Source organism: Eschrichtius robustus, chromosome 13 (genome assembly GCF_028021215.1).
Source record: "Eschrichtius robustus isolate mEscRob2 chromosome 13, mEscRob2.pri, whole genome shotgun sequence".
Classification (NCBI taxonomy): Eukaryota; Metazoa; Chordata; class Mammalia; order Artiodactyla; family Eschrichtiidae; genus Eschrichtius; species Eschrichtius robustus.
In genome coordinates, this window is record NC_090836.1 from 64,577,005 (window position 1) to 64,649,093 (window position 72,089).

At 41.1% G+C, this 72,089-nt stretch overlaps 1 protein-coding gene across 2 annotated transcripts; it reads right to left on the reverse strand.

Annotated features, from left to right (window-relative positions):
- Window positions 1-5,334: 5,334 nt before the first annotated feature.
- Window positions 5,335-38,242, reverse strand: E2F7 (E2F transcription factor 7). 2 transcript variants are annotated; one of them, XM_068561712.1, is made up of 13 exons: window positions 38,007-38,242; window positions 37,248-37,331; window positions 29,287-29,562; window positions 28,014-28,182; window positions 23,238-23,528; window positions 21,834-21,992; window positions 20,225-20,359; window positions 17,330-17,515; window positions 16,759-16,831; window positions 14,104-14,605; window positions 12,402-12,657; window positions 10,373-10,794; window positions 5,335-8,232 (listed from the first exon to the last, which is right to left on the reverse strand). In XM_068561712.1, the coding sequence occupies exons 2-13, from the start codon at window positions 37,329-37,331 to the stop codon at window positions 8,062-8,064; spliced, it is 2,724 nt and encodes a 907-aa protein (XP_068417813.1). In that variant the 5' UTR covers window positions 38,007-38,242; the 3' UTR covers window positions 5,335-8,061. The 2 variants fall into 2 exon arrangements, with proteins under 2 accessions (XP_068417813.1, XP_068417814.1); XM_068561713.1 differs by lacking the exon at window positions 23,238-23,528.
- Window positions 38,243-72,089: the final 33,847 nt, after the last annotated feature.

Below are 72,089 nucleotides of genomic sequence, written 5' to 3' on the forward strand. Positions count from 1 at the left end.
AGGCTCAGTAGTTGTGGCACACAGACTTCGTTGCTCCGTGGCATGTGGGATCCTCCCGGACCAGGGCTCCAATCCCTATCCCCTGCATTGGCAGGCGGATTCTTAACCACTGTGCCACCAGGGAAGTCCCCAAACTATTCTTGATAAGTTTTTTTTATGAAGAAATAAAACACTTTAATTCTCAATGTTTCTAATGTTTTAAATTACATACTAAATCAATATTAGTTTTACTACTTTTTCATTTCCCTAAATATTTATAGTCAACAGTAAGTTTTTTTTTTAAATTAAATTATTTATTTATTTATTTATTTATTTTTGGCTGTGTTGGGTCTTCGTTTCTGTGCGAGGGCTTCCTCTAGTTGTGGCAAGCGGGGGCCACTCTTCATCGCGGTGCACGGGCCTCTCACTATCGCGGCCTCTCTTGTTGCGGAGCACGGGCTCCAGACGCGCAGGCTCAGTAGTTGTGGCTTATGGGCCTAGTTGCTCTGCAGCATGTGGGATCTTCCCAGACCAGGGCTCGAACCCGTGTCCCCTGCATTGGCAGGCAGATTCTCAACCACTGCACAACCAGGGAAGCCCCAGTAAGAAAGTTTTTAATGTTTTGATTAAAATGTTTAAAGATCACAGAACAATTGTAATTATGCATCCATGCCTTTGCACCAGCCATTCCTTCTGCCCCTCCCCCCACCTCTATGTCTCTACCTGGCAATCTCATATGCATTTCTCAAAACCCAGATCAGGTGTTAAGATTGCTTTGCACAGTTTCAGCTTGCTGCGTAAAGAGAGGACTGCCTGGGAAATAAAGTCACAACTTTCTGCACACCCAAGTTTGTGAGTCTATAAAATTCATACATCCTGAAAATTGGATAGATTTGTATGGATGTCTCCTTCAACATCTTGTTAGAAGATTTTGCCTTCACTTGATAACTGGCATGGCATAGGACAAGGGTGCTGGACTGGGTTATGGGGAGGCTTGTGTTCCGGTCCAGCTTTGTGGTTAAGTAGCAGTGTAATCCAGGCCAGGTCACTTAAGCCCCTTCCATTTCCCCTCTGTAAAATACAGTGAATATGAATTTTCAAGGTACTTTTGAACTCTACATTTCTATAATTCTCTACCATTATCAAAGAGAGATAACAGAAGGGAGAGAAAAATGCACCCCCCCCCAAAGGCTGTTGCCATTTTCATAGTAACAATAAATGTTTATGGAGTGAATAAATGATTAGCATGATTTTGGTGGGGTAGGTAGAGCTATGCGAATATTGATGCTGGTGAGAAGCTGCTGTTTACTCACTATTTTCATGTGAACCTTGCATATGAAGCTATAGCTACCTTGAAAACTTAGGGTACCCTATTATGTATTCTTCAGCTTGGTTGACCATTTATTCACATACTTATTGGGCACAGTGCTAGGCACTAGATGAGGAAAACTCAAGTCGGGCTTTGGAGGATCTCCCACCATGGTGGGGAAAACAATTCATTCTTCCCAAGGTAGGGGCATTTAAACTGGATTTTGGAAAATGCATATGAGATAGCCCAATAGAGAAAGAGAAATGGGGTTGGGAGGAGGGCATTTTAGGAAGAGAGGATGGCTGGTGCAAAGGCATGGATGCAGAAAAGAATATGAAGGGCACTGAGAGTGGAGTGATCCACAGAGGATGGGTGGTGGGAGGATTTAGAAAACACTCTGGGTATTTCTAGTAGGAAGGTTTTCATGGAGAGAATTAGGTGCTTACAAAATTGCTGGGAGGGAGGGGGTTGTTGTGCAGTGTTTACATCATGTCACCACGGCTGCTACCCAGAGGTTGGGGGAATGCTGTTTCCTCACAATGGTTGGGAACAGTGTGAAACCACTGCCAATATCACAGCTGGTACATAGTCTTTGACTGGACAGTAGAATAAAATATGGCTGGTACAAAACTCAGCCTGATGCCATCTGTTACTATAGTGTAAGAGGAAGAACAACTTCAGCTTCCTTTCTCTCTACCAAATCCTGCATGAGTGTATTTAACTGACAGGATCACATCTAGAACCTGGTAGCAAGGGGATCTGGGAAATGTAGTTCCCAGCCTCCCAGACCCTGTGATAAAGAACTCAGAAAGGGAGTGGGAATGAATGCTGAGGGTCAATAGACAATATCTAGCATAGCTGGGAAGCCAAGTTGGGACCAGACTGTGAGGGGACTGGAAAGGCATGCTAAAAGTATCAGAAAATGCTGCATGGGATGCCACTGAAAGTTAAAAGCAGGATTTTCACAGTTCAATCGGTTTTATAAGTATTGCTGGCATACCATTCTTCTAAACGAAGAAAACCCCAAGCTCTATACCACAATGATTTATTAAATAAATAATATATGTCTAACCATGCAATGAAAAAGTCCTCTAAAGGTTTTTTTAAAATTATGTACAGTCGACCCTTAACAAGGTTTGAACTGTGCGGATCCACTTTTACACTTTTTTTTTTTTTCAAAAATAAATACTAGAGTACTACTACACGACCTGGGGTTGGTTGAATCTGTGGATGCAGAACCAGGATGTGGAAGAACATCAAATATGGAGGGTAAGGGGCAGACTGTAAGTTATACATGGGTTTTCAACTGCATGGAGTGTCAGCATGCCTAATGCCCACGTCATTCAAGCGTTAACTGTATTTGTGCTAACTCATCACCCATTTTTTTATTAGGCGCACATTTTATGGCAGGCGTTGTGAATACAGATATAAAGCACCCATGGTCTCTGACATTAAGAAGCTAATGTCCTTTTTCTTTTCGGTAAAGACTAAGAAAGTTTTAGAGGGTTATTTGGTAGATTAATTCATTGATTCTCAAAGTAACTTCTGCTGAACCTTGTAAGATGAACATCTTGTAAGATGCTAAGAAAAAATATGGTCCCGCTATCAAACCAGGTTTAAAGAATTTGTATTTTATTTCCTCTTGCAAATTTCAACCTCTAATAAATCCTGTAGTAAAAAATTAACTATTTAATTTTGTTTTACCAAAATTACCCACTTTTGACTCCTAATATCTATCAGCAGTTGAGTTCTTCAGGGCACAGTTGGGGAAAGACCGGCTGCTTGTATAGAAGAGCCAATCAAACTGAAGGCTACCATTGTGCTATTTACAAAAAAGGGTTTAGATATGAGAGAATGAAAAGAAGAAAAGTATTGTAGCTTCAGGTATGATTTCTTCATTTCAGAAGCATTTGCAGGACAGAAAGGACATTGAACTAATCAAACGAATCTTAATACTAAAAACATTAATAGCTATCAAAAATTAATTTCTTAAGGATGAGATATTAAGTGCCATAACAATCATCTAGGAAGATGCAAATCTTGGACCGTGGAAGGTTATAACTATTTTAACAGGATGTTAAATGGTGAGCTTGGCCGCAGCAGCAAATTATAGTTGCATTCCAAAAAATTGATCAAGGAGGTTTTGCAAACCAGTTACACACTATGGAACCCCTTTACCCACAAGGCCTTGAAAGGGTTGAGCAAATGGAAATAGAAATGGATTTTGTGGAGAGTTATGCTGTGGTTCTTCACCTGTGGCTCTAGGGAGGCCTCCCTAGAGCCACTAAGGGGAGCTGTGGGGTGTTGCTCGCCTCACCTCTTGCCCGCAGTTGAGACGCGTTCTCTTGTATGACTCTGGCCTGGGGGATCTGGGTGGGATGGCAGCTTTGGCAGGGAGGGGGGAGGCTGCGTGAGTTTGGCTGGGCCTTCTCTCCAAGAATCAGGGCAAAGAGCACTGGATGTGAGCTAAGACGGCAGATAGAGCCAGCCCGGGGCTGTTCTAAATCCTGCCCAGTAGGCTATCTGGAGTGGATGCAGGAAAACCAGAGACTGAGGGAGAATAGCAGCTGGAGGAAAATGAACTGCCTGCAGCACAGAAAGTTCAGGCAAGTGTTCCCAAGCTGAGGCTTCTGAGGAACTGTCCACACAAAAGAGCTCCAGCCTCTGCCAGCCCCACCGTATGAGAAGCCTGCTTACGACAGTGCCTGTTCAACCGTTGATATGCTGCGGCCTTTACCTCTCCCACTGCCCCTGCTTTGACCTCGCTGGGCACAGAAATATAGGCCAGCTCACTGGGAGAGGAGAGACGCCCCGCAGAGAAAAGACAACAGACCATCATCGGTGACCAGGCTACAGCGAGCCCCAGTGGCAGAAGTTTTAAATGCTCATTCTGCATCGTGAACCAAGACTGTCTTAACTTAAAATGACTATAGAACTTCTATTATTTACAGTAACAAGGAGGTCACAGCACCTGACCTCATGTTCCTACAAGGGTTAGTGCATTACCCCCACTGACCAGGCTTAAAGGGACACTGGGAGACAAAACCAACTGGCTTCCACGATTACCCCGTGAGTACCGCTTGTTCAATGTACCCTTTACACTGTTAAAGACAACCAAGACGGGCATGTGTGAGAAGATATTGGTAGGTGCCTGCAATACAGCAGGGCCTTGTTATAACGTAACATGCCACTAAATATAGGCTGGTAAAATCCTAATCCCGGCATGTGTGTAGAAGCAAATCTATCCTGGGTTATCTTAGACACGTCTGTCAGATGAAGGCAGAAAACTGGGACAAGAAGTAATGTGTTGAATCTAACTGAAGGCTGGCAGAGGGGCGAGCCCTGTTGCGGCAGGTCCTACGGTCCCTCCATTCACCATTTTGGGGGCTTCCAGAGTCCCAAGTGCCAGGCTTGGCGCTGGGGTTTCAAAGCTGTTTCCCCAGCACCTGACAATTTAGCAGGGGAGACTGACAACAGTGCAACCTCTAATGGACTCCGGAGATCATACGAGCTAAGGAAAGTCAGAGTAGGTCAGCGTGGAGGTTCATTTACAAGTGAGGGTTAACAGTAGAATCTGGCTTTGAACTACAGGTGGGCATTTGCTAGACTGAGAAGCATTTAACCTTGCAGGTAACATGAGAAATCAGGAGGTAGTCTCACCTGTGATTCTTACATTGGTGAAGCTTCAGAGTCCTCTGGAAGCTCCAAACCCCCAGTGATTCTATCTCTGGTAGAAATCAAAAGCTCAACAGTATAGTCCCTCAACCCTCCCAAGCTCCCACGTGATTCTGATACAGTAAGTTTTGGGGTTTGGGAACCACTGGAAGGGCTCAGCAAAAGGATATGACTTGGGTTTATGAAGGTCTAGTTGGCTGTTCTGCAACGGTGAATGGTCTTACTGAAATCGGTACCCACAGAAAGCCCAATAAACCCAACCAACAACTCTTGTTAAAATGAATTAACTTTTATTGCTATTTTATAAAGCTTAATACTTTGCTAAAGGAAAAAATTATATAGATAATATAGCCATTAGAAGAAAGAGCAGGGCTAAGTGATACAAAAAAAGCAGTAAGCAGCAATAAAATTAATACCTACACAAAACTAGCAGTGCAATAAGATAAAGCAGAAAGCAGCTTTACACTGGGAAAAAACAAGTTATTTAAATACAGAAATAGCACCTTACAAAAAGGAACTGAGAAATGTAAACTTGGTAGGTAGATTCAAGTATAAAAGTTATACCCCCAACTCTTGTACCAGAATGAAAGGGTTTCACAAACCCCAGACAGTGTAGGGCACACACACACCTCCCTCAGTGCTGACTCGAAGCTGCATTTCCTTAGCAGGATCACTGACAATCTTTTTTTTTTTTTTCTTTTACGAAATTCTACAACGATAGACTCAAGATTGCCACGGCTTCTTCACCACCCCTGATATCCAAGTCTAGCTCAGCTGCTCCACTACCATCAGTTGCTCTGTAACAAACAGATTCATATTCCCGACAGAAACAACCACTGCATTATTATTTCTACACATCACAAAGACACGTGAAGAAGTGGGGACTGAGTACAAAAGGAACCTGCTCTTGGTGTTCTATTGCTAAGTATGGTCACAGAATCATAATCTCATTTATGGGTTTGTTTCTTAACACCCCTCAAGAACTGTGAATCCTCTGAGGTTTATGTGGTCATATCATGAACAGAATTAAAAAAAAAAAAAAAAAAAAAGGATAGCAGAGAAGTTAAAGTGGCGGGCATCCAAGAACAGTAAGGGGAAAATCGGTCTGTGTTTTCATCTAAATATAGACCTCTCAAGTGAAAATATTTTGTGGAAGGTCTGAAGCATGATATATTTAAAATGCATGTATCCTGTGCAGATTTATATGCCATGTGTCTTATAATCTACTTGAAAAAGGCATATTTTTGTTTCGATAGGGAACCCATCATATTAGTTCAGGGTAATCGTCACCATGCAATTAGATTAGCTGATGATGAGAATCACATTTTTTATCAGTTTAACTCTAGAGAAGACTGTGAACAAGGGGGAAAAAATACCATCTTGTAAACTTTAAAAGTTTAGTGTTGATAAAAATTTTATATAATAGCAAATTTATTTAATCTGGCTACCTACCTCAAGTTTTCAAAAATCTTGTGGGGGTGATAAGGCTAATATTATCCTGTAGTTAATATAAAGCTACTTTATTCAGACTCCCAGAGTCTCTTAAATTAATATTTTTATTCTTTCATATAACATTTTCTTGGGTCCAAAAAATAAAAATAAAATCCTACACCAAGATTCCACAGCTAAGAAGTATAAAAAAAGGAGAGAGGAATAAAGAAAGGAAGGAATGAAGGAAAGGAGGGAAAAATGAAGGGAGGGAGGGAGGGAAGGAGGAAGCCATTTATTCTGAAGAGACGAGGTAAATAATACATCTAGGCATACAAAGATCTAGTTTGGCTACTTAATGAAACCCTAAAGTAATATGGTTTAACAAAGGGATACTGGTAAGTTTCCAGAATTATATTTATGCTAGAACAACGATCCCCTGCACTCTCTGTTCTTATTTTGCAGTTCTATGAAAAATAACTCTGATTTGAATATTCTTGGATTCTGAACATCAACGTGTCCGTTTTCCCTCTTACTCTTCCCAACATGAAGAAAAAAAAGTAAAAGAAAAAAAATAAAGTATCACCTATTGTCCTACATCAATTTCTACACTGTCACTCTTCAGAATTCTACTAAAAGGTCCCAACTAGGTTCCAATTTTCCATATAATTCCTTTCTACCATCCTGATTTATTCAATAAACAGCAATTGCTAGAAGACATCCCATACCTGACGTTCTACAGTTAACATTTAAATTAAAAAAACCACAAGGGCATGTAGTGAAGGAAACTGAACATAGCAGGATTTTTTTTTTTTTTTTTTTTTTACAAACGAACAGTAAAACCTCACCGTTCGCACAGTTATTGAGAAGCAGCTATCTGGCTGCTAGAGTTCATCTTAGTTCTCAGGCCCAGCTCAGGCTAGCACAGTTCATTATAGCAAGGTGTGTCTTCACAGTTATTTTGGTCTTGACATTCCGTCATGTATATACGCTTATCCACATTATTACTAGGTTGTAAAGTAAGTGCAGGGCAAATTATAGGAAAAAAGTACAAACATTCAAGTCGTCATACCCTGAAAAACATGTGTTTTGCTGTCGTTGTAAACTTCTTGCACTAAATCCCACTTCAGGAAAAAAATAAATAATACCATAGGATTCATACTGAAGTTGGCTTCCTGATGAAGCCGAAGGAAGCAGTAGCTTTTTCAAACTGCAGAAAGGAAGTTTCTCTCACCACAGATCTACTCGGGGTGAGTGGGAATACACGTCAAGAACGCTCAACCCAGTTAAGTGCTAGACGGGCCCCCCCAACCACTTTAGAAAAACCACAAGGCTCCAGGAGGCTGTTCAGATCTCCTTCCAGCAATAAGATGATTCTTGAGTGAAAACCACAACAGTCAGTTGGTGGTACCACTGTGACACCACGCACAGAGTCTAGACTCTAACTGGTAAGAAATGCACAATTAGGAACAATTACTTTCAGGAAAATAGATGCTTCCTGAAGATGGATAGTTAACATTAGAACCAGGGGATGCAGGAGAGAGGAAGGATGCATGCTGAAGACCGGATGGTTTGCATTCTAGTTTCCATTCACCATTAGGACATGCATGACCTGTAACACAGGGAAATTCAGGCACCTCCATCCCACCCCTGCTGGGCAAAGCTTCAGGTTAGTCGGCCCCGCCGCTGGGGATTTCGAGCCTCCTCTGTGCTGAGCTGGTGTTTCGTGACTGATTCCTTTCTCTTCTCCTAAGGACAGGGTCCCCGAGGCTGCCAGGCGTCTTGAAAAACGTCTCTCGATGTGTGCGTCGGATGCTCTTGGGGGTCACTGGAACTGGTGACTAAAATAGAGAAGAAAAAAAAAAGAGTACATAAAAACAGAAGTGAAGTCAAATTGTACCCAATCTCTGAACTGGAAGCCCCCTCTTTTTTTTTTTCTTTTCTTAATTGAAGTATAGTGGATTTACAATATTGTGCCTATCTCTGCTGTACAGCAAAGTGACTCAGTTATACACATACAGACGTTTGTTTTTTATATTCTTTTCCATTATGGTTGATCACAGGATATTGAATATAATTCCCTGTGCTATACAGTAGGACCTTGTTGTTTATTCATCCTAAATGTAATAGTTTACATCTGCTGATCCCAAACTCCCAGTCCTGCCCTCCCCCTTGGCAACCACCAGTCTGTTCTCTATGTCTGTGAGTCTGTTTCTATTTTGTAGATAGGTTCATTTGTGCCATATTTTAGATTCCACATATAAGTGATATCATATGCTATTTGTCTTTCTCCTTCTGACTTACTTCACTTAGTATGATCATCTCTAGTTGCATCCATGTTGCTGTAAATGGCATTATTTCATTCTTTTTTATGGCTGAGTAGTATTCCACTGTATATATGTACCACATCTTCTTACCCACTCATCTGTCAGTGGACATTTAGGTTGTTGCCAGGTCTTGGCTATTGTGAACAGTGCTGCTATGAACATAGGGGTGCATGTATCTTTCTGAATTCTAGTTTTGTCTGGATATATGCCCAGGAGTGGGATTGCAGGATCATAGGGTAATTCTGTTTTTAGTTTTCTGAGGAATCTCCACACTGTCTTCCATAGTGGCTGCACCAACTTACATTCCCACCAATAGTGTAGGAGCCCCCTCTTGACCTGTGTCGCTGTGATCCCCATGCAGGTGTTCCATCCTCTTTGCTTTTCTGTCACACTCCTCCAGTGTATCTCCTTCACAACGCTTACCACAGCTGGAAATTAGCTGATTTATTCTGTGTGCAGAAAGGCAGCCTAGCGAAGAGGTCACAAGTGTGGCACTGACACCTGCAGCCAGGGTTTGGGCTCTGCCATAACTAGCTGTGTGACCTCGGGCAAATGACTTAACCTAACCAGTTTATCCCTCAGTTTCTTCATCCATAGATGGGGACGATAAAAGTACCAACTTAGCAGGGTTGTAACAATTAAAGGAGATGATATTAATGAAGCACTTTGGATCATGCCAGGCAAGTAGTATGTGCATGTGTCTTTGCTCTTTTTGTTTACTTGCTAATATTTATCCTCTCACGTTAAATATTTATCCCTTTAATGTGCCCTAAAAGGGCAGGAACCATTATCCTGTTTACTGTTATATCTTTACTGCTTAGGTCAGTGCCTGGCATATAACTGGTGATCAGGAAGCATATGCTATATTATAATCGCCTTGTTTAAAAACTAACATGTATATTTCAATGTCTAACAAACTTTTGAGCCCCTGAATTACTTATCTAAAATACTTTTGGCCACAACGTAACTCTTTCTCTGGGAGAGAAATAATTGCTCTGAACAATGCCTAATGCATAACAGGAATTCAACAAATGCTCACTGACTGAACTACAGATGGAGTTGGGGGAGGCAAATAAAGTGCTGATTAATTTATATCGATTACAGACATTTATCTATGTGCATCTGTATCGATTTTGAGTATGTATATATATACACATCAAGGAAACAATGGATATATTAATATATAGCCATTGCCTCCTAAACAATGCATTTTATGAAATGATAGACGCTAAAAATCTTTGAGCTAGTATCAAGACTTTTGTTTCCCTTGATTGTTTCTATAGCTGCACAATTAAAATTCAGGATGGTCTCCGTTATGGACCTAATGAAATGAGAGCTTGGAGAAATCATCTGAATATTCAGCGTGCACCAAAAATCCCCAGGAACTATGCTTTAAATAAATTCCTTCTGATTCTAAGAAACAGATTGACACCTAAAACGAGTTTTGCCTTTAAAGCACAGGATCTCCCACCTTCTGTCTCCACGCTTTATGGACTAAGCAGATACCTCTGGGTCTACGGTGGAAGCCAGGTAGAATCTGATGTAGAACCCCTGTCCTACGGTTGTCTGACTAAAATCTGATTAAACGCAGGCGAATGCTATCACGGAGTGACGCTCCTTCTTGTGCGGGGCTGAAATGAACCTCAGGACTCACCTGTTGTAATTTCACCACAGAGGCTGGATGTCCTCCGTAAACGGGGGACTCGGGCTGGATGATGCTGTGTGATCTTGACATCACCGGACTCAGGTTAAGTGAGTGCGGACCCTGAAGCTGAGCGTCTGCGGAGGGGAGCGTCGATGATTTTGGATTAACCAGGGCAGCAGGGCCGATGAGAAGATGAGCTCTTGATCCGAGGCCAGACAAGCCAAGATTCACAGGTCCCGTGCTTGGGAGAGCATTGGGAGCAGAGGACACCGGCCCGGGCATCGTGGGTGAATAGAGAACAGGAAAAGGGCCCAGCGTCGGCGATGGCAAGACCATGCATGGAACACTGAGCGGCGGCAGCGGACCTGAAGACGGTCCCACAGCACGGGGGGTCTGATTGCCGGATAAGAGCACACTGAAACCATTTAATCCTGGAAGAGAAGCAGAACAAGGTGAAAGTCAGGGCGATGTGAAGACACCGTCCAAGCTCCCACCCCTCAGGGCCCTTTCAAACGGGAGCCCACTGTCGATCAACCCTCACGCCGCAGCCTGGCCACCCCCTCTGTGCTCTCCCAGCCCCGCACCGCCTCCTTGCCACAGTGGCCACCGCTGAATTCCCACAGTTACCTACGTGACAGTTTGGTGGATGCTTGAGTCTCCTGAGAGACTTTATTAATGTGAGCTCCACTGTATCCAAATTGAGGAGGAAAGTGAACTTGGTTGGGAACAATGATAGCTTCCTTTTTTACAAACTTCTAACAGAAATTTATATCTCCCTCAATTAAGACCACGGGCAACAAATCACAACAGAATGAACGGTACCTTGACTTTATCACTAGTAAAAAGCACAGGATGTATTCATGTAATGTTACCACGATGGCAGATGTCTTAAGAGTCTAACAGTCCCCACAACTTTGAAGTTATGAGAGGCCTGCACTTGCTGTCAGATCTTTTTATTACTATAATTTAAAATAATTCCTTTTCTAACTGGATTTCAATATAATTGGCTTCCTCTGTGATCCTATGTATTTAATTCTCTGCATTTGTAAACATCCTGAGGAGGAATCCACAGCCTTCACCATAGTGTCCAAGGGTCCATGGCCCAGAAAAAGCTACTGATGCCTATGCTGGGCTGTCATTTTCATTCTGAAGAAGCCGGGTCTGTTTTTTTATTTATTAAGGTATCAGCAACACTGAGTAGCGTGCTTAGACGAAGCCCTCACAAAATATTTGCTAAAGGAATAAAGAATGTTTTCTAGATAAATGAGTAATAACAAACACCTACCTAACCTGTGCTGGGAACAAGGAATTGAAGAAAATCACTTTAAGTCTCTTTGCAAGAGAGCAGCTTCATGTGCACAACGCATATTTAAAAAATTAGGTATCTGTTATATTTCAGCTTTATTTCAAGAGTAAGAGCATTTATTGAGTCTTACTAAGCGTCAGGCACTATTATTCTAAGTGCTTTAGATGTTTTATCTTATTAAATTTAATCCAATTTTCACAGCACCCCCATGAAGCAGGTGCTCTTATTATTGCTGTTTTACCAATGAGGAGGGCTGAATACTTAAGTTCACGCAGATAATAAGTGGTTTTAATGTCCAGCCCTCTCACTCCAGCCCTGCACTTGACCACAAGGGCATGTCAGCACTTCTGGATATTTAAGAGATCAGCATGTGAGCTGCACATGGTGGCCAGGACGTTCATATTGTTAAACTGAACCACTGCCAGATTCAGCTGAATTATGAAAACAGAATCATCTTTTGAATTCGTTGTGCTTTTTTACCAAGTAAAGTTGGATGCATTAAAAATAAATTACCTGCCCTAACTGTTTTCTCCTTACCCGTGAGGATGGTGAAAGTGAAAGCAGCCTCTGCCTTCATTTCGTCGATGGAGAAAGCAAGGGGCTAGGAGTGAAATGACTCAGAGGAGGCAGCTCATCAATGCACCAGCTTGGTCGAGTGACATGAACAAAAATTTAAACATCAAATTTATGGCCCGAGTACCCCAAGGGACTCGAAGACATGACACCCCTTACCTGCTGGCGACTGCACATAAAGATACTGCAGCAAAGAGGGCTCTTTGGTGCTTTCATTTTCTTTCGAAGGCTTTTCTATCTCTATATTTCTAGAAGGATTTCCCCACTCAGAAGAAATGAAGCAGTCTGCTGTAGCCTTTCCCGAAACCTCCTTTGCCGCAGAAAGTTGTCCATTCATGTGAATGTCTTCATGGGGTGCAGGTCCCCTTTTATCCACGGTCTTGGAAGAGGCAATGTCTGTGGAATCTGAGGGTTTCTAAGCACAACCCAACCAGGAACCAGAAAAGCAAGTCAAAATCCCAGCAGTAAATTATAATAACAGCTTTCTCCAAATAGCTAACACATAAACAAAAAGGTCAGACACAGCTGTGTGCCACCCTGATTTGTGTATGTCAGTTGTTTCTGTCATATTTATAGGAATGGCCTGAAGATCACTGTCACGTCACGGGCTTCTGTAGGCTTATGATTTCTTAAGCACAGAAACGATGGAGATTTTAATAATGGGAAACTGGGTATGGTGTTTAGACTGTGAAATAAATTTCTGAGCTGGAACACATAAAGGGTGTTGATGCTGCAGGCTTTTAGGGCTTGATAAGAATTGCAGGACTGACCCAAAGCTGTCTTGGTTATCTAAGACACGTATATATAGATATACCAGTCAGTCTTTTCCTTCTGTTTTGCAACCCCAGGCTATATACAAAATTAGAAAAATTCATTCTGGCAGGAGGAAGGCATAGGGGAGGAAGGGTCTTAATTAATGGACTGATTTCCATGAGGTGTGCCTCACTGATCCTCTACAAACGGCTGCAGGGAGAGTGCTTCTGCTTTCTGAGAGTTTTACCAGTCATATCTCATTAACCTCCGAAAGGCTACTGTGGACAGCTCAGATTTTTGTTCTTTTCATTTTGTGGCTAGGGGAACGGGCTCTCTGAGCAGTGACACGAGCACTGACATAGACACTGAGAGCCAAACGGCACCTACATTCCTGACTGTGGACCTCAGGTGCACCCTGGATTAAGCTGATTATTTCATCAACGTGTTAAAAAAAAAAGTATAGCAAAAAAGACTGGGAAAGAATACACAAACATGTTGACAGTGATTGCCTTTATGTGGTGGGATTATGGGTAGGTTTTTTTCCCTTTATACTTTTTATTTATTTATTTATTTATTTATTTATTTATTTATTTATTTATTTATTTATGGCTGTGTTGGGTCTTCGTTTCTGTGCGAGGGCTTCCTCTAGTTGCGGCAAGTGGGGGTTACTCTTCATCGCGGTGCACGGGCCTCTCACTATCGATCGCGGCCTCTCTTGTTGCGGAGCACAGGCTCCAGACGCGCAGGCTCAGTAGTTGTGGCTCACGGGCCTAGTTGCTCTGCGGCACGTGGGATCCTCCCAGACCAGGGCTCGAACCCGTGTCCCCTGCATTGGCAGGCAGACTCTCAACCACTGTGCCACCAGGGAAGCCCCAACCCTTTATACTTTTTAGCGTTTTATGCAAACTGTGATTTTTGTAAAAATCACTTTTATTACAGTACTGCTTCATGGCAAGATTATTTGGGACAGCCAGTCCTGGGCTTAATTACACAGGTGACACGTGCACTACTTCCTATTCCAGACTCAGTAGCTTATCTGTGTGTCTCTATTGGGAAGGAACTACGGGTCGACGGGCCGTCAGCTAGCACGTCCACCTGAACCCCTTACCTTGGGCATGACGAGGGAGAGGGGGCCGTCTTCGCAGTCCCTGCTTTGTCTCTTCGTGGCCGGCTCCTCCTCCTCCTGCGGCTTCCTCTCCTCCCCTAGGCGCTTCTGAACTGAGGGCGTGGCTGACCGCTCTGCTGTGCCTTCCGAGCCCCTGCTGTCCCTCTCGGACCCTGACCCCGACCCCGGGGACGGCGGCTCTTGCAGGCTCCCACACAGCATGAACAGCGAGGTGGAGGGCACGTACACCAGGGGCTGGCCGGCCAGCAGAGCTGGCTTCAGGCTCTCCGCGTCCAGGGCCGCAGAGGCGAGGGAGACACCTCCTTGTCCGGTCAGACCATTCTGGGCAGAGAAGGCCTGCAAGTCCGTTGGAGCCACGGAAAGTACTGGGTGGGCCAAGGCATTAACACAGTATTCTGAGTCAACAGAGAGGCCGGGGAAAGGAGCAGCGGCCTCCAGGCTGCTTGATGGAGGTATCGCTCTCTGATTAGCAAAAGCTTCTGCCCTGGAATAAAAGAAACAGAGTGGGGCCCATCCAATTACCACATTCTACCAACTCCTGACTCTGCTTTCCTAAAGAGAGATGTACCAAAGCAGGAGTGAGAGAATACTGCTCAGGATGCTATTAAAGCGCACTCTCTGAGCACGTGAGCCGACTCCAGAGGCAGATGACTATATCACCTGGATGGATGGTTAGGGGTGGGGTAGGGGGATCTCAGGTGAGGGCTAATAGCGGGTCCTCCCCTGCCTCTCCCACAGCCAGTAGTCATCAGCTACCCAGCACGTACCCATTCCCAGGCACACAGATGCTACAATGACTAGCATAATAGGGTAATCATTTCACATAATTATTATAACACTAGCTACTCTCATCCATCCCCCCTGCCCCCGTCTACTAGGGAGGAGGACTGAAGCTCAGAGGCTAATCCACCCACTGAAGGTCACCCAGTGGGGCCTCACAGTCAGTCACTGTGAGAGATCCTGGGTAGATAACAGAGTCTAGGCCAGACATTGATTTAAAGGACACACCTAGTTTGTCTCAAATCCACTGTGAGATAAATGAAGTGGGCAGTGAGTGAGGAAATAAATTTATCTACAAAATTATTTTCTGTTATTCTTGTCCCATTCTGCTCCATATTACTACAGAATTTTTAGGCAGCACACATTCAAAATTAAGTCCCCTCAATCTAGGAGATTATAAACAATGTCTGGGCCTTTTATAGAGAAAAATTTCCAAATACTAGAAAGCATGTTTATATTTTTAGTATTATTTTGGAAGTAAATGAGGAAGACTCTTTTGACACTCCTTTAAGAACTAGTAAGTAGAGAACAGGGATTTCCCTAAACCTCTGTGATGGAATCACTGAGAGCAATTTTGCCCACATTCTTGCCCCCTGTGGTGCTGGGAATAAGCGGAGTGCACGGGGCTGCAGAGATGAGTGAAGCTCTCCAACCACAGCCTCCCGGAACGAGTGATGGCTATCACTCAGCTCCATGAAACAACGTGCCCACGCTGATGGTCGCGCCCGCTGCCCTACCTCTGGCCATTCACCTTCAACCTCCCCATCTCCACCAGTAAGACCACCGTCGCCTGAGACCCAGGTGTTCTTTGTGATGCCTCTTTTCTACTTCAGTGACTCTTGCTGACTCACTGTCTCATACTGATTTCCACTTCTTTCCATCCGCAGCTGACACGGCTGAGACCAGCACCACAGCAGACCAGAATGACTCGGAATGCTCTATTCTATGATCTCCTAATCTGAAGCCCTTCTCTATTCCAACCCCACCTGCTTAAAGCAGCCAGAATGGTCCTCTCCAGTGAACCTACAATAACTCTTTACCATCCATCTAATAAATCCAAACTCTTCAACTTGGCTTTCAAAGCTTTCTGCCAACTTGACCTACTTACCTCCAATATCCCAAGCTCTTCTTATAAATACTTCCTTTCACGATCCTATTTGGACAAATCATTAAGGCCAGACTAACCAGTTTATTTCCCCTCCACTCCCTGATCCTGGTTCAACAATCTGTTTCTTCCCATGTCTGGCATTATAAACCCCTCCTGTCTTCGCTTTAGCATTTCCTCTGCTAATATATGATTTCCTTGAAAATCAGACCCCAAATCTGACTCAGCTCTGTCGCTTAATAGCATTGTGACCTTGGGCAAGTTACTTAACCTCTCTGGGTTTCAGTTTCCTCTCTGTAAAATGAGGATAATAGTACCAACCTCAAAAGGTTGTTTTTATGATATTAGATGAGATAATACACATAAAACTTCAGGAATAGTACGTGGTAGTTCATAAACAACGTTAGCTACAATGATGACAAAGTGGTTCATGGGACTATGATGTGTCATTTCTCAGTGTCACGTTAGTAGTGACTTGTCTTTTCTCATTGTATTTGCCTTTTTATTTATTTTTTTCCTTGTAAGCTTTCATGGCCTAGGGGAATACATTTTTCATACTTTTGTGTCCCTGATGCCATATCCTGCACAGTGTTGGGCACAAGGGGGAAACTTACAAAATTCTTAATAAACAAATGGCTGACTTTTGAGCAGGACTGTTAAATTTTACCTTTTGATGGGCGGCATTTCAATTTAGTCAAAGTTAAGACTAGGAAATAGAAAAAAATATACTTGGAGTTTTTAAGACTACTTACTGTGAATTGTCTTCTATTTTCTGTCTGTAGACAGCTGCCAGACTTCCAATTTCTAAGGAGTAGCCACTTGATCCTAAAAAGGAAAATGAAGGTCTAGCGAATATAGCAAGGGACTTATACACACCAATTATATATAGCAGGATTCATTATTCACAGCTCAGGGATTATAAGACTATCTCAAATCCATTCTGGTTTTGATTCAAATAGAGAAATGTCCAGAAGCTAGCTGTTAATGGTGAATGCAGGTCTCATCAAATATTAGTAAGAAAACAAAACAAAGCAAGTATTGCTCTGTAAGTCTGATGAATTGCTGAGATGCATCTAACAGGCCAACCATGGCAAACCAAATGATCTTCAATCTTTAAGGCCGACTAGAATCAATTTCAGGCATGGGGCTATGTTTATAACCTTGAAGTCGCCAACTCTTTTACCCCCCCAAATCATTTCACTTGAGGTAAGTGAAAAAAACAGGCAGAGCCTAGAGTCAGTTCACTTTAAAATGACAGTGCATGGGTCGGGCTACAATTACATGGTGACTGATGGATTCCATGGATTAAGTAAAGGCAGATACCTTGTTTTTCTCTGTAAGGGCTGCTGGGTTCTGAGTTCACTTTCCTCTGGATCCTCTCAGAAGCCTGATCTGAGTTAAAAGAGCCATGTCGAGCAAGCTTCTGTTTTGCACAGAACTGAATGTGGCCGTACGTTTCTCTTTTCAATTCTGGTAGGACAGATGCAGAAACATCCACTAGTTCTTCATCTAAATAAATAAGAGAATTGGTAGTGTTGTTATACAGCTATAATTCAGGATAATATTAGCCTTTTTAAGATATGGCTTTGAGGACTTATCATTGTAATGGAGCTACCCTATAAATTAAAAACTAAGACAATCAAAGGAACTTTATGAGCCTTGTGTCAAACCCCAATTTCTTTCAATGTATTGTACTAGTCCTTTTTAAAAGTTAGTGGATGACTTTAAAGTAAGACTGAATCCATATATATTCTAAAATTATCTAAACTGCAAAAAAAGTAGAACAGGATGTTCTATAACCCAAATTAGAACGGACCTGACATTTTAGATGCTTTCTTTGGGCAGAGATATCCAAGGAAAACCCAATCATACTCAGCCCAACATGCATATTTAGAGATTTTAACATTAATTGAGATCAGCCTCTTACGCCACAGCCCTAGGGCAATGAGTATAAGAACCTATGTTTTCTATTATTATGCTTTATTATTTCTTTCTTATGCAGTAGGAGGCTCAGTTACTAAGTGATCAAAGGAATAAGGTCAGCAGAAACTTCACGGCTGAAATGCTGCAGAACAGTGAAGATAATAGAAGGCTGGGCTTTGGAGGCACATTTTATGCTTAAATAAGCCTGTATGAAATCAGGACAGAAATTTCTATACAGAACCAGGCCTAGATTCTATAAAGAAATGACCCCTGTTGTTCAGAAAGTCATTCCTACCCTGCTCATCTGTGCTATTTTTTTGTAAGTTCAAAGCATGTACATTTAAATTATAAGACTGATTTAATAAACTGAAAGGCCCAGCTAGACTTACATTTTCTGAAACACACAAATATTGAAAAAGAAAATCACTTATAGTTTTCTTTTTCTTATAACAAAAACCCAACAGATGTCCTGTTTAGAAAATCGGAAGTTAAAAAAAAAAAATCAGAAGTTATAGAATCAAAAAGAAGAAAATGGGTCAAGATAGTAATGGATCATATCTACCCTCCTTCCTGAAACAAATAAAATATTGGACAAAATATATAAAACAGTGGCTCTCAAGACACTGGACATCAGGACAGTGATCCCTTAGAGATCCCTGGGAAGAACTTAACCCACATCCTCTCTGAATTCCTACCGAGCCAGTACTGCCATGGGTAGTGCTTAAGAGTTCTCTAATTTTCAAATGTGTGCTAATTATACACCTTCAATAGAAGCTCATTAACCAACTGAAGTGCATAAGGCACTGATCTGGGTACTAGGGTATAATCAAAGGTGAATAAAAACTGTGTCTGCCCTCAAAATTGTACAGCAGGGACAAAGCATAATATCATCACCAAGTACAATACCATGATGCCAAACTGCAAGAGTTTAGATGAGACACTCTGCTCTGGGTGATCAGGGAGAACTTCATGCAAGAGCTGATGTTTGAGCGAGATCTTGAAGGTTGAACAGAATATTTTTATGTTGAAAGGGGGAAGAGAGCTTCACAGGTGAAAAGACTGGGAGAAGCCAGAGGAGGAGTAGAAAGTGGCAAAGTTGTACACTTCATGCTGGCAGGGACCGTATCACACACGTCTTTGAATCTCTCACGGCATTAGAACAGGAAAACCTCGGAGATATTGCGGGTTTGGTTCTAGACCACTGCAATAAAGCGAGTCACATGAATTTTTTGGTTCCCCAGTACATATAAAAGTTAGGCTTACACTATATTGTAGTGTGCAATAGCACCATATCTAAACAATGTACATACCTTAGTTAAAAAAATACTTTATTGCTAAAAAATGCTAAGCATCACCTGACAAGGCAGGGTTGCCACAAACGTTCAATTTGTGAAAAACACAGTATCTGCGCAGTGCGATAACATGAAGTATGCCTGCATAGTCCACATGAAGTAAGTACTTGCTGGGTTGAATTAATTATACTTGGTTTTAAGTGGTTTCATCTAGTTCCTAAGTGAATAATGTGTTACCAGTGAGGTAGAGAGTTATATCTTTTATAAGCCTGGGTTAAGTACAGGAATTTATACTACTAAGACTAAAATTGGAAAGGTAACTTAAAAATAACTTTAGTGGTTTTTTTCCAGGCAGCATAGCCATACATAAAGTAGCTGGTGCAGAAGGATCCAGTCCCCAGTTGTGCAAATATTACTTTTGAAGTAAGTAGAAGATAATACCCTCTTTTGCTCTAATTTAGTAAAATTATGACATTCGCAACCTTTTAAATAAATTACAAAAAAGGTGTTCATTACATCCATACTATATTTAGAAGCCATCTTACCACATATTAGTTTTGGGATAGTAATTGATACAATTTTTACATTATCTGGAATTTCAAAGAAAAACAATGTTTTATTCTGCTAATGTAGAAACAACCAGAGTTCATAAGAAGTGTCATTTAAAAAATTAAAAAAATTTTTCTTTTATGAAGTGTCATTTTTAATCCTCAGTCCCAAACTTCCAGGAACTTTGGAATAAAATAAAAAATGCAAAAGAGCTGTGCTTTAATAGTTCCAGAAACTGCCAGGTTCTAAGTTATCTGTGTGTAAGCCAACCAGCATAACCATTTGTAGACTAAGGCTCATTGTTCCAAGACTGATGTCACTAGTCTAATTTTGAATGTGATGTGGGTGATGGGAAATGAAGGTGAAGATCAATCTCACTGTGTGGTAGGTGTATGATTTGGAAAAGGAACTGGGGATTATACATAAAACGGTCCCTAGCAAAACCATGCCTTACCAGTGGAACTGAAATCCACAGGCCCAATCCACTTGAAGGCGGGTTTCCGGCCTCGCTCTTCTGTTACGTGCACTTTCTTTATCAGTGCCAAGCTGGTCAGAACATTGGCTATGTCATAGAGGCGTCGTACCTTTGCTAGAAGATATAAAGACAATTGCGGTCACACCATACATTGGTCAGCAACACCATTACGTTTTAGTTTATGTGACAGGTCACTTTCTAGCCACCATATATAAGCCTCTAGCAGAGAGTAGTGGGGTAGTATGAAGAGACCAGTGGCTCCGGCGTGAAATCACCCAGGATTTATGTATCTGATGACACTAAGGGAAGGTCACTGTGTTCCCCCATTTCCACAACTTCACACCTCGTACAAGAGGTACCTGGTGACAGGCCAGGATCGCTGTGATTGCAAACGTACCAAGAGAGGGAAATGGGCTGTAATGAAAGGCTTAGGAAATGTAATTCTGATCTGTGGCTCGTCACAAGCTTGCCCGGAGTTTCTTCCAGCAGGAGGTGGTGGCACCTGCTCCACGGGGCAGCTAGGCTGTGAAAATGACAGGGATTCCCCAGAGCTTCCTGAGAGGCTGCACTGCTGGGCACACAGACCGTCTAGGGTTCAAGGTTACGAGGTAGGACTGTGCTGAAGACAGGCAGCGCCTCCCCTTTAATCCCAGCGTTCTGGCCGCCCAGCGAAGGAGGGGTGGGAGGGGCATTCCCTGAGTCTGAGGAGGTTTTGGGAGAGACATTTGAAAATACAGGGATTGGAGGAGAAATTCAGAGGGGTGGTAACACATTAAACAGGCAGGATGATGCCCACAGAGTAAGTTCTATTCAAGAAATCAACTTACGGGTTGGAAACCTACTTGAACTTAGGGCTAGGATCAAGCAAAGGGCTTTGATTACCGACCAGAAACATCAAGCATTCACCCCAGATGCCATATTCTTCCCAATCTGGATAGAGCTGGATTTTATCTAGTCATTTCTCCCACAGGGTGGCTATACTTCTAGCTGGAAACAAACAAAAAAAAGCTAGAGAATGTTCAGCTCATGGTTTCTCAGGGCTTGAATGAGCTACCAGGAGCCAGGGGCCTTTGGCTCAGCACCCAGGCTTGATGGAAAAGGAAGATGCACGGGGTGTGAAACCTGGAAACACTTTCCTCATCCAGCAGGCACGTCCCACCACCCCTATAACCCTACCCTGCTCATTCCTCTGGTTCTTACCTGTAGACAACTTTCATGTCCACCCATCAGAAGAGTATGCAGGGGGCAAGGAAAGAAGGGAAAGAAAACTCAGACATTCCGTCTTGGATGCAGTGATACTAAAGAGAAATGCAAAGCCTCTTACATCCTCCCTGACCTGCATTTGTGGGATGCCATTCTGCTTCCACCATCCACTCTGCCGAGGAAAAGGCATCGGACAGAACTTTCACAGGAATTCTAGTATGTGACCAGCTTACCTCTCACAGCACCAAGAACCTTTATGAAGGCAGGAAGGAGTGCACGTCTCAAAAAAAAAAAATAATTTTTTAAATCTCTGAGGCAGCAAACATCAGCATATGACATCCCACTCTTTCTGTGCTGATAAGTGGATTTAGGTGAAGATGCTTACTTTTAAATTTACTGTGATCCGGCGTATCTTGGCTTTCTTCTATCAGTATTTTGGCAGCCACATCAAGAGTAACAATCTTGGTTTTGGAGACCAGGAACAGCATGACAAATTTCTGGCTCATAATTCTCAGAGACTTATCTTTTCTACTGTTTGCAGATGCTACAAAGGGAATAAAACAAAAGCGTCAAAACGTAATTTACCACAAGAGAGACTGTACTTCTAGTTTGCCAGGCCTATCTAACTGTATCAGCAGATGGAAACATCACTCTTGTTACAGTGATCAGCGGAAGCCTGTTGGACACACATCATAAAAAGATGGTTCACAAAGAAATAAGACAGATTTTCTTGTGGGTCATAAAATTACAGTAGGTATAAATTCTGAAATGCTTTATATTCATACTTCATTGAATAGAAGTCATGAAGTAGTTTTCCTGAAGCAACTTTGGAAAAGATTAAAGTAGAGGGATAAAAGGATAGAGTTAGGGCTCAGGAACTGTTTTCAGGACATCAACTCTTCCCTCAATGGCAAGGTCTCCACTTTTATTTCTCTGAGCCCACAATAGCTAGACTACACCCTCCACATAGTAGGCACCCACCTCTCCCATTGTTTTTCAGAAATAAGTGAAGAAATAAACAATAAGTAAATAGGAGACACTGATTAGATGTGTGTTGCCATAGATGGCAGGCAAACCATCGCCTACAGATGGCTGTCTCCTCTGGTTATTAGGATAAGAACTGGCTCATAGGGTGGAATTAAAAGGCATGAGGTAGTAAATGGAATGAAAGCCAGGCCCACCCTTCCATTCCTATTGCTTATAAATGCAAGTGAAATGTTAGGGATACTTGCACTTTATTACCTTAGCAAGGAGGAGCAGGGTGAGAATGACAATCAATGGTTAAAGGAGGGACAGCATAAATATGAGCTGGGAGGGGAAGAACAATGGAATATTAAGCAAAAAAAAATTCTGCATCAAATAAAGGTTGTCTATCTTTCTAATCAGTATTTTCTGCTAATGGGGTTCTTTTCTAAGTCATCTACTCCAGTATATAATTAAACAAATAGGATCCTTTGAAGAGATAAATTCTTTCCAAGTAAATTTTCCTTAAAGGCTCACGAGCCGGAATCAGCATGGGGCTGTCAATCTGAAACGGGAGCGCTGTTCGAGATCTACGGTCCAGACACACCAAATACCAAGTGAAACTGCCACGAGACAGTTTTTCAGTGAGGTCGAGTGGGCAGCCCAGTCGGGAAGCCGTCTGTCTCCCTGTCTTCAGGAGAGAGAATAAGAGGACATCTCCCTCCAGGGTGGTCCATTTGGCTCTTCCCATTCTTAGCAGTGACCCTCTTCAGAAGACACCATCGCCCTCTCCCTGCCATTACTCGTGTGGGTACAGTGGACTCACAAGAGGGATAGTCGGGTTCAGAGAAATCCAGTAACTGTGGATCCTGGGACTCTGGACAGCCATCTCTTTTGCGTTCTCCAAATTTATAATCCATCAGGTCGAGCTCTTTCTGTTGGAGGTGTGCCATCTGTTCTTCGTATTTCTGCTCCTCTCCTAGCCTCTGGAGGTTCCTCAGGGTTTTCGGCAGGCTGTGCCGTCCGTGCCAGCCGTACTGATTCTTGGCCACCCGGCTGACCAGATGCAGCGACTCCAGCACATTCACAATGTCGTAGATGCGTCTCCTTTCAACGCCTGTTTGAAAGAGAGAAGCCAGCCATCATCATGCCGACTAACATTTTTGAGTATAAATTCCTTGAAGGCTTGGACCTTGTCTGTGGGCTATTTTGTGTGATACTTTGCCCAGCAAATATAATTGCTCAACAAATTCATACTATATGAATGCAAGCAAAAGAAACTGTTTTCTTCTTGGGATCCAACTCTCGATAAGATCTAGGATAAACATCCACCTTGAGATGGATGATAGTTCCATCTGTATTACATAAATAGTAGAGAAACTTTTCTTTGGACCTGTTAGGCAAACCACATGAACATTTCAGTGCGTTAAAACTGGTGGGCTTGAGCAACACACGTCATAGTAATAAATGCTTGATGAATGCTGGATGGTTGATTTTGACTTGTATTCCTAGTTATACAGACTATAGAACTGTGTCCAGTAACTGTTAACGCATTATTGGACCATATTCTCCTTTCCTGGAGTTTGAATGATGTGAAAAAATTACTTGTTAATTCTCTTAATGGCCAGTAAGGAAAGCAGATGGTAAATATTTTGTTTCCCATTTTGCACTGGAAACTCAGGAGTCAAGAGCTTGGGCACCCTTCTCAAGTTGCTGGAGGAAGCTAGTGCCAGGGCTGGAACAACATACAAGTCTCCCTCTGTTCATCACACCTGCGGACAACTCTCCCTGTGCTCCCATTCACTGTATCCTGCCAAACAGCCCATTAATAAAGCACAGAAACTCTAGCACAGGCTGACCATCCGGTCTATCAATTCCCTACCCACTTTCCCAACACTCCCTAAATAGCCAGGATTACGAGCAGTCTATTGAATTTACTAAAAATATTTACACTGGTTAAGTGCGGGGGCTTCAGGGTCAGACTGCATGAACTGGAATCCCTGCGTTATCCCTTACTAGTCGGGTGAGCCTGGGAAGTTACTTGATCTCTCTGAGCCTTAGTATTTATCTCATAAAATGATGAGGATTAAATGTGATCATAAACTTAAAGGGTTTCTGATAGGTGTTAATTTATCTACTCTTTGTATGTTATTTGGTAAATAAATTTATCTACTCTTTGTATGTTATTTGGTAAATATCAGTACTTCCTGCGTGGCACTGGAGATACCTAAAATTCCTGCTAGCATAAGAGGTGACGGTAGAAACAGATTTTTAAATCTTCCATCTTGACTCATCCTGTTATGCAATAGGCCCTTAGGCTTTGGGGGCTCAACTGGCCCCTTGTGCTCTCGCCTAAGTATCCGTAACAAAAGCCTCCAGGCATCTCCCAGAAAACTGGCCCAGCTACAAAAATGCCTTCTTTCTCTTCACTTGCCAAGAGCTGTTCTATAATCAGGGCAGACTTGGTGCACGTAGCTCTTGGCCTTTCAAAGATTTAACACAAGAAATAAACCAGGTTACAATGAAAACTGTGGAGCTGAGAGGAAATTCTATCCCATGCATGAAGAGGCATTTCGCAGTCAATCAGAACATTTCGGCTCATGACCCTGAAAGGTTCTTCACTCTCAAAAAAGCTCAGGCTTTGGTGCCAGATGCCTGCTGGAAGGTGTTGGCCAGAGCAGTCAGCAGCCCCTTGTCCAGATCTGCCTGGCTCCTTATTCCAGTCTGTTTTCATATATTAACACATCTTGTTGAGAGTGGAACGTTATAAACCTTCCCATTAGAAATGTCATGTGAATGCAACTGAGACAGCCCAGGGCCAGCCATAGGTCTGGCTGTTTTGTTATTCTGTATTAGACACAAGCTGCTAAGTCTCCATCTAGTGGCTAGACATCTCAAGAAATAAAGGAAGATTTGGACAACTAAGAGAGGAAGATGATGCTTGATACGCACCGTAAGTGTTCAGAAGGTGGTGCTGGCAAAAGCCCAAAGGCAGCTACTTGCCTGAATAATCACTCACCTTTGCAATCTGGACTAACTGTCCACTGGCTGGGTGCGCCTAAACGTCCCACATCACAGGTCTCAAGTCCAGCAGGTAACTCTGGGGCTTGCTCTGCCAGGAAAGTCTTCCCTGGCACTGAGCCTTCTTTTTCTTTTGTATTCAAGGCAATCCGATTAATCGTAGGCATGGCATTAGTTATGTCCTTGAGGATTTACCAATTGTTACCATGCTTCCCTTATGCCCCATAGAGCTTATCAAGAGCATCTCAGCCCAATAAATAGTTTCCCAGGCTGTGTAACTTTCCATTCACTAAAGTCACTCCCAGTTCTTTAACCTCTTACCTATAATATCAGTATCGAATCTACATGAGACCAGAAACTGGGAATGAATGCACTTTGAATGCTTTGCACATCCTTGGTTAAAATATGGTCTTATAGCTTGTGACCTGGGATAGAGCAGGAGTTTAGACTCAATCCCAAGAGATGGTTAGCCCCGAAACAGCTTCTAGGAAGGGACTCACATTTTTACGATCTCACGTGAAGAGAGATGGCAAGTTCATCTGGCAGGTCTCGGAAATTGTGAGACAGCAGGAAGCTGTTGCAAAAATCTTTGGCATTCTGCTCCAGGCGGTTATAACATGGGGATTTACAGGCCATATGAGAGTAGGAGCCCACTCTTCTGTCCTCCCTGGGACCTGTAAGGTAACTTTCCAACATCTAATCTTCTGTCTTCTGCACTGATAGCAGTGCAAGGACTCCTGATGAGGCCGGGGTATATGGAGGAAGGTGGCTTCATGAGCCCCAATGAGAAAGACATTGTATGATCTGTTGTTTTACCCTCATCCTCTTTTTTTTTTTTTTTTTTAATTTATTTTTGGCCGTGTTGGGTCTTTGTTGCTATGCGCGGGCTTTCTCTAGTTGCGGCGAGCGGGGGCTACTCTTTGTGCGGTGTGCGGTCTTCTCATTGCCGTGGCTTCTCTTGTTGCGGAGCACGGACTCTAGGCGCGCGGGCTGCAGTAGTCGTGGCACGAGGGCTCATAGTTGTGGCTCGCGGGCTCTAGAGCGCAGGCTCAGTAGTTGTGGCACACGGGCTTAGCTGCTCCGTGGCATGTGGGATCTTCCCGGACCAGGGCTCGAACCCGTGTCCCCTGCATTGGCAGGCGGATTCTTAGCCACTGCGTCACCAGGGAAGTCCCTATCCTCATCTTCTTAAGACTAGTTTCCAGGACCCAGTTCCTCAGCTATGTCTACACCAAGCCTCTGTCCAGTGGCTCACTTTCCCCTTCCTGTTTCATTGCTACCAATGCCAGAATATTGTATTTCTATTTCTGGGTTCTAAAATGGCTCCCCGTCAAAGCCCTCTGCTTCCTCTTCCTAGCTGTAGAGGATCACAGGATGGCTTGAGGATGGTGGAGGGGGTGGGGGGAGTACCTCTAATGAGAGCTGAGTAGAAACTATTCCATGGAGCAATAAGAGTAAGCCAGGCTCTGAGTTGGGCATGTTACTGACATTATCCCCAACTTTTCTAAGTTTCTGCAAGGTAGGTGCTATGGTCCCTATGCTATAGATGAGAAAAGAATAATTAACTTTTTAAAGCTCTCACAGTCTATAAATTAGAGAGCTGGGCTTCAAATCCAGCTCTGTCTTACTCAAAGTCCAGCCCATGGTCTTCCCATCACAACACACTGGCTCCTCATTACCTCAGTTTCCAGCAAATAAAATCTCTTTAGCCATCAGTTTGGATAATTCAGATTGATAATCATCTACTGGGTCACATTCTTTGGGCTACGGGAAGATATAGAACTAATAAACAAACTAAAAATATAATCTATGATAAAGCCTACTGGGCTGATTTCTTCGAGACTTTTTTCCCCCCTGTATGCAAACCCTCCTAATCTTTTAAGGGGACACTCTGACATCTTCAAATCATGTGATTTCTACTTATTTATTGTCAACAGTATGTTCATCCAGAAACCAACTGCAATCCATGTCCACTAGGAGTCTCTATTCTGAATCAGCGGTCTGCATATTTATAGTCCAGACACCATTGCACATTACACACACCCACGCCATGTGAACGCATGTATTCCTCTTTGTTATAAGGCTTAGCTGTCTGAGTTATATCCAGATGTGCTTTTACTAGTTGGGCAGACTTGCTGTGAAGGTCACAGTATAGGGCTTCAAACATAATGCTCTTGCTTTCAAATCGTGCTTTATAACAAAAATAACACCAGTTCTGAACTCTTTGAAGCATTTAAAAAAATAAACAGAAGGATATTTCTAAATATCTTTTGAGTCTGTCTGAAATAACATGGAATTAAGATATTAGATATTAATTTGTAATGTGAGTCTTCTGTAAACGTATTTTTTAAGGTTAAGAAAACCAAATATTTGTTTGACCCTCAGGCCTAAAAGGCTCCCTGGAATTCTATGCATAATGATGATGACAGAAGAAAAGCTCTACCTGCTCCTCTGTCCTCACTCCTTTGAGGGTCAGCTCTTTACTTAGTAAAGGAGGTGATCTGAAGCCTTTGGCTTGCCCGAGGAATCAACTTCTCACCGTAACTGGAGACAGGCCTCCAGGTAATCCCATGATACATACCGAGACTGACAGCAACTTCATCTAGGGAGATGGTAGTTTTCTCAGTCGACAGTGGATAACTTGGATAGCGAGCTAGAAACTTCTGGCACAGGAGTCCTAAACTTTTCTGTTTTCTGCTTGGCCTTTGCTTTTCAAATTCGTCCACAGCACTGTCCCCAACAACATCAAGCTACAGAGGGCAGACAGAGGGAGGGGGGAAATGTCACAGTTAACATCTTAACAGAGAAATTGCAATGGGTGGTATTGGCGAGTTGAGGGGAACATTCAAATCCATACCATCCTAGATTCTGGTTAAAATACATTTCCTAATCTAATTTTCTGAACATTTTACCTATTGCTTTCTCTGAACTGAACTTTTCCTCCTTTGTGATTTGAGGCTGAGTCTACTGTTTAAAATAAAAAATGAACAATGCAGTCATTTATAGGTTGCTGCACCCTTGCTACTAGCGGGCTTGTTAAACTGAGATCAGCATCACCACGAGCATGTTAAGAGATATAAAGCCTCAGGCCTCACCTCAGACCCGATGTATCAGAATCTGTCTCTTCCTAAGAGCCTGTGTAATTCCTATTAACGTGAAAATGTGCGATGTTCTTGCCTGCATTGTGTCACCAAACTCTTTACTTTTCACAATTTACCAAGGGTTGATGGAACTGAACAGGGGGAGCTAAATCTTATTCTTCCTTATTCTTTCTTATTGTAAGTACATTAAACTAGTGTCCTTGTCTTATCAACTCACATTTGAAAAAGACTCAATTCAAGCCCCAAGAAAAACTGTTTTTTAAAAGTATAGATATGCTGCTTATTCAGTAGCCCTGGTTCCCTACAGGACAGGTAATTTAAAGATGATTTAACTTTAAAGCCCTAAACCAACGAACTGAACATACATGAGAATGATAAAATTCCCCAAGTCAAAAACATTTAGATTAATATTACCCTTAAAGTCAAAGCAAAAATTATAATTCATGGCAGCATTTAAAAAAATCCAAATTTCTTCATTAAATCAAAATTATTAAATATCATTGCTTAAAAAATTTATCATTTAAAAATGTGTACTGGTGAAGAGAGTATCATACAGAAGAAAAGAAAGCATTCATTATGAAAAATGAGATATAGAATAAGAGTTCCACTTCAGCTGTAAATAAATAAAAAGATTAAGTGGAGTACTGCTTTTGACTCAATAGTAACCAAAAAATTGAGAATTCTGTGACTTTTTAATAATCAGGTAAACATTTTAAAATTCTATGAAAGGCCTTAGGAGCACAGCCTGTTTACCTGCAGACAGTCTGTAAACGCATCATCCTTGTTCTCAATGGGCCTGAACAGTCCTTTTTTCTTCTCTCGGTCTCTTATGTCTGGGCTGGCAGCACTAATGAGCATCTTCAGGTTAGCGGTGGGTGTCCATGGTTCTGCCTGCTGTCTGTCGACAAGCTTAACTGGAGTGATGGGATTTCTTTCTGGAGTGAAGATTTTTTGTCTCGATAAGTCAATTGGTTCATTTTTTATTGGCGTCTTTGGGGCCATCCTTGAGCGATCAACAAATATATTTTCCTATTTTAAAAAAGAGACCTTTTAGCGAAAATGAGAAAGGGCAGGTATCAGCTAAGAGTACACTTTATTCCCATTATTCAGTAAGTCATGAAAATACAAACAGACTATATGTTTAGGGCTGAAAAATATCAGGATAGGACTAATGAAAATAAACAGAAGGATCCATGGGAACCAAAGAGTGGCTGCTACTCCTTTTAAGCATATCTTTCACGGCACCTCTGTGAAAGAAGTCATGAGTGTTATGCGTCACTGGTGGATGCTTGTAATAGGCGGGGATGATAATAAGAGCAAATGTGGGTTGAGTCCATATTGCTTCTAAGTGACATATTTTTTTAAACACTATTTACGAGTTTGCACTAACTAGTGAAGAGCAATTATGCTTTTGTTCAATGTTCACCAGTGCTAATAGAGCAATTACCAGGACAGATTAATGGAAGGGCATCCAACAAAATGCCACATTTCAAACCACCCAGCTATCTAAGGTCACTCCCCCAGAGCAGTGCTTCTCAAACTACCCCTGCTGAAGGACCAGGGTTCTTCACAGACTGAAAACTCCCGGAGACTGATACATGGTCTTACTTCATAGGACTCATATGCAACTCCCATCACATGTGACTCTCCTCTTGAGTTTGCCACTCAACTTGACCTACAGCCTGTTTGACAAGAAGAGACCACTGAGCCCAGGCTTAGATGTCACAGGGGCAGGATCAACTGAATTACTGTAGAGGTTTCTAAGTGCTAAACTCTCAAGTTCTGTTCGTAATGTTTTGCAGCTTGGTAATAGTTTGTGGAATAGCACCTTCCCCCAGACTCTTTGAGTAGACTATCTTAGATAATTAAAAGAAAAGATTAATGATGGGTCCGTTAATCCATGAAGAAAAAGGACTAAGTACACACAACTCGCGTTTGGAATTACTAAGTTACCGAAACAAATTTCTTTCCCCTAAAATAAGTTTTTGCCATTCAAACCCAGAAAGATTCTGCTCTTCCCAGAGTTGAACTCACCTCCAGGTAATAGTGCCTTTACATAATTAGGAAGGTGGATGAATTACATATTTGTCACTCCCTTTCCTGAACACGATATCACTCTATAGATTATTGCATGCTTGGATTCTGGCTGAACAGTGGTTTAAAAAAAAGTGTTTTCCTATAAACGAGCAACATATGAAGAAGGAAAACGAATTGTTTGGGATGGACTTCCCTGGTGGCGCAGTGGTTAAGAATCTGCCTGCCAATGCAGGGGACACGGGTTTGAGCCCTGGTCCGGGAAGATCCCACATGCTGCGGAGCAACTAAGCCCATGCGCCACAACTACTGAGCCTTCGCTCTAGAGCCTGCGAGCCACAACTACTGAGCCTGCGTGCCACAACTACTGAAGCCCACGTGCCTAGAGCCTGTGCTCCACAACAAGAGAAGACACTGCAATGGGAAGCCTGCGTACCACAATGAAGAGTAGCCCCCGCTTGCTGCAACTAGAGAAAGCCTGAGCACAGCAACGAAGACCCAACGCTGCCAAAAATAAATAAATAAAATACATAAATTAAAAAAAAATTGTTTGGGAGAAACTGGAGTTTGTGGTAGCAGGCCAACTCTTGTTCTCTGCATCAGCAGAAGCTGCCAGCTAGCCATGGTGAGGTTCTGTCCTAGGGTAACAGGAAAGGGGCGGAGATGGGGGTGACGATTTCTCACGCCACTGCCGCAGTAAGCATCCTGCCTGAGGCAGTGCATCTATTCACATCTCTTAACAAATCCCTACTAGTATACAAGTCTGATGAAGTCTTCTACAAGGGAACTCTCAAGGGAAAGTACTGAGTGCATATTACATGCTACACATGATACCTGTTTCATGCACTTTACACCTATTAACTCCTCATCCAATCCTGTAACCGAGGTAGTAGTATTTTTCTAGCCTACAGATGAAGAAACTGAGGCACACAGAGGGTGCCTTGCCCAAGGTCACATACAACCTCATTCAGTATAAAAGTCATTGGTAAGGCAAGAAACAGCTGACAGCAGAAGTTTTCAAAATTCTGCATCTAGAAGTAAGCTTGTCCTGGGTGTGAACTGGGAGGAGGTTATCTTTTTCGCAGTTCGAACAAAAGGTATCCAGCAGGCCACGGATCCCCAGTAGCCTCTATGGAGGGCAGCATGGGAAGCAGTTCTGCATGCGGGCTGGTAGGGCCAGCTTACCGGCCTCTGCTACTTATCAGCAGGGTGAGAGCAGGCAATTCCCTTCTCACTTTAATTCTCTCAACTGAAAATGAAGTTCATAAAAACATTGATCTCCAGAGTTATGAGAATAGTTCCTGGCATATAGTGAGCACTCAATAAAACTTAGCTATTCTCTCTCCCCCCGCTCCACTTCCTGTTCTTTATTACCATCCATCCTGGCCCTCAGAGCTAATATAACATAGCACACTGTATTGCTATTTAACTTCCTGGGTGTGTGTCTTATCTCATTAACGAGACTGTGCACTTCTGGAGGTCAGGGAGCTAGTTCCACACGTCCCATTCCTCACAGTTTTTGGCACAATGCCTTCCCCTTCGCATGTGCTCAAGGAACACTGGGCCTTGATTATCTAGTTATTTCAAAAGGTATCCCAACGGTGGAGGGCGTGTCCCAGGCTTCTTGAGGTGCAGAGAATCATCCTTCTTCTCCACTGCCCTCATGGTACCTGTCCTCCCAGGAACACTGAGCTCCTGCTTTTTCCCCTACCAAGGAGCAATTCAGATGAATTATTTCCTCCAGCACTTTGACATATTTTCACTACAGTTTAAGTAATACTTAAAGTAGGAGGGGAGTTACGTCACGTGGTAGGTTACGATCGTTATCACACCTCTACTCAACAGAAAAAAATGCCAAGCAAATTGTTTTCTGAGGTTTCAGGTGGCCAGAAAGTCAGCTGCAATCTAATCACACTCTGCTCCATCCGCCTCTCTGTCCTGCAATCCTGACACTGTAGAAGGCAAAGGAAAGGGGATTGGAATGAGAATTCAGAAATAGAGCGGTTTTTGACTCCACTCTATATCTTTCTGATAGTACACAAATTGCTCATTTTGTCTGGGCCCAAGTTTCCAGATCTTTGAAATAAGGGGTTCAGACCAAATTATATATGTCCAAGGCTTTCCAGCAAGGCTACCCAGCCGTGTGGTGGACACTGGGATGCAGCTGGCTCACTTCTGGAATGAATGACTCAGTTCCCCAGCTGCTGGAGTAATGCCAATAGTAAGCCTCTTTACGCTTTGGCTGAAGAGGGCTGACTCATCCGGGATCACACCCCTTCCCGGGAGGCCGGTACTGTACTCAGTGGCTGGGAGAGGCAGCACTGACGTGTGACAGCTTGGTCCCCTTACCCTGACTCAGGACTACTCCGAGGGGTCGTCCCAGAACTCCCCATGGGGTAAACCCAACTTCCACTGAGACTGTTCTGCAGCTCTGCTTCTCCCTCTGTCTAATTCTGCTGCCTTCCCTTCCCTTAAATGGGCACCCATCCCCAGGGCACTCCCTAATAAACCACCTGCACACTAATCTCCACGTCAGATCTGCTTGCCAGGAAGTCAAGCTGCAACACCCTGGAAATCACCTCTTCAATTAGAGAGGGCCCGGAGAGAGTCCCCAGGAAACGGGTTCTCCAGTTCTCATGTGCAAACGGAGGTGATGCACCTTGGCTTACCTGCCATGCAGTTGCTGTGAGGATCAGATCAGATAATGAGAGTGAAAGCAGTTTGTAGTCTGTGAAGTGCTATGCAAGTGTTCATCACCATCGTCATCATTATTATTTATTATACCAGCATTATGACTGAGCTGTAAGCTGACATGGAAAGGACCTGGTAATTAGAAGATCTTGGTTCTAGTCTTGCTTCTGTCTCAGATACAGCTTTGATCATGTTACCTCAAATAGTACATAGTCATCAGCCTGTTCAAGGCCCTTGGTGACATTTTGCCAACCTCTTTTCCAGTCCCATCTCATGCACGTCCCACATTTTGCCCAAACAGTCCACTCGTTCTTCTTCAAACCTGCCCCGAATTTTATCACATCTGAGCCATTGCTCACACCATCACGTTGTCTCTAACGCCATGGGCTAAGCTTTGCCCACTGAAACCCAACCTACTCTTTAAGACTCATTGCAAATATGACAGGCACGTCAGGAGGCGTCTCCTTCTAGCTATTGACTAACAACTCTCCTTCCCTTCAGAGCGCACTTTCCAGAATGAGTAATCCACATGGAGGGCTTTCCCCTGCCTGTCTCCCAGGGGGCTCCTCAAACCACCAGTCTGCTCTGATCCACTGCTCTCACTTAGGTCATCTGTCAGTTGACAAGCCAATGGCAAAATATTGCACTTGACCTCACTGCAACGGTTAAGACTGTTGACTATTGGCTTTATAAAACTCTCAGTCCTTCTGAGCTACCACTTTTTTCTCTCTTGGTTCTCTTCTGACTGTTCCTTCTCAGCCTCCTTCACTGGCTCCCCTTTTTCCACTCTTAGAAACTCAGCCCTCCACACCTCCCTGTTTGCTCTCTCCAGGGCAGCTCACCCACTCATGTACAAGGCTTTAAAACCAACCTGTATGTTGTCAATTCCCAAGTTTGTATCTGGCTAGGACTTTCCGTGAATTCCCAGATCAGGCAACCAACTGCCTCTTGCACATATTTATTTACCTGTAATCACACGGGTACAAATATATGCTTCAAGTTGAACTCACCTTCTTTTTTAACCACTCCCAAAAGATGAATGACCTTCAAAGAAAACCCATGCCCACTAAGTCTAGGCGTGTCCCCAGATTTACCATGCTGATTTACTTCTTTACTAGTTTCCTTCCTCTCTACTTGCCTAAGTCTTAGCACTCGTCCCTTCAAGCCCTAGCTCAAGTGTTGTCTCCTTCACAAAGCCCTCCCAACAGCTCAATCCTTGTTGTCCGCCTCTTCATCCCAAACCATCCTTTTTCTACTTTTGTCATTCCTAAATGCACTGTAGACAACTGAAGAGGAGAGTCTTGCTTATAATCTCACAACTTGGGCACAGTAAGATTGGGTAATGGCGTTGAAAACTCCTTTATGTTTTAAAGAAAAGTTTCTCCGTGAGTGGTAAGAAGATGCATGCCTACCTATAGACTTTGAAGCAATGAAGATCAGACAGTCAAGAAAGATAAGTCCTCTAAATGCCGACTGACCCACAGGATACTGTTCCAGGCACCCACCAGAGGTTTCAAGAAGTACCACTAGCTTCTGGCCACTCTGGAAACTTTGAACATTTCTTGAATGTCCACAGCACATATACTCATATAGATTCTTCTGCCTATAATGACCGTCTTACTCCTTCTTGTTTCCTTATAGCTGAAGTCCTCAGCCCAGATATTACCTCTGTGAAGCGTTCCAACTTTCTCTAGACTCCCCATGAATTTCTTTCTTAATCTTCTGTTCTGCTGGGGCACTTGGTTCCCACTCCTATAGCTCTTACCAAATCACAGTCTAGTTGGTGAGTTTTACATCTCAGTCCCTGAAAGTGTCTCAGGTAACCGAGGGCCAGGCCTGCATCATATTCGTCTTTGGGCTGTCAGTTCAAATGAGTAAGGTGTGAACAGTATGGGTTGCTGGGTGCTTTACAGACACCCAGAGAGGAGAGGCTACTTATTAATTTCAATTTATGGAAGAAAAAAATAGGCTTAGGGAAGCTAGGAGACTTCTTAAACCGCTGTACCCCCAGCCACTGAAACATAAATATTTGTTGAAAGACTGAATAAATATATTTATTCGAGGTTATGAAGGTAACAAATGGTAAAGCAGGAAATCGAACCCAGATCTCTCTGACTCCATATCCCACGCTCTCGGCAGCCCTAGAAATCCTCCTTCCTTTACTTCACAGCAATGTGAAAAGAGAGACAAAAGCCCAGCCTAGCATCTCGCAGGAGCACTCTGTTCCCTTCCTGTGCCGTTTCTTTGACAGGTGAGATAAGCCCTGCTCGTGAATTCTATTCAAACGTTTCAACCACTTTCCCAAATCTCTATGGCGTCATTTGAGGTTTTCTCTACACCCACTAAAATATGGAAGCTCAGCTGGGCACAGCACTTACTGGGCTAACTAGAGTAGGAGAAGTACCCTTGTTGAAGGCACCATAAAAAGTTATTGACCCATGGGCTTCCCTGGTGGCTCAGTGGTTGAGAATCTGCCTGCCAATGCAGGGAACACGGGTTCGAGCCCTGGTCTGGGAAGATCCCACATGCCGCGGAGCAACTGGGCCCGTGAGCCACAACTACTGAGCCTGCGCGTCTGGAGCCTGTGCTCCGCGACAAGAGAGGCCGCGATAGTGAGAGGCCCGCGCACCGCGATGAAGAGTGGCCCCCGCTTGCCGCAACTAGAGAAAGCCCTCGCACAGAAACGAAGACCCAACACACCCAAAAATAAATAAAAATAAATAAATTAAAAAAAAAAAGTTTAAAAAAAAATCTTTAAAAAAAAAGTCATTGACCCAGAAGGAAAGAGGTGGATACTGGCTTTAAATAAAAGTATACACATTCTTTCAAGGCTGTCCCATCCAAATTACGAAGGAAAACAAAAAGTTTTGCTCTGAAACTCCCAAAGCCAAAACTCTGAATATATACTTTAAAGTCTGGGCATTGCGACTCTCAGATGGCATAGCGAATTCTTTAAAAATGTTCTTTAAAAGAATAATGTTTTGGTATACTTCTTTTCCTAACAAAAATAAATCAAATGCTGGGGGGAAAAATACCCCTACATGAAAAAGCATACAGTTTCACACCTACCCAAAATTAACGGTTGTCAAGTATTCTTCTAAGGCCCATATAACAGGTGCTTTGCAACCAGGCAATTTCATTGTGGGTGCTAAGCCTAAAATTAAGCCCAGGAACCAGAGAAGTTCAATGCCTATGGAAGTTGCTATGCTCAGACTGATATTTAAACTTTCTAAACCTGGGTTTGTCATATCTACTTGCCTCTGCCCAAAAATGCTTAGATGTTCGCTACTAACAAGCTATTACACCTTTTCGGTAGGGCACCGGCTGGTGAGGGCATTGTGCTGACATGGGTCCGGTTTAGACATTGCTATGGCCGGTTCACTTCGTAATGTTTCTTGAAGACGCTACTACTGTCTTACAAATCACAAGGCATGCAAAAACCACACGGGAAAGCTCAGTGCAAAACCAGCAGTAACACTGTAAAATATTCAGAGTCCTTGGTGAGCTCAGTCACTTTATCTCCCTATATGGGAGACACTGGTCATGCTCTTGAGAGAATGGAACCACCTCTAGGAGCTGGTCCATCAGGATGAAGAACATTTTACTGCACTTTAATAATCTAGCATTTAGAGTAAAAAAGTCTATTTTCCTGGGAACTGAGGCTTAATATTCCTGCCCAGCATTAGCTAATTCTACTCTTGATAACTACAATTATTACAAACATTTGATTGCAGTGTCTAGCATATCTTTGATTCATATAAGTCGGTTTCAACATTACATCTAACCACTGCACAATGACTGAGAAATTCAACAATAATGGTTGGATGCCTCCTCCATAAAAAAAAAAAAAAGAAAAGCATAGTCCTAAAATGTTCATCAAGATAATATTATGTTTATAAGACAAATACAAATGGCATGTTGAATCCTGAATTGAATTAGACTTCACCATCCTAAATATGACAGAACTTAAGGTATTTAAGTTCACTTACCTTTTGTGCATTTTCCCCATCTTCAATTGCAAAATCTAGTCTGGGGTTGATCAGGTCTTTTAGTGTTAAACAATTTACCTCCATCTGTAATGCACAGTTACATTAGAAAATGACTTTAAATTGGATATTCTTTCCTTCAACAAAAATATCTATTACTTGCTCATGAACATGAACTTCCGCTCCCTAAACTCATCCTGGGAATTTTCAGGATTGTGGCCACTCCAACTCTCCAAAACGCACACGAACGAGCACAAACACTTAAGTGTGCTTAGTAATTACTGAAATTGGGAAGAAAAAAAACCCGACAAAAATAATAATTTTTAATGAAAAGCAACAGGACAAAATTAAGTTTCAAGTCAGGAGAGTGTAGGGCAAATCTGTCAGAAAGCACAGGGTCTCCTAGGTCAGTTAATTTTGGCGCAAAGAACGGGGAGGAATTCGGCTTTGAGGGGTTTTGAATCAGGGGGGAAGGAAACCTGATCGCTAGACCAAACCCACTCAGCGCTCAGCGCAGCCCTTTCCCAGGCCTCCGAGCAGACCCCAAAGATAAACTTTTCCAATGAAACCCCCAGATCGTGAGGAAGGGCAGGTTCCCTACTGCCCGGCCGGAGGGAGAGCTGGAGCCCAGACACCCCTCGCACGCCTGGTCCGGCGGCAGCCGGGGAGGGGAGGGGTGGCAGGCTGGCAGCCGGGGCGGGAGGGTCCCCTTTCGCCCCAATTCCCGCCTCCCCGCCAGCGCCGGGGCCGCACGCTACTTACTCCCCCTTTGGGAAGGAGCCTTCCTGCCTCTACCGGGACCTCCACGACCCCACAGCAGCGCGGGATCAGCTGGGCGAGTCGATCAGTAGCCGGGCGGCGACATCGGGCGGGGAAAGCGAGGCGCGCAGTTCCCCGCTCCGAGTGCCCTGCGCTAGCGGGGACCCCGCGGCGTCCGGGCAGCGCCAGCGCTCCGACACGCCGAGCGCGACTCCAGCGCCGGATCGCAGTCCCCGCTAAAACACCTCCTCTGGCGCCTTGAGACCGAATTTGAGAATCCACCAATCAGCGGCGGCCGGCGAGGCTGCCCCGGCCAATCGCGCGGCGGCACGGCCCGGGCTCGCCGCCCCTCGGAGTCTTGGCGCTCCTGGGCGCGCGTTTCGACCTCACCCGCCCAATTGTTGCCGCCTCGCCCCCTCCCCCTTCCGGGTACCTGGAAACCTCGGGCCCGGGAGCCAATTCTTGCCGGGGACGCGGGCCCGGGCGGCCGCGGGAAGCCAAGGTGGGGGCGGCGCGGGACGGCGGGAGGAGAAGGAGGAGGACTCTTTTGTTTTGCGTAAAAGACCCGCCCGTCTTGCGGCTTGTGGCGCGGGGAGACAGCGGGCACAGCTTGGGGAGGGGAGAGCAGATGGAGTTTGGGAAAACGATATATACGCTCTGGATGCTGCCGCCGCCACCCCTCCCCCCAGCAACCTGCGCGGAAGCGAAGTTGTCCAGGCTTGTTGGGGCAAACTTCTTAACACGAACGCTGGTGTGACACGTGAACCATGGTTACCACTCTATGCTGCGAGCAGATGGCACGCCAGTTAGCTCTGGGAACTCGACTGCCAGCAGAACCAGCTGTTTTTTCTTTTTTCTTTGCAAGTCCAGAAAAGTTTATTGGTGTTGTTACCTTTTCAGAACATCGCCAATAATTAGCCTTATTAAATAACTCTCTGCAGTATGGACTAGCATTCTGGGAAAGTCGAGAAAATTTCCTCAACATTGCTGATTTGTATGAAATGTTTCACTTCCCTCAACCTTAGTTTCTTACTTAAAATAGGAATGTTGATAGAGACAGCCGTGTGTGTGTGTGTGTGTGTGTGTGTGTGTGTGTGTTTTAGTAGACGTTAAGAACAGCTTTAAATTTACAGAAAAATTGAGACGATAGCACAGGGAGTTCCCGCGTATCTGGCACCCAGTTTCACCTATTCATGAACATCTTTACTGTGTAGTGCGTTTGTTAAATGACCGATATTGCTATATTATTCTTAGCTAAAGTCATTATTCAGATTTCCGTAATTTTTATCCAATGTCCTTTTTTCTGTTCCAGGACACAGCGTTACATTTAGTCTTCATGTCTCCGTAGGCTCCTCTTGGCTGTGACAATTTCTCATACTTTCCTCATTTTTGATGACCTCGACAATGTTGAGGAGTACTGGTAAGTTATTTTGTAGGACGTTCCACTATTGGAATTTGCCAGCCTTCTTTAAAGCATGTCTGCAGACATTTCCCTACAAACTGTATCGTTTCTAGCAAGGATATCATTCTCCTTATTATCCTTTCTGTACCAAGCGCTTCACTTTCCACCCCTCACCTCCCGAATTTATATATTAAATATATAAACGTACTTAAACAAACTTTCTGCAGAATTCAGAATGCTCAGTCAAGTGCTTCACTTTGTACTCTATTTAGATTGCTGATAAATACAGCCTAAAAATCACTGCTAGATCGTACATTGAAAAGACAAAAAAAAAAAAGCATGGGAAATATTAAACTTAAAGAAAAATAACAAGAGTTATACAAATTTGACACTTTTATAATAGAAATGATACTTTAAACTGAAATCTGTCTTGTAGGTAGAAGCATAAGGAGACAACTATAAAGAATAAAATTGCAATTTATTAAATTTTGCACTTGTGTAGAAGCAGAAAATTAGATGAAGATTTTTTTTTTTTCCCCAACTGTATTAATTTCCTGTGGCTATTGTAACTAATTACCACAGACTGGTTGGTAAGCCAGAAATTTATTCTCTCACAATTCTGGAGGCCAGAAGTCTGAAATCAAGATGTTGGCAGGGCCACACTCCCTCTGGTGCGCTGGAGGAGAATCTTTTCCTCGTCTCTTCCAGCTTCTGGTGGCTGTAAGCAGTCCTGACGAATGTATGGCTGTCTCACTCAGATCTCTGCCTTGGTGGTCACGTTGCCTCCTCTTGGTGGGTTTTAAATCTCTTCTGTGTGCCTCTTATAAGGATACCTGTCATTGGATCTAGGTCCCATCTATACAGCCTAGAATGATCTCATCTCAAGAGCCTTAATTACGTCTGTAAAGACCTTTCCAAATAAGGTAGCATTCACCGGTTCCAGGGATTAGGACATGGATATGCCTTTTTTGGGGACCCCCATTCAGCCTTCTAGATCACCATTTCGATGATTAAAGTCCATTCATTTCTCTAATATTTCAAAATAATATTGGTTGTTTCTTTGAAGTTAGGCAGTTTTATGTTACAGACCTTTTCCTAGCATTTTCAGAGTATTTTTTCCATCTATTTCAATTAAAATGTAGCCTCTATCTATTCAAAACACGAAAAACAATATGTAGCCTCAAACACTTGTAATTTCATTGATTGCTTAAAGCAAGAGTGATCTTAGATTTGGAGGAAAACTAGAAAATGAATGTTTGATGGGCAAATTCAGAGACAGTACTCCATTTATATTGTACCACTTATTTATATTGATGTTTTCAAGTCCCAGAATTTGTAAATAATCTGTCAGTTTCTCAGTTACTCAGTTGAAGCTGATGGTGGCTGGGAGCTCAGCTAGGGCATCAAGAAAATGTGCCTTCTCCATGTGACTTGATCTTCCTCACAGCATGGTGATTCAAGTTGGTTGGACTTACGTGGTGGCTCAGGGCTCCAAAAAGAGTCTCCTAGCCTACAAAGTGGAAATTGTACTTTGTGCACTTTTGTGATGTAACCTCAGAACTAAGATAGTATCAATTCTGCTGTACTTTTTAAAACGAAGCAGTCAAAGATCCATTCATATTTAAGAGGTGAGGACATATACCCTACTTCTCAATGGGAGAAGTGACAAAGAATTTGGGGCCATATTTTAAAATTGCCACACCACGTTTCATGCTATTTGAAGTATTTTACAGTTCTACCTCGATAATCTTTGCCTGAAAGATCATTGACTTCGGAACAGTATAATATTACCTACATGGCCACAGTCCCCAGGGTTCTGTATTGTGCTAAGCCTGTGGTTCTCAATCCTGTCCGTTCCCTAAAATCACCTGGAGAGATTTTTTTAAAATACCTATACCTGAACTGCACACTCAGAGATTTCTAGTTTACTTGATCTGGAATTGGACTTGGGTAGTATTAAGTTTTTTTCAATTCCTAGTGTCTTGTTCGTTTGCACATGCTAATTGTATGGTTATTCATTGATTCCTTTGGATGCTTCTGACTCAGTGGTTTCAGAAATGGATCCTCAGGTCCCATCAGTGAGGACAGGAAGAGTTGGGCAGGTGTATTGCTCTCTGGAATAGGTGCAGAGGTTTCAAAGGGCTGGGTCTTCCTGGTTTATGGCTATGTCATCACTGGTTCTCGGAAGGAGATGAGGTTGTAAATGAGAAACCTGATGGGCAGGTGGAGGTTAACAGAAGAATGAACAGCAAGGGCTGTGATCAAAATATACACAGATGATGACTGACATTCCTCTGTATACAAGACGTACTGCATGCCTTCTCAAACTTGCAAATAGCCTTTTGCCCTTTCGGGGTTCCAAATCTCAAGATTTATCACACTTTACAGAAAGAATAACTGTAGTGAAATACAATCCATGTCATTTAGTCTGAGTCGTCCAGTTAATGTGTCAACTTCCTCTGATATTTTCCTTTCTTTCTACACTGCAAGCACAGTCATCTTGGTGTAACATCTGTTCGCAAAAGTTCAGTCACAGAAGGGAATTAGAAACTGATTTTTCCCCACATGGATAACAGAAGGACCTTGACTTCACATCCTGGCAATTCTGAGGTCTCTGAGTGGATCAGTTTAACGGTTCTTCTTAAACCGAGGGCTGCCATTTAAAATGGCCTTTGTCTTCAGCTATTCCTGGGTCTGGGAATGTGATATATTTGCTTCTCTAACTGCTTGCAGGTTCAGAGAAGGCAGAAAATGTATTCTTGGCTGACCATAAGCAATGTCAGAAGGAGAATGAGTTCATGATTGGTTCCTGCTCATGGCCTTAGCAACAATTTAAAAAAAAAGATATTAATACCAAAGGGCAGTTATGGCTCCCATCTCAAATGACATCCAGATGTCCAGCTGTTCAAAGAGAGCTGCTTAAGCTGTGATTACATGTCCCATAGGGAACAGAGGGAATTCATTCTTTATCTTTACAGACTCCTTGTCATCCTGGGCACTATTGAGCAAGGTCAGTTTCCTTAATGATTGTGTGATTTGCGTCCTCACCTAATGAAAAGATAGCATATATTGTGTGCATGTTTGCATGTGTGTACTTATGTGTGCATGTTATAGGCAAGGGTGCAGGGAGTGGGTTGTGCTGTAACAAACATTTCAGACCACAACAGATAGGATGGATTTTGAGCTGGGTTGGGTGTTTCCGGGAATAATGTGATAATGGAGAGTGTATAGTGGGACACCCCTTTACATGATGCTACATTTATGCTGCAGGTTTGGGCGTGGTTGTTTGGAGAGACCACAATGTTTGGAGGGTAAAAATGGAGATTGACCACTGCCCTGGAACCGAGATTCTGGATAAAATGGGGGACAGGCGTCCCGTTAATCTCCAGAGCCTCATCTAGAAGGGAAGGAATTCACTTTGAGTAGTGGAGACACATAGGTTCTAGATCAAGTTTGGCCGTGGAACAAAAGGTATTGCCTACCTAGACCTCAGTTTTTTCCTTTAAAATGGTTTGTCTGATTTGGAGGACCTTTGAAGAACCTTCCATTTCTGTCATTCTAAGTGTTTATTGGACACTTAGGATATCCTCTTAAAACTATTTGCTGTTGGCACCTAATCACGTAGTGTGGATGTGTTAGAATGTTTGCTGAAGTCACTTTTTAATTTCCATATTTGGTGAAACTGGACACATCTCTACTAATCATATTACATTATGTACATACATACATTAATAATGAGAATGTTAAAAAACATCAGGCCGAAGACTGACGTGTCATCTTTATTCTTCTAAGCTTAGAATTAAATGGCTGCATGTAACTTTTTATACCTTCCTGATAGCACTATTTTAATAGCATTTTTTCATTATAGTGCTTTGTAGGACCGAATGAAAATGTTTTCATTGTGAAGTGGAAAGAAGAGTTTGGGGTTAGGGGCTCAGGGATTGGAAACTTAACTTTAAATACTTCATATATTATCTTTTCCTAACCTAGAGCCACCTCATGGTATGCAGGGGCCTTCAGCCTTGGAAAAACTGGACAAATAGAGTATTGAGCCCAAATGGAGATACATTAGCCCACAACTTCACTAAACAGTTGGGGGAAATGTTGATATACAAAGGTTAAGGTATTGTCTCCAAGAAGTCCCTCTTAAAATGCAAACTGTTCCTGGAAAGAGTAATCACTTAACCGACATCACCCATGTAGCATGTTAAGAGATTTATCCTCAGACCACACCTGGGGGTAAAAATTGGGTTAACCTTAAAGTACAAAACATTGTTTCTCTGTAATATCTTCTATAAAACACTGGACCTTCTAGCCTTGTTCAGAGACTCACTCCTGCCTCTCCCGTGAATTCTGGGCGCCCCCAGTCACATACTCTGAAACAAGTCCCTTCAACCTCCCTGATACCCAAGGCCTCCACTGCAATATGTTGGTTTCTTTCTACCCCTACTGGGGATGCATGACATCAGATATCTCCATGTAGCCTGGCTACTCCTGCCGATGAAGCTGTTGTCACTCAGAGAGTCAGGGATGCTCTGTGATGCCAGTTTGTCCTCTGTCAAGGGCTCCAGCTGCTGCTGCTGCCGCCATCAAGTGAAGCCAGATCTGGATCTTCGCTGGTGCTGCTGCCGGAGAGTATGGGAGATGGCCTTGTCCCCCATCTGCACCCTCCTGTCACCCCCCAGCAAAGTCTTATCAGGTCAGTTCCTTTCTGTGCTGAAATAGGCAGTCAGAGAACAATCCCTCCTGGTGGTTGTTTTTCACTTATTATCCTTATTCCTAAGCATTCAGGCTGGGGACCACATCTGGGTAGTAGGCACTATGTTATACTCATATTCCTCCCCACCCCCCATGGTTGAGACATTGTAATTGGACCAAATTTTGGTCTCTGGTTGAATTATTTCCCCAAATGCTCCTCTCTCCTCCTCTAGTTGCAAGCTAAGAGGGCCAATTCTTGGATGTGTATTAATGTCCTCATTGTACTTAGATAAGTTTATCAACGTGTCTGCAGACAATAGGACCTACAAGGAGAGAGAGCTCAGGGCAGGCATAGTTGAGTGGGGCAGATGGAAGTGGAATCAGGTAAGACTGGGGACAGGAGTTGTTCCTTCCTCCAGAAGGAAAGCTTGAATGGAGGTGACTGTGTTCCTAGTGGGGTAGGAAGAGAAAGAAACTCTTGAGAAAAGGAGAAAGATTCAGAAAGGAGTGTGAGAAAATGGAGGCTTGCTTGACCAACTTAATGGAATTGTTTGGGATCCCTGGATTATTATTCTTGTCAAAGATTTAAGATATGAATAAAATCTGCAGTGGATAAAATCTCTAGATACAGCATGCCTGTCCAATAAACTGCCATGTCCATGATGGTACAACAGAGACTTTTGTTCTTATAGTTGGCTGCACCTATTATAAAGAATGGTACCATCTAGCACAGGGACCTGTAAGGCCTTGCAAATTAGGACATATTGGTCTACATTTTAATGATGCCATAATTACTTTAAGTTCTCTTTCTCTCCTCTCCACATGTTGTCTGTTATAAAAGTCCCATCAAAAGTGATTGTGTTTTGTGCAAAGGAGTGCCGAAACATTATTTCTTTTGTTTAATGTTATTTTTTAAAGTTGTAAGTCCTTATTTGTAAGACAGCATAGTTTCCTTTATTTTATCTTATGCTTTATGTAGTTTAAGTAAAGTGAGAATATTTTCTTTTTTTTTTTTTAAGTTTTTTTGGTTTTTTTTTTTTGATGTGGACCATTTTTAAAGTCTTTATTGAATTTGTTACAATATTGCTTCTGTTTTATGTTTTGGTTTTTTGGCCCCAAGGCATGTGAGATCTTAGCTTCCTGACCAGGGTTGGAACCCACACCCCAGGCATTGGAAGGTGAAGTCTTAACCACTGGACTGCCAGTGAAGTCCTGAGAATATTTTCTTATTCCTTATGTGTTTTGCTTTTTGCAAATAATGTCTAATATTTTGTTGCATTTATTTCTCCCCTCTTAGGCCTTAGACCTCTTTAGTAAACTGGTCTAATATCCTTTGTGAGTGTGTATGTGTCTAATTCCTCTTTGTTTCAGTTTTCAACATGCTTTTAGCTGATGATATTAAATTCTGCCTATCCTTTTGACTCAAGGAAGACTTCTTCCTGTTTCCAACACCCAGTTTACTGGATTTCTTATTGTTTAATTATGTTCCCATGTGGCCACTTTTATTATTTTCTTAAGCTTGCTGAAATTTACTCTAGAATTGGTTTTTCCATTTTACTGATTTCTTGTCTCATGGTTAAATATTTTATTGATGTTTGCAATTACAGTGACATGATGCTAGAGTATCCTCAGGGTACTTTGTGTTTGCTCTTTTCCTAAACCTTTTGTAATCTTGTGATTTTTAAAAAACAATTACAGATTTCAAGAAGTTTCCACCTTAGTCAGTGTCAGCCTAAACCAGGCGAAGTTGCTAGTTGGAGAACAATACAGTTATGTAAATGGATTCCTTTTTTTTTCAGTGACTCTTCTAAATGAGTAAAAAATTACAAACTCAGCTGAGACATAACTGAGAACATATTATAAAGAGAGGAAAGCAGACAATATTGCCAGAGAGGAATACCACATGTTGTAACGATAGGACTAAAATTTTAAAAGGAAAAGCAAGAGATGGATTAAAATTTGTACAATAGTAAGAAATTAATTTTGCTCTCACCATTATCTAATAATTCTCTTGTTAAATATGCAATTAGAAGTAAGAGAGGGTAACCCTCCATGCAGTCTGTGAGTCAAGCTTCACTGACTTTCATGGCTATAAAACTGACATCTTGATCGTTTTCCTATTTAAAGTGGTAGCCTGCCATTTTTGTTTGTTTTAGAACAATCACAGTTGGCTGTTTGAAAGAACCCAAAGCAATCTTGTCTCTCAGGCTAATGGCAGTTTCATGGTTAATATTAATGACAGCACTGAGGATGAATATATTTTAATAGTATTAAATCTCAGTGAAAAGTTTTACGGGCTGGGTAGCTCAGAAAGCATTCATAAGACCTTCAGTTAGTTTTGTTTACTTTTTACACATCAGTTATTTATTTTTTTCATACATTTATTTATTTATTTTATTTATTTTTGGCTGTGTTGGGTCTTCGTTGCTGTGTGCGGGCTTTCTCTAGTTGTGGCGAGCGGGGACTACTCTTTGTTGCGGTGCGCGGGCTTCTCATTGCGGTGGCTTCTTTTGTTGCGGAGCACGGGCTCTAGGCACGCGGGCTTCAGTAGTTGTGGCTCACAGGCTCAATAGTTGTGGCACGCGGGCTCTAGAGCGCAGGCTCAGTAGTTGTGGCGCATGGGCTTAGTGGCTCTGTGGCGTGTGGGATCTTCCCTGATCAGGGCTCGAACCCGTGGTCAGGGGTTGGCAGGCAGATTCTTAACCACTGCGCCATCAGGGAAGTCCCTGCACATCACTTATTAATACCTGTAATGAAACAATAATGCTTTTAGTCATTGGCAGAGCCCTTTTCACTATAGAGGACACCAAGTACTTTATGAGCTGCTGGGAGCCGATTTCTGCTCTCGATGCAGATATAGTTGTCTGACGTGAGCCAACCAGAAGCATAAATAGCATTTATGCCTGAATTTCCGACACGGAGCCTTTGGCACTACCTTAAAGACATACCCAGCATCCAAACACTGCTCCCGGCCTCCACCACCACCTCCTGATCCAAGCCACCTTCACCTCCTCCCTGGATTGTTTTAATAGATCTCTCTATTTGTTGTCCCTCTGTAATTTATCCCTAAGCACCAGCTACAGTGGTCCAAATTAAAAGGTCATGTTCTCATTCTCCAGACTCTTCAGTGGCTCCCCAACTCATTCAAAGTAAAAGCCAAAGTCCTTACAATGGCCAACAAGGTCTTAAGGATTTGACCTCTTCTTACACCTCTGATCTTATCATCTTCAGCTTTTCCCCTCGTTTGCTTGGCTTTGGCCACACTCTGCTCCTTGCTGATCCCTGGACACACTTACTCTGTTGCCTGAGGGGTGTGTATTGACTGTTCCCTCCGCCTGGAATGCTCTTTGTCCAGAGAGCTGCTTACCTCTCTCCTTCACTCTTTTAGGAGCATTAATTCGGGTGCTGTTCGCTTCTGTAGCAAAGAAACCTTAAATTTACAGCGCCTTTAACAAAGCAGAAGTTTACCTCTCACTCCTATGACAGCTGATAATGGTGTACCTGGATGGCAGGTGGCTTTCCTGCAAGTGGCAACTCTGGGACCCAGGCTCCTTCTCTTTGTGACTCTGCAGTCTCTTTGGCCAGGCCCCCAGGGCCTCTGTTTCTTGTTAGTGGAAGGGAAATCAGACAGTGGACATGGCATACGTCACATGTACTCACATCCTCTTGAGAGAACAGCTAGTCACAGGGCCACGCTGGATTCAAGGGGGAGCTGTGATCATGGTCACTGGCTCTGTAGCATGTTCCAGCAAAAATTTAACACTATGAACAGGGAGTAAGGACTCCTGGGGCAGCTAGTCATTTCTGTCACAGACTGCCTTCTGGCCACCAAATATCTGTGTGACCTCCTCCCTAAAGGAAACAACCCAAAGTACCACCCAGGTGCCTCATCCATGACAAAGTCCAGGCACTCTGGGTAATGTGTTCCTTTGGTCCAGAGACCTATGAATTCAAAAACAAAGTGCCTGCCACCTCTCCCTTCCACCCCCAACAAACCTCGTATAAAAAATATGGACCAGGAACAGGATAACCACAACAGAAACTTGTATGTGTGAAAGGGCAGACTGGGAGATCCTTGGTGGTAACTGGTCCATAACAACGAGGAATCCGACTGGGCAGGTGCTGTGAAAGCTCCCTGCCCTGGACGTGGTGCAGATTCTTCCTTAGACCATGCTCCCGCTCAAGGGGCGGAACTTGCTTGTTCACTGTTCTCTGTGGTCCTTGGCTCTGGCCTCTGGGATGTTCTTTCTTGTCCATTATCCTTTCTGGTAATACCTAAGGTGAGCATTAAGGAATATGACCTCCTTGGAGCTTGCACGGTTTTTACAGCCTGCTTCCTGCTGGTGGATATTGAGGTCCTTGGGAGGATGTTTTACAGTCACAGGCTTTGTAAGGCCCAGACCACTATTCTTCAGAAACATTATTCCCTTGATTTCTAGTTAGTTCCATGTGCAGTAACCATATCCCAAGTTCTTTCTTAGAAGTGATTCTTACACCTGCTCTATTTCTTTCCTTTCTTGCCCCTATACTTCCCTTAATTTAATGGGGCTTGCTGGAGGCCCCTTGAAGCAATAGGCTTGATGAGAAGCGAGTAAGTTCCCATGATCTGTGTTTCAGCTTTGCACACCTCTGCTTAACCAAAGCAACTTAATGGGTGCTTTTGCTCAAAACACTTCAGATCTTATCTCCTACTGCTTGGTGTCTAGAAGCAGTCAGCTTTCTAAGCCTGCAAGGCCTCAAACCCACCTTAATTCCTAGATTTTCTTTATTCTGTTCCATTTCTGTTTGCAAGCTAGCCAGTTCTTTCCTGAGCACATTTCTTTCTTGAACTCCTTGTTCAGTGCAGAGAGGAGCATTCAGCATCTTTTTTGAACAGAATTTTACCCCCTCAAATTCATTTGTTGAAGCCCTAACCCTCAATGTGACTGTTTTTGGAGCTAGGGCCTTTACAGAGGTAATTAAGGTTAAACAATGTAATAATGGTGGGACGCTAATCCAATAGGACTGGTGTCCTTATAAGAAGAGGAAGAGACACCAGGAGTACATATTCACAGAAAAAAGGCCATGTGAAGACACAGCAAGAAGGCAGCCATCTGAAAGCCCAGGAGAGAGGGCTAACCGGAAACCAACCCTGCTGGCACCTTGATCTTGGACTTCCATCCTCCAGAACTGTGAGAAAATAAACTTCTGCTGTGTAAGCCACCCAGTCTGTGGTATTTTATTATGGCAGCCCTAGTAGACTAATACAGCGTCTTTTGGCATTCTGGGTCTTTCAAACTACTTATTCTAATGCTACAGGATCACTAGGTACTTGTTTTGTCTTACAAGTGTGCACATCTAATAGTTTAACATTACATGGATCTCTGATTTCCAGCTTCTACTGTCTATTTTGTGCCATCTCCTACCTGATTGCTAAGTCAATGCTCTATATTTTAGTTAGTTTTTTTTTTTTTTAAGACCCCACTTCAAGGAATCAGTTTCTGTAACAAATGGACCTCAAAACTGTGGAAGATTAACATAAAAGAAGTTTATTTTTCTCTCATATAACACTAAAAATTATTATATCCTGTTGGTGGGTGGCTGTCTTCCACATGGAGATTCATGGACCCACCTCCTTTCATCTGGGCTCCAGCATATTCTAAACCTGCAGTGTCCAATGTGGTGCCACCTGTGGCTACTGAGTACTTGAAAAGTGGCCATCAGTACTGGAAATATGCTGTAAGTGCAAAACACATAACTAGATTTTGAAAAAAGAATATAAAATATTCATGCATATTTTATATTGAATGCATACTAGAATATATTTTGGAGATATTGGGCTCAAAAATGCATTATTGAAATGAATTTAACCCATTTCTGCTAGCAATAATCACATCTTGGATGAACTTCCTTGGCTACAATACTGGCACTACACAAAGCTATAATATATATATATATTTTACACAAAGTAATAATACATATATTAGTGTGGCTACTAGAAAACTTAAAATTACATATATGGCTCACATTGTATTTCTCTTGGACAGCCCTGTTCTAAAGCCTCAGAGTCTTCTGCTTCAGTTGGCAGAAAGGGAAAGAGACAGTGGAGGAGCCACTTCAGATTCATAAAAAACCCAGCTTAGAGGTAAGAGAAAGCTCATCTGCTCAAATTCCATTGTGAGAATTAGTTACGTGCCTATGTCCGGATGTGAGAGGGCTTGGGAAATGTCATCCTGGCTCAGAGGCCACCTCGTAGCAACAGTTCTGCTCTCAGAAGGGGAGAGCAAATGTTTGTGGACAGCTAGCCCTCTCTAACACAAGGTCTTTGCTCACACATCATCTCCTTGGTTCAGAAGTCTTCCCTGACTACTGCAGCCACCTACAGGCCACCCCTAGCATTCCCTGTCTTTCTTCCTTGTTTTGTTTTTCTTTAGAACATTCCACGATTTGACACATCATATGTTTTATGTATTTGTTCATTTTCTTTCTTTCTCACTATATGTAAACTCCTTGAAATAATTTTTTTTTAATTTCTTTATTGTGGTAAAATATACACAAAGTAAAATTTACCATCTTAACCATTTTTATGTATGACATTCAGTGGTATTAAAAACATATTTTTATGCAGCCATCAGCACCGTCCATATCCAGAACTCTTTTCATCTTGCAAAACTGAAACTCTATACCCATTAGACAATAGCTTCCCATTTCCCTCTTCCTTCATCTCCTAGCAACCACCATTCTACTTTCTGTCTCTGTGATTTTGACTACTGTAAGTATCTCATATAACTAGAATGAAACAGTATTTGTCTTTTTGTGACTGGCATATTTCACTTAGCATAATGTCCTCAAGATTAATCCATGTTGTGGCCTGTGTCAAAATTCCCTTCTTTTTTAAGGCTGAATAATATTCCATTTTATGTATATATCATCTTTTGCTTATTCAGTCATCTGTCTATGGACACTTGGATGACTTCTGCATTTTAGCTATTGTGAATAATGCTTCTATGAATATGGGTATACATATATCCCTGATATCCCAAATATCCCACAGAGACCCTGATTTCAATTCATTTGAATATGTACCCAAAAGTGGAATTGCTGGATCACATGGTAGTTCTATTTTGAACTTTTTGGGAAATGTCCATACTGTTTTTCACAGTGACTACAGTATTTTACATTCCAAACAATGCACGGGATTCCAATTTCCCAACATCCTTGCCAACATTCTGTTTTTTTGTTTTGTTTTGTTTTATAGTAGCCATCTTAATGGGTATGAGGAAGTATCTCATTGTGGTTTTGATTTGCATTTGCCTCATGATTAGTGATATCGAGCATTTTTTCATGTGCTTATTGGCTATTTGTATGTCTTTGGAGAAATGTTTAATAATATCTGAAGGCATTGTTTTTCATCTGTGGATTCAGTGCTGTGTTACTCGTGCCTGGAACTGTGCTGCCATGTACCAGACACTCAAGGATTATATGCTGACCAAATAAACAATTGAACCTTACTGGCCCGCTAAGCCACAGATAAAGCATTGAGGAAGGAAATTAGGTACTTAATTCAGAACTCATTAGTACAGTCAAGATAAATGATATATTCTATCAGTTTGTAAATATGAGCAAACCAGAGTTAGACATAGTGGCGATGTCAACTTAACATCACAGATTTTTAAACTTGAGCAGAAATTTGCTACCCTGGTGTTTTGTTTGCTCTGCACAGTATTGATTTTTTTTGAGAATTTTAATTTTTTAATTTATTTTATTATTAGTGGCTAAAAATATCTGGATACTTCTACAATTTTTTTTAAATCGAGATTTTATTTTTTCTTCTCCTGTTTATTTTTTAAGTCTTACTCTTCTTATACTCTTTCAGTGGTGTTATTTAACTTGTATCATATCAGCATACCAGTAATAATAATTATAATGATGATAATAAATAATTTATGGGGTTAAAAAGAAGACAAACCTAATTCTAGATAACAAATGTATGTAGGCCAAGAGGGAGGATATCAGAGTTAAGTTTCTAAACTCCGTGTATTGTTTGAAGGGGGTTAAAATATTAACTATAGACTGTTAGTTATTATGAATGCAAGATATCAGGTTGGCCAAAAAGATCGTTCAGGTTTTTCCGTAATGTCTTATGGAAAAACCCGAACGAACTTTTTGGCCAACCCAATATTATTTAAAAGATAATCAGTAAAGAGTAGACACAGAGTCTGTAATCTTCAGCCAGTAGAAGAAAAAATCAAATAAGAAAGCAAACCACAATTCCACTCCTAGGTATATACCCAAAATAGTTGAAAGCAGGGACTTGAGCAGATATTTGCATACCCATTTTTGCTGCACAGTTATTCAGAATATAGAAAAGATGGAAACAACTCAAATGTTCATCAGCAGGTGAATGGATAAGCAAATTATGGTATGTACATACAATAGAATATTATTCGGCCATAAAAAGGAATGAAGTTACAATACATGCTACAACATGGATGAATTTTGACAATTTTATGCTACATGAAATAAGCCAGACACAAAAGGACAAAGACTGCATGAGTGTACTTATGTGAAATATCAAGAATAGGCAAATTCATACAGACAGCAGTAGATTAAAGTTACCAGGGGCTGGGGGACGGGAAGAATAAGGGAATTATTGTTTAATTGTTACAGTTTGTTTGGGGTGATGAAAAAGTTTTGGAAATAGTGGTGATAGTCACACAACATTGTGAATGTAACTAATGCCACTAAATTGTACACTTAAAAATGATTAAAATGGCAAATTTATGTTATTTGTATTTCACTGTAAAAATTATTTTTTAAATGAGAGCAAACCAACAATTTGCTCAAAGAAAGAATTAAAAAAACATAAAAAAGTACAGTAAAGAGAAAGAGCAAGATGATAGGAACAAGTCCAGGTAACAGTATCTGTAAATCATCTGAACTTATCAGCTAAAAGACAGAGGTTGTTAGATATAAAAATGCAAAATCCATTTGCATGTTTATAAGAAACACACCTGAAACATAGGGACTAAGAAAGGTTGAAAGTGAAGGAAAAGTAAAAGAATTAAAAGAATTTTAAAAAGACATACCAGGAAAATACTAACCAAAAGAAAGTTCAAGTTTCTGTAGTTATATTAAAGTAGACTTTAAGACAAAACATATTGTTATGGATAAGAGAGTCATAAAAATGATAAAAGGTTTATTTCAACAGGAAGTTCTAGTAATTCTAAATTTACAGAGCTCAATAAAATATCTAAAATACAATGTAAGATTTATAAATCCTCAAAATATATAGAACAAAATTGATAAAACTATATGAGAAGTGGACAAATGAAATATTCGAATGGAATATTTCAACACATGACTGTCAATTATTGATGGTCATGTAGACCAAATATATAATGAATATATGGAAGATGAATCACACATTTAACAGCTGTGAGTTAATAGATATGTATAGAACCATGTTTCTAGAACCACTGATGAAAGAATGCATATTATACTGGAGAATATGAGGAACATTAAAACAAACAAGTAAACAAACAAACAAACCTGACTATGTGCTAGGCCATAAGACAAGCCTTAACAAATTTCAAAGATTAGGTATCATGTAATTCATATTTTCTGTCAGTAATGCAATCTGGTATACAATCAAAATAACAAAGATATTAAAAAATGCAAAACCTCACACTTTTGAACATTTAAAAATGTATTTTTAAATAACTCTAAGTCAAAAAGGAATAATAATGAAGATTAAAATATACTTAGAGCTCAATGATAATGAAGATACTAAGGATAAAACTTGAGGGATGGGCAAGTAAGGTATTTAGAAGGAAATTTATAGTAATAAATGCTCTTTTAAAGAAAAAGAGTGTAGGTTGAAAATCAAGGAGGAAGACATACAGTTATAAAAAAATGGAATAAAGAAAAAGAAAGCCAAAGAAAACAAAATATAAAAATAAAAGCAGAGATCAATGTAAACGAAAATAAAGATACAATGGAGAGGATAAACAAAGCACTAAATTTCGCATCTAAGTATATATCCTACAGAAATTCTTACACATTTGTGTCAGACAAAAAAGATATAAAGGACAGAAATACATTACTAAAATTGAGATAAATGAAAATGGACATAAGTGAAAGTCACAAATAATCAAAGTGGACACAAAAAGAAACAAAATCTGAATAGCATTATATATTTTGAATAATTTGAATTTATAATTAAAAGCCTTCCCAAAAGGAAAACTCCAGTCTCAGATGGACTTACTAGTGAATTCTACCAAAAATTTAAGAAAGAATAATACCAGTCATACATAAAAGCTTGCAGAAATAAAAGAGAAAGGAACCCTTCCCAAGTCATTTTATGAGACCAGAAATTCTCTGATAACAAAGATATTAAAAGATAAGACCATTATTCCTTAGGAACACAGAAAAGTTCTTAACAGAATATTAGCAAATCAAATTCATCATCTATAAATAGGATAGCACACATGACCAAATTAGATTTATCCCAGACATGCAAGATTGGTTTAGTATTCGACAATCAATTAATGTAATTCAAATGTAATTAAAGAATAATAAAAGGGAAAAAACATTATTATCTTCATAGGTACAGTAAAAGTACTTTTAAGAATTCAACACTAATGATTTAAAAGATCCTTGGGAGACTAGATATAGGACACTTCTTCAACCTGATAAAGGGAGTTTGAAGACCCTGCAACTAATACCATATTTAATAGTGAAATACTGGATACTTTTCCTGTAAGATTGGGAACACGCAAGAGTATGTGCTTTCACTACTTTTATTCAAGATTTTCCTGGAGATTATAGCTGTTGCAACAGGCAAGAAACCAAATAAAAGGTGTATAGATTGGAAAGAAAGAAGTAAAACTTTCTATTTGTAGAAGATGATAGTATATGTAAAAAACCCCAATGAAGCTGCAAAAAAACTACTAGAACTAGTAGTGAATTTAGCCAGATGACGTAAGTTCAATATACAAAATTTTATTGAATTTTTTTAATACTAGCAACAAATAATTGGGAAATCAAATTAAAAGAAACACATACTATTTTATAGCATAAAAATAAAATACCTAAAAATAAATTTAACAAAATATATTGAATACCTGCATATAGAACATTACCATACATTGCTGAGGAAAATTAAAGATATAAACCAATGGGGATGTGCATAATTAGATTCATGGATTGGAGGAATCAATGCTATTAAAATTTCAAAATTCCCCCAGTTGTTTTATTGATTCAACGTAGTCCCAGTCAAAATTCCTGTAGCCTTTCTTTTATAGATATTGGCAAATTTATATGGAAATACAGAAGATCTAGACTATCCAGTGTAATTTGAAAAATAAGAATCAAGTTAGAAAAGTTATGCTATCTAATTTCAAGATGTCATAAAGTTATAGGACTTAAGATAATGAATTTTGGCATAAGAGTAGACACACAGATGAATGGAATAGAATAGTGAGTCCAGAAAAAAAAATATATATATATACCACATTAATTGATTTTTGATAGGATTTCAAGGTCATTCAGTTGATTAAATGGTAATGTTTTCAACAAAGGATGTTGAGATAATTGGATATCCACATGGAATAAAATGACTCTCAGCACATACTTCACGCTTTACACAAAGATTATCTTGAAATGGATCATAGACCTAAATGTAAAAGCCAAAACTATAAAACTTAAGAGGAAAGTATGAGACAATATCTGTGACTTTGGAGTAGGCAATAGTTTTTGAGATAGTACAAACTGTAAAATCTTTAAAAAGGATAAATTAGATTTCATTGAAATTAAAACCTTTTATTCTTGGAAAGTCACCATTAAGGAAGTGAAAAGCATGACATAGACTGGGAGAAATTATTCTCAATATATATATACGAAAAAGGTACTTTTATCCTTGTTCTGGAATTTTTTTTTTTGGCATCCAGAATGCATAAAGCTCTGTGACAACTCAAAAATAGGAAGACAAACAACCCAATAATAAATGAGCAAGAGATTTGAACAGATACGTGGCAAAAAAATATACAAATGGTCAATAAACACATAAAAAGATGCTCAGCATTATTATTTATCAGAATAATGCAAATCAAAACTATAGTGATATACCGCTACTGACCTCGTAGCATGCTTAAAAAATGAAAAAGGTTAACAGTATCAAGTGTTGGCAAAGATGTGGAACATCTGTAACTTATACATTGCTGGAAGGAGTATAAAATGGTACACACACTTTGGAAAAGAGTTATGTAGTTTAAGTTAAACATGCAGTTATATTATCTAGCAATTCCATGCGTGGGTATTTACTTAAGATAAGTGAAATTATGTGTCAGCACAAAGCCTTAATCATGAGCTCATAGCAACTTTATTCATAATAGCACCAAACTGGAAACAACTCAAAGGTCCATCAAGAAGTGAGTGAATAAACAAACTGCAGTATAGCCATATGACAGAATACTGCTCCGTGATAAAGAGAAAGGAACACAACAACATGGAAGAATCTCAAAAATATTATTATGCAGCAAAGAAGCCAAAGAATAGTACATTTTGTGTGGTTCTGTTTACTTAATATTCTAGAAAATGCAAAATGTAACCTACTGGGATAGAAAGCAGGTAAGCGGTTCCCTAGGGCTGGGAGTGAGATGAGGTTGACCACAAAGAGCCACAGTAACATTTTTGGGTGAGGAAATGTTCTGTATCTGGATTATGGTGGTAGTTACACATTGGGGTAGTTATAAATTGTCAAAATTCTTCTAACGGCATACTTAAAATAAATGTAGTTTATCATATGTAAATGATTGATTAAAAGTTGATTAAAAAGATGGATGGCAAAGAAATCAATGTCTGATCGCCTCAGCTTAGTTTGCAGAACATGGCTGTTCTGCATGGCCAGTGGAGTGGGAACAGGGCCTCTAATTTGGGTGCTACAGTCAGAAAGGCTTTGAAATTACTGGTGGAGCTGCTCCATTCCAGAAATTTCTCTGATTTCTTTGATTGCTCCTTTTGTTGACATCTGTTCTTTTTTTTTTTTAACGTCTTTATTGGAATATAATTGCTTTACAATGGTGTGTTAGTTTCCGCTTTATAACAAAGTGAATCAGTTATACATATACATATATCCCCATATCTCTTCCCTCTTGCGTCTCCCTCCCTCCCAACCCCCCATCCCACCCCTCTAGGTGGTCACAAAGCACTGAGCTGATCTCCCTGTGCTATGCGGCTGCTTCCCACTAGCTATCTGTTTTACATTTGGAAGTGTATATATGTCCATGCCACTCTCTCCCTTCACCCCAGCTTACCCTTCCCCCTCCCCATATCCTCAAGTCCATTCTCTAGTAGGTCTGTGTCTTTATTCCCGTCTTGCCCCCAGGTTTTTCATGACCACTTTTTTTTAGATTCCATATATATGTGTTAGCATACGGTATTTGTTTTTCTCTTTCTGACTTACTTCACTCTGTATGACAGACTCTAGGTCCATCCACCTCACTACGAATAACTCAATTTCGTTTCTTTTTATGGTTGAGTAATATTCCATTGTATATATGTGCCACATCTTCTTCATCCATTCATCTGTCGATGGACACTTAGGTTGCTTCCATGTCCTGGCTATTGTAAATAGAGCTGCAATGAACATTGTGGAGCATGACTCTTTTTGAATTATGGTTTTCTCAGGGTATATGTCCAGTAGTGGGATTGCTGGGTCATATGGTAGTTCTATTTTTAGTTTTTCGAGGAACCTCCATACTGTTCTCCATAGTGGCTGTATCAGATTACATTCCCACCAACAGGGCAAGAGGGTTCTCTTTTCTCCACACCCTCTCCAACATTTATTGTTTGTAGATTTTTTGACGATGGCCATTCTGACTGGTGTGAGATGATATCTCATTGTAGTTTTGCTTTGCATTTCTCTAATGATTAATGATGTTGAGCATTCTTTCATGTGTTTGTTGGCGCTCTGTATATCTTCTTTGGGGAAATGTCTATTTAGGTCTTCTGCCCATTTTTGGATTGGGTTGTTTGTTTTTCTGATATTGAGCTGCATGAGCTGCTTGTAAATTTTAGAGATTAATCCTTTGTCAGTTGCTTCATTTGCAAATATTTTCTCCCATTCCTAGGGTTATCTTTTCGTCTTGTTTATGGTTTCCTTTGCTGTGCGAAAGCTTTTAAGTTTCATTAGGTCTCATTTATTTGTGTTTTTATTTCCATTTCTCTAGGAGCTGGGTCAAAAAGGATCTTGCTGTGATTTATGTCATAGAGCGTTCTGCCTATGTTTTCCTCTAAGAGTTTGATAGTGTCTGGCCTTACATTTAGGTCTTTAATCCATTTTGAGTTTATTTTTGTGTAGGGTGTTAGGGAGTGTTCTAATTTCATCCTTTTACATGTAGCTGTCCAATTTTCCCACCACCACTTATTGAAGAGGCTGTCTTTTCTCCCCTGTATATTCTTGCCTCCTTTATCAAAGATAAGGTGACCATATGTGTGTGGGTTTATCTCTGGGCTTTCTATCCTGTTCCATTGATCTGTATTTCTGTTTTTGTGCCAGTACCATACTATCTTGATTACTGTAGCTTTGTAGTATAGTCTGAAGTCAGGGAGCCTGATTCCTCCAGCTCCGTTTTTCTTTCTCAAAATTGCTTTGGGTATTCGGGGTCTTTTGTGTTTCCATACAAATTGTGAAATTTTTTGTTCTAGTTCTGTGAAAAATGCCAGTGGTAGTTTGATAGGGCTTGCATTGAATCTGTAGATTGCTTTGGGTAGTACAGTCATTTTCACAATGTTGATTCTTCCAAGAACATGGTATATCTCTCCATCTGTTTGTATCATCTTTAATTTCTTTCATCAGTGTTTTATAATTTTCTGCATACAGGTCTTTTGTCTCCTTAGGTAGGTTTATTCCGAGATATTTTATTCTTTTTGTTGCAGTGCTAAATGGGAGTGTTTTCTTAATTTCACTTTCAGATTTTTCATCATTAGTGTATAGGAATGCAAGAAATTTCTGTGCATTAATTTTGTATCCTGCTACTTTACCAAATTCATTGATTAGCTCTAGTAGTTTTCTGGTAGCGTATTTAGGATTCTCTATGTATAGTATCATGTCATCTGCAAACAGTGACAGCTTTACTTCTTCTTTTCCGATTTGGATTCCTTTTATTTCTTTTTCTTCTCTGATTGCTGCGGCTAAAACTTCCAAAACTATGTTGAATTATAGTGGTGAGAGTGGGCAGCCTTGTCTTGTTCCTGATCTTAGTGGAAATGGTTTCAGTTTTTCACCATTGAGGATGATGTTGGCTGTGGGTTTGCCATATATGGCCTTTATTATGTTGAGGTAGCTTCCCTCTATGCCTACTTTCTGGAGGGTTTTTATCATAAATGGGTGTTGAATTTTGTTGAAAGCATTTTCTGCATCTATTGAGATGATCATACGGTTTTTCTCCTTCTGTTTGTTAATATGGTGTATCACATTGATTGATTTGCGTATGTTGAAGAATCCTTGCACTCCTGGGATAAACCCCACTTGATCATGGTGTATGATCCTTTTAATGTGCTGTTGGATTCTGTTTGATAGTATTTTGTTGAGGATTTTTGCATCTATGTTCATCAGTGATATTGGCCTGTAGTTTTCTTTCTTTGTGACATCTTTGTCTGGTTTTGGTGTCAGGGTGATGGTGGCCTCGTGGAATGAGTTGGGAGTGTTCCTCCCTCTGCTATATTTTGGAATAGTTTGAGAAGGATAGGTGTTATCTGTTCTCTAAATGTTTGATAGAATTCGCCTGTGAAGCCATCTGGTCCTGGGCTTTTGTTTGTTGGAAGATTTTTAATCACAGTTTCAATTTCAGTGCTTGTGATTGGTCTGTTCATATTTTCTATTTCTTCCTGGTTCAGTCTCAGCAGGTTCTGCATTTCTAAGAATTTGTGTTGACATCTGTTCTTGTTTCAGTGAATGTAGTAGCTCCCAAATTATCTGATGATATTAATTGGAATTTTATAATAGTTCTCTCCAGCCTCTGATTTACCTCTATTTCCTCTGTGGCCATAAAGATAAGTAAAAGAATTAAAGCCCTAAATGTCAGCATTTTTTTTTTTAACTTTTGGGTTTATTTATTAATTATTTATTTATTTATGGCTGTGTTGCGTCTTCGTTTCTGTGTGAGGGCTTTCTCTAGTTGCGGCAAGTGGGGGCCACTCTTCATCGCGGTGTGCGGGCCTCTCATTATCGTGGTCTCTCTTGTTGCGGAGCACAGGCTCCAGACGCGCAGGCTCAGTAATTGTGGCTCACGGGCCTAGTTGCTCCGCAGCATGTGGGATCTTCCCAGACCAGGGCTCGAACCTGTGTCGCCTGCATTGGCAGGCAGATTCTCAACCACTGCGCCACCAGGGAAGCCCAATGTCAGCATTTTTGTTTCCCTTTTTCTCCATTCTCCTGTTATTTCAGCCCGTGCCTTGAGATTAATGATGAAGGATCTCCATATCGTCTTAGATATTATACTGACTTGGAATATAGTAATTGTTTCTAGGATCAAATTATAAGCCAGATATAAAGTTCTAGAAAGAATAGAGGATACTAGAAAGCTAAAAAAGCAATTGTGCTATCACTGCATTATTAATTATTTTTTAGAATTAATCATGATTTTTTCATGTTTATTTGAGCTGTTCTGGTTCTGATTTTTTCTTTTATTCTCCATCATTTCACAAATTATTTCTTTCTAAAAAGGTCCTGCCAAAATTAATCGAGACTATTTTCTTCCATTTAAGTTTATTTACATTCTGTTAAACAGTTAACATTTTTAGTTTTCACAATTCATTTTAATTCTGCCGAGAATTACCAAGTGCCTGCTATTTGCTGTGCACTGATCCTGGAACTGGAAAAGTAAACGTGATAACTCGACCTGTCCTCACAGTGAGAGACACATACAGAAGTAGTTTAATAACACGCAGTTCCCTGTCATAGAAGTACATTTAAAAGGCTGGGAGAACCAGTTGAAAGAACAATTGATTTCTGCTTTTTGAGAGAGTATTAGAGAGAGCAAGTGGCTATCAAAGGTTGAGTTATCTAGGGGTGAAAGAGAAGGAAGGGCCGCCTTCGTAGAGGGGAATGGTGTAAGCAAAGAATCAGGGTGTTTTTTTCTCCTATTGTCGAGGAAAGTTGAATCAAGGAAAAAGTTATTCCGACAGACTTTCCATGATTTTTTCAAATTGCTTTCTAAATTTTCCCAGATATTTCATAAATATTTCACAAAATTAACCCCTCCAAACTGGCTGCACTACAGAACGAAGGCAAGAGGATTATATAGTCAGTGGGGTGGGCTTTCAGAGCCCCTGCAATAAACCCACGTGAATGTGTCACTCGTGTCAATGTCAGTCATCATGTACGTCTTCATGCGAAAAAGATAGAACCTTGGATTTTGAACATCTAGACAGTAATCCAAAGCATTGTTGAAATCATAATAAAAGGAAACATTTTATCATGTGGGGAAAAGGAAAGTGCACACAAGGTGAATGTTAATAGACACAGTATAAGTAACAAACCTGGTGTTGAATTTACTTTTTTTCTTCCGTATCCATGGACCTCTGTAATCCTCCTTCTCATAGAAGAAATTCAGGATCCTTTGTGAAGGAGGGTTTAGATTCAGAATGCTAATATATATTACTATAAGGGTAGTATACCATACTACTTAGTATAAGGGTAGCACAAGACTGGGCAGGCAGTTCCAGACCTGACCATATACCTAATAGGGCAAGCCACATCCTAATGGAGTGGCTTAGAACCACGACAGTTTATTATTTCTCAGCGTTGGTTTGAATTTAGGCCGGGCTCAGCTGCACTTTTCCTCTGCTTCTTGTGATCATCTTTAGCATCATTCATGTGGCTGAATTCAACTGGGAGCTCAACTAGAGTGGGAGGCCTTTTGTCTCTCAGGGCCGCTTTCCACATCATTCAGCTTGGACCTCCTTACCTCACAGTGGCTGGACAATAGTTTGGTTTATCTTTTCATCCAACCTTTGTTTTATCCCTTCAGGCATTCCCTAAACTGTAAAAGCATATATTTCACAAGACATGCTCATTCGTTAAGTTCTCTCTTGCCCCTCTGCTTCCCTTCTGCCCTTTGAAGTCCCTCCCATCCTATAATGCCCATCTCTACTGCCACTTTTGTGATGAAAGCTGTGTGTCATTTTTCTTTCCCACCTGCTTTATCCATACCCTCTGATGGCAGTGCACTGGCTCTTTCCGAGCTCTCACAGAATGCTGTCTGTCATTCTGTCTTGTGTTTCGTTCAGCTGTTCAGTTGATCCGAGAAAAGATTGGCCCTGTCCATGAGTACTTATTCCATGGACCTACCTTTGTAAGGTCCTGAGGACTCTTCTCTTCAGACATGTGTCCTATTTTAGATGTCTCGACTTTCATAAGAGAATGTCAACTCTCTCCATTTTGACTGACCTATGAAACATGAAATTGAGCACTGTAAAATAATTCGTACTCCAAGTTCTTGACAGAGGTTATAACCTAGAAATCTCTGCTGCCCAGTACCTATCAAAAGCTCAGTTGTGAAAAGTAATATATGTGGAGAACTGCCTGAAGGATATGCAGTCCATCTGTTCTTTGGACACACTCAATTTTGTTCCTGGATTAACCAAACCAAGAGAGAGCTGCAGTCTGAAATACTTTTGATTTAGTTCCCCAGAGAATTGCTTGTATGGAATTGCCCATGGCATTATGCCATTGGCTTTCATTTTGATGGACATTATGAGGAAAAGTCTGTTCAATTTTTGCCAATACATTGGAAAATCTGGATGAAATAAGTGATTTTCTAATAAAAATGTAAATTATCAAAATTGACTCAAGTGGAGTTAGGAGAACCCAAATAGACCAATGACCACGGAGGGAGTTGAAAAAGGTTGCCAAAGATTTATTCCCCTCCAGAGCTGAGCCCAGTTTTTTTGGGGGTGGTGTATATCTACTGTGTTTATTTGCCTAACTATTATGTTTCTCCCTACATTTTTATCTGTCTTCTTTTTCTTTTATCAGTCAGTACCACTTCTTCCTTTGGGGGGTGGCTCCTCTCCCACCTCAGTTATATGATATTATGATAGAGGGATATTGCACTGATTCCTGGCCACAGAAGTAAACCAATCATGCTGAACCATATTAGTATATATCCTTGTATATAAGGATCCAAGATGGGCACGTGACCCCAGTAGAGTTAATTGAAGTCTTTTCTGGTAATTTTGTATTCACATATGTGGGAAAAGTTCTCTTCTTCTTGGTTGCTAAATGGGAATGATGTAAGCCTATAACTACATGTGGTCGCAACAACTCCCTCCCATATAAATTAAGCCCATCTGCAATGGAAGACAAGAAAGGGAGGGAGAGGGAGAGAAAGGGATCAGGAGCAGGGACATGGTGACACAGGACAGACAGACACACAGTCAGAAACTCTTTGACTGAGAGATGGAGTCTGAGAGAGACAGGCACACATGCAAACATAGAACTCAGACACAGACATGGAAATAAAGTAAAAGAGAAAGATTCCAGCATTGTTTGAGTCCTTGGCGCTACTCCTGTCCTTCCTATGTGTGGAGCAATACATCTTTCTTCCTTCCTTCCTTCCCTCCCTCCTTCCCTCCTCCCTCCCTCTTTCCCTCCTCCCTCCCTCCCTCCCTCCCTCCCTCCCTCCCTTCCTTCCTTCCTTCCTTCCTTCCTTCCTTCCTTCCTTCCTTCCTTCCTTTCTTTTGCTAAAGCTAGTTTAATTTAGGAGTCTTTCACTTGAGAGTGAAATAATTCTGATCAAAATGGTTTTATAGGTGAACTTAAAAAATTAATTAAGGCACAGATCATTCCTTTGTTCCTTTTACTCTTCCAAAGCATATGAAAAGAGAACCCATAACATTTGTCCACCCATTTTTTAAGGCTAGCATAACTGATATAAAAACTGAAAAATTATAGCACAAAAAGAAAATAATGAATATACATGAATATAGATGCATTTATCCTAAATGTGTCCCAGGAAACATTTATCTCCTAGTCCTCACAAGATGACTCTGTTTGGCCCTGCACCATTCAGTGCAGAACTCACCCTTTTCCTAGGCTTTCTCAAATCACATTATATCTGCCAGGATACTCAAGGTTTTGCTAGGGTAACAAAAAACCCCAAATCCTTAGTGGTTTAAAACAATGAAAGCTTATTTCTTGCTTATTCAACTGAGGGTCAGCTGGGGATTTCCTCACACAGGGATACAGACTTTCAGAATATCAACCATTTGGAAAATTATTTAATGACTGCTATCATTAAATTGCAGTCATTATGATTACCCAAGGAAATATGGGGAATCGTATTCTGGGCTCTTAATGTGTTGTTACAGAGATGATATATATCATTTCTACTTAGATATCATTGGCCAAGGCAAGTCACATGTCTGCATCTAACTTTTAAAGGTTAAGAAGAATCCTACCTTCATCATGGAAGTAGAAAGGTCTGGAATATTTGCAAACAGTCCTAATAATTACCAGAGAACTCCTTCCTGGTCACCAATTACTGGCTTCACTCTCCTTTCCACATTCAAAATACAATTGTCCCCTCTCCAAAGGACACTACCCAAAATTTCTATAGTCTAACAAAACCAGACTTAAAGTCCAGGATCTCTGGGTGATGTGTGTTGGGCTGTTCATGAACAAGGAGGTGATGCCTAATAAATTGTCTCTATCAAGCCTGGATATGGCTTCTTTTGATCTGGAGACTTGTGAACTAAAATATTATCTGCCCCTCACTCAATATGCACACGGGTTGGGTAACATGAAAAGAGCCCCTTTTCTAGAAGTGGGGATTATCCTTTGGTCGAGTCCTGACTTGGCTCCTTGAACATCTGTTGTTATTCATTGCACCAAGATTCTACCTCTAAGGGATTCTTCCTTCTCCACTATTCTCTTTGGTCATATCTGACTTGGGAATCAGGGACTATATCCTTTACTGGGGCAGGCAGCGTTACTGGTCCACTTCCTGTTCAATAGAAGATTGGGACCTGTGGTTGTCATAAGTCTAGAATCATTTTTTGTCCAGGTTGGTGGAATTTTGCAGTACAAATCGCTCAAAAACATTCATGACTACTTTCCTATTTGATTTCAGTCAGCTCCATGTACCAATAGGTGTAACCATAATTCTTTTCTGGACATAATTCCCATTTTGCTATATGTCTTTGTTTTCTCTACCTTGTTCCAAATGATTTCTCACTGTATAAAATAGATTTTCATCTTTTCGTGCTCAATGTTTTCTTCACCATCTACCTCCCATTCCTAAGTCTAGTGCCAAATATTTTAATGTTTTTTTAAAATGCAGCAACACTCCACTATAAGCTATCAATTTCCTTATCAGTTAGAATAGACTGGATTATGTTGCAGTAACGATCTAAAAATTTTAGTGGCCCAAGACAACAAAGACTTATTTCCCACTCACACTGTGTCTGTCACAAGTTGACTATGGGTTCTGTTGTATATAGTTCTCATTCAGAGACACAGGCTGTCAGAGATTCCACTATCTGGAACATGGCCATGAGAGGGAAAAGGGAATATGGAAAACCATGCATGGGCACCAAAAACTTCTTTCTGGAAATGACCCATGTTACTTCCACTCACATTTATTGGTCAGTGCAAGCCGCAACTAATTTTAAGAGGTTAAGAAAACGAAATCCTGCTACATGTCTGGAAGGACAAAGAAATAGAATATCTGTGAACCTGTCCAGTAAATAACACACACACACACACACACACACACACACACACACACACACACACCCTGCAACATTAATGATCTTTGTGGACTTTACTGAAAATTTGTGGAGACTAGAGGAAGAACTATGTCACATGATATTTACAATCTTTCAGAAAACTCTCTATCTGAAATCTCTCTTCTTTCTCGTTCTCTTTCTATGGTGTCACTAACGTCTTATTTGTCTCTCCTTCATTCCTCATGCAGTACTCAGCCTCACAGGCTCTACTCTGTCCCTGTCAATTTTTCTGTTTAGGACATAAAATTCCATACTCCTTTATAACGGAGGGCAAGTTCCATTATCCTTGTTACTTGCACATTCCCTCAAGGTCTTATATACTACCCCAAGAGACTTATGAAGCATTTCTTCTGAACAAATATAGTGCTTTCTCTAAGAATCCTGGTGAATGCAATTTTCTCTGTCTTACTACATTAATAATATATTAGCAAGTCAAATCTAGCATTACCAAGTAGATCTTGTTCCAGAAATGAAAGCTGGTTTAATATCACTATATCTATTATTTCATTATCTTACATTAATAGATTAAAAGAGAATATCTATACAGTCATCTGGATCTGCTCTGTCCAACATGGTAGACACTAGCCACACATAGCTATTCCAGTAGAAATTTGAATAAATGAAGTTAAATTATTTTTAAAAATTTGGTTCCTTATTCCCACTAGCCATATTTCAAGTGCTCAATAGCCACATATGCCTCGTGGTTATGGAATTAACACAGATATGAACATTTCCATCATTGTGGAAAGTTCTATTGGACAGTGCTGATCTAAATAGAGTCATTTGATAAAAGTAAGAATTTGAAAAAGAATAGATACATGTAAGTGTATAACTGAATCACTTTGCTGTACACCTGAAACTGACACAACATTGTTAATCAACTATGCTCCAATATAAAATAAAAATTAAAAAAATTTTTTTGTAAATCAGTTTGAAGGAAATTTTATTAGGTTGAGAAGCAGTATATATAAGAAGCCAATGGCAAATATTATACTAAGTAGTATTTCTATTATGTTCAGGTAAAAGGGTGATCATCACTATTACAATTGTATCTGTTAGGATTAGGTTTGGTTTTATTTCTCTCTCTTCTTCTTTTCAAGAAAACTGGAGAAAGGCAGTTAAGGATGGTAAAGTAGGCCTACTTCATGGCCTCTTCAGGTACCCAGATTCATTCTATCACTCCTGGGGTGTGGTCTTCATTCTCATATTTTAAGATGATAACGCAAGTTCCAGATCTCATATCTGTATTTAAGGCAGAAGGATGGAGGAAAGGACAATGGGTAAAGAAGAAGGGAGACCACTGTGGTGTCTGCTGTGGCTTATGGAAGTTGCCACATGATACTTCTGCTGACATTGGTCAGTCATTGGTCACATGGCTTCACTTTGTTGTAAGGGATGCTGGAAACGGTAGCCTTTATTCTGAGTAGCCTTTTGCTCTTCTGAAAACTAGGGTTTCCTATGGATGAAGAAGAGAATAGACGCTGGGGGAAAACTAATACTTTCTGCCTTAACACCTTATTTAATATTGTTCTAGAAGTTTTTTTTTTTTTTAATAAATTTATTTATTTATTTTTGGCTGTTGTTGGGTCTTCGTTGCTGCACACAGGCTTACTCTAGTTGTGGCGAGTGGGGGCTGCTCTTTGTTGCGGTGCGTGGGCTTATTGCAGTGGTTTCTCTTGTTGCGGAATGCGGGCTTCAGTAGTTGTGGCACGTGGGCTCAGTAGTTGTGGCTCATGGGCTCAAGAGCACAGGCTCAGTAGTTGTGACGCACGGGCTTAGTTACTCCGCGGCATGTGGGATCTTTCTGGACCAGGGCTCGAATGCGTGTCCCCTGCATTGGCAGGTGGATTCTTAACCACTGCACCACCAGGGAAGTCCCCTGTTCTAGAAGTTTTAATCAAAGCAATAACATGGGAAAACAGAGAAGTACAAATATTGCAAAGAAATGGACACAATTATTTTTATATTTAGAAGCTATAGTTAAATGCCTCAAAATTCAGTTGAATCAACTGAGAATCTTTTAGAACTGAACATGAAAATTCAGTACGACGTGGGAAATATACAAAAAATCAAGAGCTTTCTGATTGATCTTTTAGCCTGTAAGAGATGGGAAATATAATGGAAAAAAGGTGGAAAAATATAATGCCTATGGATAAATTTAGCAAGAAATATGGGAAACTTATATGAAGAAAACCACAACATTGTATTGAAGAGCACAAAAAGAGATCCAGGTCAATGAAGAATCTCAGCATGTTCCTGGATGAGGTGACTCAGTGTTATAAAGACATCAGTTCTCCCCAAATTTGTAAATTTCATACAGTTCTATTGAAAAAATATTTTTAAACTAACTTGTCATTAGTTAGTTGGAATGATGAAATTTACATTAAAGATTGACTGAGATTAGCAAGAAAACAGAAAAAGAACAATGAGGGAGCTGGTTCACTAAGAGATGCCAAGATATACAGTAAAGCTACAATAATTAAAAGTATGATACCAGGGCTTCCCTGGTGGCGCAGTGGTTGAGAATCTGCCTGCCAATGCAGGGAACACGGGTTCGAGCCCTGGTCCGGGAAGATCCCACATGCCGCAGAGCGACTAGGCCCGTGAGCCACAATTGCTGAGCCTGCGCGCCTGGAGCCTGTGTTCCGCAACAAGAGAGGCCGCGATAGTGAGAGGCCCGTGCACCGTGATGAAGAGTGGCCCCCACTTGCCGCAACTGGAGAGAGCCCTCGCGCAGAGGCGAAGACCCAACACAGCCATAAATAAATAAATAAATAAATAAAATTAAAAAAAAAAAAAAAAAGTATGATACCAGCTGAGGGATTGATAATGGGCCAGAGTAGAGTTCAGGATGAGGTACATGTAGCGGATGAGAGCAGTGTAGTGTGTGAACTTGGGCAAATTCTTTAACTCTCTGTATTTCAAATTTCTCATCTATAAAAGGGGATAAAATGGTTCATACTGCATAGAGTTGCTGTAAGGGTATTATATGTAAAGTATTTTTTTAAAAATAAATTTATTTATTTATATTTGGCTGCATTAGGTCTTCATTGCTGCACGTGGGCCTTCTTTAGTTGCGTCGAGCAGGGGCTCCTCTTCGCTGTGGCGTGCAGGCTTCTCATTGCGGTGCTTCTCTTGTTGCGGAGCATGGGCTCCAGTAGTTGTGACACGCGGGCTCTAGAGTGCAGGCTCAGTAGTTGTGGCGCAAGGGCTTAGTTGCCCTGCGGCATGTGGGATCTTCGCGGACCAGGGCTCGAACCCGTGTCCCCTGCATTGGCAGGCGGATTCTTAACCACTGCACCACTAGGGAAGCCCCTATGTAAAGTATTTAAAACACTGCTTGGCCTGTTGTGAACACTGTGAAAGTATAAACTATTATTAATGCCAGAATTTAATATATGACAAAAGCGCCATTAACATCCACGGGGAAAGAATGTATTATTTAATGCATGGTGTTGGAGTAATTGGCTTACATTTCGAAAGAAAGAAAGAAGAAAGGAAGGAAGGAAGAAAGATAATTAGAACTCTAGCTCACATTCATTTTAATGTAAATAGTATAGATTAAATATTTAATTATAAAAATCCTCATAAGTGTATTAGAAAAAATGAGGAAGAATTTCAAAAGTATTCTTGGAGCGTGGACCGTCTTTTTTCTTATTTTTAGTGTGATACCAATGCAATAAGCCATACAAGAAAACACTGTTGGATTTTACTGCCAATCTGTTAATAAAAGGACTTGAGATAAAGTGGTGGGTGGGTGGTGGTAGTGTGAGAGACGGTAGTTGGGCAGGCGAGAGATGGTGGATCAGAAAAAGTTTATTTAAATATGGTAAAAACTTTCATGTCTCATTTCTTTTGTAAACTGTGCTACATATATAGTTCAGATTTCTGTTTTGAAGTGCTGCCCTTTGGTAGCAGAAAATGTCAATGAGCTTTTACTTTTTAATTTCAGGAATATTTTAAAGCAAGTCTGTTTTAAATTATTGCTTTTACTTTGAACCATGTATTCAATAGATGCTTATAGTTTTAAAAATTAGATGATAATGATGGGGAAAACGTAACGATTTTAAATCAAATGTATAAGATAGCAATATTAGAGCAGTTTGGCTGTTCCAGATTCTAAATTGGAAGTGGGTTGTTTTGGTGAAAGGAAGAAAGCAATATTTTTTAATATCTTAATTGTTTTTTATAATGTACTTTTAATCTCGTGGAAATAACCATTGCAACAGTCCTTTTTTAAGCTTTATAGAAAATTATTTATTTAGAAAGTTACATAAACGTAAAAAATTAAAGCAAAAAGGGCAGAGCTCGATATTGCATTGAATATACACTATTATGAGGAAGAGAGCTATAAAAATGTAGAATTCTAGAGGGTATAGTTTTTATGCAAAAATTGATGTAGCAGATTGAAAATTTAGTTGGCAAATAGCTACTGACTTTTTAATTTAGAGACATTAAGATTTATTGAGCCAATTTGGCTGCTACCCAGGCTGTGCAACATTCAAAGCTCTGAGTTAAAACTCTTTAAGATGTAAGTGTGATAACATACAATACACAATGATCTTTACAGAAAAGTCTGATTACTTGGATTCCCCTACCTCCTGCCCAAATGCTCAAGAGTTTGAATCCCATGTGGACTATTAATGGACTTCTATATTTCCTTAAAAATGCTCTCTGAGAATTATTAGAACATCAAAGTGACTGTAGCTACTAATAGGTATTTTCTTTAACTCCATGAAAGAAACTTTTTTTTTTTTTAACTAAAAGTTATGAGCCAGACAGTCATGTATATTTGATATCCTTCAATTTGTGAAAGGACACAAACAAGCCCAGGTTTTCTTCCCCCAGGATGATAGTAGAGCTCTTCACCCAGTTGGGTACCCCGTGTGTCTAATTAGAACTGTTAATTTATTAATGCCTTAAAAGCATTGTTTCCCCACCCCACCCTGACAAATAGACACTCACTGGCGATGCACTCATCTTCCTCATCCCTCTTTCTCATTCCTCTTCCAAATAAAGAGAAGTTTCCTAGCATGGGTCACATCATGGTAAACGCTGCGGCAGCTGCTACTTTACGTGTTGGGAGAAGTTTCCATTTCTTCAGCATTTCAGATCTGCTTTCCAGGCTTGACATCCCTAAACTGGCATGTAGGTGTTTATTTGGAGGCTTGTGTGTGTTGTGGTCATATCTACTTTTTCAAGGAAATGGGAGATGGATGGATATGAACTTTTCTCCTCTAACCCCCATCTCTAACCTTTCTCCAAATGCACATCATAGTGGCAGTTAACCTCTCACCTTCTTGCCCTAACTGAAGTTCAGCTTTCTTCCAGCTGGGTCCCTTCTTCATGCCTCCCTACAGAAGTCTCACACAGAGATTGCGTAAAATGTTCCCTCCTATTGGAGGCATATCCCATAGGCTCCAAGGCAGCACTGGACTGTCCTCCAGATTGCCACTGCTTCTGGCAAACCATCTCTCTTCCACCTTTAATCAAAACCTCCTTCCATTTTGGACTCTTGCCTTCTGACCATACCACCATCTAACCTTGTTCTGGCTGTCATCCAATTGAGGTCCCTCCTCCTCATTTGGGGAGGGTTTTGACATCTGGATCACGGTCGTCCAAGGATCCTGCCGTGATCCTGGGTGACTTTACCGTCTACATGGATGGTAAATTCAATACTTTAGTCTCAAAGCTTCTTGACCTTCCTGTATTCCAACTACCCGCATGGCTACCTGCTGGACCCAATCAGCACCACCTCTGAAATCTTTAACTCAGTTTTTACCCCTAACCTTCAGTCACCCAAAACCTGACCCACTGCTTCTTATTGCTCTTTCCTGTGCTTTTATTCTACTCTTTCAATTAGTTCTTCCCTGCAGTTTTAACATGCCCAAATCTCTTCAATATAAAACACAACTTCATCCCTGATCACAAATCAGCCTCTGGAAAAAAAAGAAAAATCAGCCTCTGTCTGTTAATATCTCCTGTTCCCTTCTGAGTCAGATGCCTGACAAGAATTATCTTTATTTTTTGCCTTGATGCTCTCTTTGGGAACCAGGCAGCAGATTCCACCAGGTCAATGAAGTTTCTGCTTCTGGTCATCATTGCCTAATTATCCAATCCAACGGGCCATTTGCAGACTTTAGTTTAATCTCTCTGTAGCATTTGACCCACAATCCACTTTTCTTCCTTGGCTTCCATGGCACAGTTCTCTC

Excerpts from the sequence above, each read along its gene's own strand:
- E2F7 (XM_068561712.1), bottom strand. The coding sequence starts at position 37,331 with ATGGAGGTAAATTGTTTAACACTAAAAGACCTGATCAACCCCAGACTA. Across the intron at positions 23,529-28,013 it reads TGAAGTTGCTGTCAGTCTCG|GCGTTGAAAGGAGACGCATC; the intron begins GTATGTATCATG and ends TCTTTCAAACAG. Across the intron at positions 14,606-16,758 it reads AAAATAGAAGACAATTCACA|GGCAGAAGCTTTTGCTAATC; the intron begins GTAAGTAGTCTT and ends CTTTTATTCCAG.